The sequence below is a fragment of the Cinclus cinclus genome, chromosome 18 (genome assembly GCF_963662255.1).
Source record: "Cinclus cinclus chromosome 18, bCinCin1.1, whole genome shotgun sequence".
In the NCBI taxonomy this organism is placed as follows: domain Eukaryota; kingdom Metazoa; phylum Chordata; class Aves; order Passeriformes; family Cinclidae; genus Cinclus; species Cinclus cinclus.
In genome coordinates, this window is record NC_085063.1 from 1,008,194 (window position 1) to 1,078,906 (window position 70,713).

At 51.7% G+C, this 70,713-nt stretch overlaps 1 protein-coding gene and 1 pseudogene across 1 annotated transcript; both read right to left on the minus strand.

Moving 5' to 3' along the window:
• Positions 1-17,963: 17,963 nt before the first annotated feature.
• LOC134051526 (sacsin-like) lies at positions 17,964-25,208 on the minus strand (annotated as a pseudogene).
• Positions 25,209-42,579: 17,371 nt separating this feature from the next.
• On the minus strand, positions 42,580-59,179 carry L3MBTL1 (L3MBTL histone methyl-lysine binding protein 1). Its single transcript, XM_062504897.1, has 22 exons — positions 59,044-59,179; positions 56,732-56,955; positions 55,896-56,040; positions 55,619-55,757; positions 54,864-54,987; positions 54,150-54,251; position 54,110; positions 52,018-52,109; positions 51,333-51,437; positions 50,437-50,572; positions 49,844-49,944; positions 48,675-48,826; positions 48,513-48,589; positions 48,042-48,127; positions 47,375-47,485; positions 47,018-47,132; positions 46,665-46,764; positions 45,526-45,723; positions 45,191-45,237; positions 44,356-44,513; positions 43,666-43,728; positions 42,580-42,754 (listed from the first exon to the last, which is right to left on the minus strand). Exons 1-22 carry the CDS (start codon positions 59,177-59,179, stop codon positions 42,620-42,622), a joined length of 2,547 nt encoding a protein of 848 aa, XP_062360881.1. The 3' UTR covers positions 42,580-42,619.
• Positions 59,180-70,713: the final 11,534 nt, after the last annotated feature.

Sequence of the window (70,713 nt, forward strand, 5' to 3'; positions counted from 1 at the left end):
TTCCCCCAGGATATACATGCAAGGACATGTTCTCTGCCCATCTGAGGAGAATCGGGGGTCCCAGCTTCTTTGGCAGAGGTGTTGCCCTGATATTAGGGTCTTCCAACAAGATTTTGGGGTGTCCCCTGGTATTGGAGCTCCCTTAATTTTCAGGCCTCCCCTGAGTTTGGGGTCCAGTATGTGCTCTCCTCCCACCAGGAGGGGGTGGGCAGGTCTTGGGGATCTCTCCTCCCATCTAGGGAGGCCTGGGGGATCTGGGGGGTCCCATCTAATAATGTAGTTGTTCCCCCTAATTTTGTGCCCCTCCCCAGTTTTGGGGTCCCTGTCCCAGAATGCATATCCAAGGATGTTTTTGTAATAAAAACAACATAAGAATTGTTCATTAAAATAAAAGGACTACCAGGAGTTCAATAAAATAACAGAAAATAGAACCGGATTTGAGAAGGCACAAGTCGTGCACCCGTAGTCCACAAGAATGTCTTGATTAGTTTTAGCTGAGTTAATTAACCATACTTAAGTATCCATTGTTCAATGTGTAAAAAGGATCTACTGATAAGGCAGAGGTTCATAGGTCAAGATACGTCTGCCGGGAAGAGGAGTCTTCTTCATTCCAACGACCACCGGAGAGCAAAGTACGACCCCTATCAACAGGCAGTGCCAGCGCAGACACGATTGCAAAAGGGACACGTACATCAGAAACAAGGGGTATAAAGCCCAAAGGACTGAGAGAGGAAAGTGCGCGCCGTTGGTGGAGCGCTAACTCCCGGCCGCCCAGCGCTGCTTTTGCTTGTTACCGCTTGCTTAATAAATTCCACTGGTTGATGTACAATTGGCTCTGAGTCAGTGTGTGTGACAAACACTTATAACATTTTCTCCTCGGAGCTGCTCTGGTTCCCGCTGTGGGGGGGTGAGGGAGCAGTTGGGGGTTTAGGGGCAGGGGGATGCCCCCCACCCACCACCAGCTACTCCATGGTTTTCCACCCCCCTCCCATGCCCTTCTCTTCTATGGGAGGCACCAGCCTTCCACTGCCACATACAGGCATGTCCTTGGGGAGGGTACTGGGAATGCTGAGAGGGGATGTAGGGGGAGAGATGAGGGGAATATGGGAGGTACAGAGTCCTGAAGGTCTCTGGGTTAGTCCTCAACAGGGGCTCTGAAGTGAGTTATGGGGTCCTGCGAGAGTTGTTCTTGGGTTCTCTGGGGGCAGTTATTGGGCTGTGCCTCACCTGACCCACACCTTGCTCATTCCTGCCACACCCTTCCCCTCATCCTTTCCACCCTGTCTCACCCCTGCCTGGCCTCTGCTCTGCCCCTCACCTGCCACACCCCTGCCACACCCTCTCACCTTTGCAGGTCCTGTGTCCAGGTGAACTGCACCGACTTGTTCTACGTGGACTGGCACCACTGCGGGGACCAGGGTATGGGGTGGGGGGGGATGGTCTGGGAAACCCAAGAATGCGCCTTCCCCAAAGCCACCATCACTGGGGACTAGTGATGCCCAAAACTAGACAAGAAAATAAAACTCTGTAGTCAACTGGGCTACAGAACTTTTATCTGTTTATTGAGCACTGGGAGTGAGGGGAATCTCTCCACCAAAAACTCACCCAATTGTTTTTAGCCTTCAGTTACATTCTAAAAGTTCTTCCTTGCAACATCTGGTTTACACCATATTATTAGCATATTCATATTTGCATAAAGCTATGCCATGGTTTTATAGCAATTTGTTGCTTTCACGCATGTATCATTTCCCTCTGTGGTGGTCATCAGCCTTCTTGTGAGAAATAAGGCTCACTCTTTACAATTTTTAAAAATTTAATAAGGGATAAGAGGGACAGTAAACAGCGCAGGGTGTTTTAGCCTAAAACAATTTTCTTATGTACTTTTTCATTACATTGTTCAAATGCATATTCAAGACAATCATACATATTCAAACATTCCTTTGCTTGGTTCGACCCTTGATCTGTCTTCTTGAAGTATATGCCATACTGCAGATGAAATTTATATCTTCTATGTCCTCACAAGGCACTCTGTTCTGTGTTTTGAGTATTCTCGATAAGCAGACGGTCAGTGGTAAATATCTCTTTGCATTCTTCCTTTCTATGTTTGTTTTCCTGGTTCTTCTCAGTGTTATCTTACCATGCAGATAAGATACTCAACGAGTACATTAAATGAACATTATCTGATAAATTCTCATATTGTTGTTTAATTACAAAAATAAAGGCACAAATAAAAACAACAGTTAACAGCACTTAGTCTCTATTTTGATATTTCGTGAGAGCCTAAGCTAAAATATATTAATCACACTATATAGTCTACACAGGAGGAAAAGGCCTAACAAATTATACTATATCAAAAGCAGTTAAACAGTGATTACAAACTGTATTATATAAAAATAATTTGAAATAGCCAATATAATAGCAAAAGCAAATGCCAGCAGAGTTATTTATAATTCCCCCCCACTTTGTTTTTTTCTTGCTTTATTTAGCTTGAGCTACAATTTTAAGCCTCTGCATTTTTCACACACCGATACCTTTTATAGTTCATAAGTGCTTTTTTTAGGTTCTTATTATAATTTGTTTTCTTTAATATCATGATTTTCTGTGTTCCTCTTGTGGTTCCTGACTTGGCATTGGTGGGCATTGTTGTACCTGCATATTTTGAACCAGATAAGTAATTAAGCGGATAAGACATAAAATTAAACATAGAAGAAAAATTAAACTTGTTTTACCACACAGCATTAGAAATCCTATCTTCTTCCACTAAGATATTAAAAAAAAAAAAAATCCCACCATCCTTTATAAATTATAGACTCCCATTTTTGGGCTGGTACATGGGCTATTTTCTGGACGGTTTTCGCTATGTCCAAAACTGCATCTCCATTATCATCAGTTTGTAGACAACCTTCAAATGTGTTAAATTTTTCACAGATACCTCCTTCTTCTGCTAATAAGTAGTGTAGCGGCAACCCATCTTGATACACTGCAGCTCTGGTTTGCCTTTGTTGGCTAGTTATTAATTCCAAGGCTAGAGCTGTTTCATTAGTCATAATTTTTGCAAGTGCTTGGAGTTTTAGGATGAGTTAACATAAAATTGCGGTATGATATCCCAAATGTGCTGGTTTTACCCTGAAGGGAGGGCTCACTAGGAAGTTTTTCTCCATGACAACTTCCTTTGTGAATTGATGGGACCAATTGGAGGCTGGTTTAGTTGTTGACAGCCTGAGAAACCAATTGGAAAAGTCGATTCGCTCCGTTAATCACATTTGAAGCAAGAAAACCCCGGGAAAGCTCTCTTGTATTTCCAGTCTCTTTGGAAGGTGGCACTGGCCTGGCGGGGGTGGGCTCCGGAGGCTGCTGGTCTCCGTTTTAACCAGGGACCCCAGTGGCCAAGGGGAGGAGAGGCCCATTGCTGGGAGTCTCGCCTTTTCCCTGTGTGGCCTGGCTCGGCGGGGACCCTTGCCCTGCTGCTGGCTCAGAGCATCCCTGGGGTGGCCGAGCCTGCCCACCCACCCTCACGGCCTGGGGGGAGGCAGCTGGGCCCCGTTTGGGGAGCCCCCCACACCTTTGATTACTGGGCAAGGCAGAGGGCGAACCCCCAGCCTGCAGCTGAAGCTGGGTGCAGTCAGCACCAAAAGAAAGCTGTGGAGCCAAAGGCTCGTCACTGATTTCTCCTCTGACTGGACTTTGCAGTTCTCTCTGTCCCTCCTTCTCAGCATGGCCTGGGCGGCCTGAGATCCTGACACAGCTCCACCATGGCCTGGCCCAGCCCCTGCAACTTCTGTGTGAGATTTTAACTTTTTTTAATGCTCAGATAAGACTTACAGACTTTCCATCTTTCTTTGGATGAGAGGAACAAGAACAGAAAGGATACCCCAAAGTCAATGAAGCATAAGCTATGTTTCTACATGGAAGGAGAATGAGGAGATGCCATGAAGGTTGGCTGAAATATCTTTTTCTAACTTATAAGGGTGGACTGTAGACAAGAAAAAATTCCTTTAAACCATGGGAAAAAAGGACATTGGTGGGGGGTGAAGTGCAAATGTTTGGAAAATCCTTTGCCCCGGGGGAAAAAGGGCGATCTCTGCTCCTGGGAATAATGTATGAACAGAGAGAGAAGTGAGCTGCCTTTGAGCAGCTCATCCTTAAAAGTAATACCCCATGACTTTTTTAACATTGTCCACAGCTCAGTTCTGGGAAGACTGTGAAGTGGGAGGAAATTCATGATAGCAGATCCTGGGCGGCTGTTAATCATGAAGAATTGGAGTCAGGAGAGAACTGGTTATTTCCTCTCTTAGTAAAAGATCCTTATAGCTAAACAAGAAGAAACTCCTCTCCCTAAAGTGAGCTGAAAAAGATTATTTAAGTAAGGAATTGACTGAAGTGTGCCTGTATGTTGTTAAGCTGTAACAAATGGGGAAAGAAGGACTGGTGTGAAAATCTGTTCTGAATTTATTATTATTCTTGGCGCTGTTAATAAAGTTTTTCTTTATTCCCGTATAAGTTTTAGGCCTGCTTTACTTTTACTCCTAATTCTATTTCACAACAAAAGGTAAATATATTACAATTGGCAAACCCAAACTATTATACCCAACTCCCATCCTGTGCCCATCTGGCTGGACCATGTGTTTGTATTATTCATTCAGAAGGTCACTCCTCATTACCCCACTTTTGATATCCCCAGTCTTTCTGATTAACTCTCTTTTGCTCCTTTTTAAGGCATCATAGACAGGTATTCCTAAATTATCTCCATCTTGGTTTGGTAACAGAAAAAATCCTGCTTGTATAATTCCTAGCTGTCCTAATTTGAAACATGGGTATTTGCTAAGAAAGGCAGAAGCCTCCTTTTGAACTGAAAAATGTGATCCTTCCTCCCTACAAATTATTATAATTTTGGAATTAAGGGAGCTCTCAGGCAAAGATATGGGCAGAGGAATAACAGTTCTTTACTAATATATCTAACAAGACAAACAAAAGCAACAACAGCTATGAAATTAACCACAAACAGAACAGTAACTCAGTCCCAGTCCTTTCTGGCTTCAGGCACCTTTTCCCTGAGCTGCAGTTCCCGGTGCTGGGGGCGGGCGGGTCCCGCAGAGCCGCAGGAGGGCTGGGGGTGATGGCAGCGCTGTCCCAGGGGGAGAGAGAGATAGAGAGATAGAGAGAACCCTCCATTCACGGTAGTGGTCCCAGTGCTCAGCAGAGTGCTGGATGGTGGCAGGTTAAAGCGAGAAGGCAGCAGGGCAGGGTCTGACAGCAGTGAGGATGGCTCCCAACGCTAGGATGGCAGTGATGGCAGGGATGGGGCAGTGATCGTCCTCATCCGAACTCTGCGGGGGAAATGGGCCGAGGCCCAGCCTTCCGTTTCCTCTTCTGGCTGTTTGAATCTCGAGGGGTTTCCCTCTTCTCTCCCCTCCCCCCCTCCCCCTTGTCACCAGGACCCAGTCAACAGGTATCTTAGCATGACAATGGGGAAAATTCCACAGAGGGAAAAGGTAAAGAACAAACCCCCAACACTAGGGTCCAAGTTCCTTTCCACTGGGGAGGGAGTTCTGGATAAGCTCTTTTCTCCCCTATCCAGAACAAGCCATCTAGTGCTTTCCAATACTCATTTCTTCTGTTATTCATATTTTCCCAAAATTTAGATATTTTGGGGATCAGAATAGTGGTTTTTCTCAGTGTCATTACACAAGAAAAGTTTAATTTCTTTCTCATATTTACAATTCCTTTTTCTTTCTTGCATCCAATACTGTGATAATTGATAAAAGATTCGTGTTAACCATAAAAGCATTGGGGTTTGTATAAACCAGAATACTTAAGTCTGAAATGAAGCATGAACATTAGATAGAGAAAAATAGATATGATTAAATCATTCTGTTTAAAGCCCCTGTTATGAATATTGTTTTTTTAGTAAATTGTATTTGATACCAGTTTGTAAAATGGGGGTTTCCCACGGCCTGAAAGATATTGCAATATCATATTTCCTGCCTCGGTGTAATCAATCACAATCTATCTGTTAAGACCAGACTCCCCATGTCTACTGTTCCTTATCTACCAAGACCACATGGCTGCTTGACAAACTGTCCGGAGACTACAAGGAATACCATACTATAAAAAGGAGCTGCAAACCAAGGTTCAACGGAGCGTGGAGTGGGCAGTGACCCCTCACGTTCCCCAGTGCTGCTTGCTCCATCTACATCAAATAAAGCAATCTAAATTTTGGTAAATATTGAGACTTTGTTTCTCATTTATAACAAATACTGTGTTGTTTTTTCAGGGATCCACAAAATCGAAGTTCTGTTAAAGGCTTTATACTTTCACATGGGTGTTGTCCTACTTTATTTAACAATTTTCTTCCCATACACCAGAGGGGAATAATTCCTCTCCTAATATTTCTGAATTTAATATCCACCCTTCTCCAGGCCAGTTTTCTCTTTTTAGGTTGGTTCTGTCCTATGTGAGAAGTTCAATCAGGTCTAGGCTACTGCCTTTCCATGGCCACTCTTCAGTCATTAAAGCTCCCCCACATACCGAGCATTTGGTAACATTTAGTTCTTTACTGATTCCTTCTAACAAATCCACAAACAAGTTTTCTCCTAACCTTGGGATTTCTATTACATTTTCTATTTGTTGTTTGAGTTTTTTATATTGTCCTAGTTTGAAAGACAGGTGTTTGTTAAGAAAAGCAGAAGCCTCCCTTTGAACTGAAAAATGTGATCCTTCCTCCCTACAAATTATTTTAATTTTGGAATTAAGGGAGCTCTCAGGCAAAGATATGGGGGTAGGAATAACAGTTCTTTACTAATATATCTAACAAGACAAACAAGAACAACAACAGCTATGAAATTACCCACAAACAGAACAGTAACTCAGTCCCAGTCCTTTCTGGCTTCAGGCACCTTTTCCCTGAGCTGCAGTTCCCGGTGCTGGGGGCGGGCAGGTCCCGCAGAGCTGCAGGAGGGCTGGGGGTGATGGCAGCTCTGTCCCGTGGGGAGGAGAGAGAGATAGAGAGACCCCTCCACTCACAGTGTTGGTCCCAGTGCACAGCAGAGTGATGATGGCAGGATAAAGTGAGGAGGCAGCAGGGCAGGGTCTGACAGCAGTGAGGATGGCTCCCGGCACTGGGATGGCAAAGATGGGACAGAGGCAGTGGCGGCGGCAGCGGCGATCGTCCTTCTCATCTGAACTCCGCAGGGGAAATGGGCCGAGCCAGAGACTTCCGTTTCCTCTTCTGGCTGTTTGAATATCAAGGGGTTTCCCTCTTCTCTCCCCTCCTCCCTTCCCCCTTGCCACCAGGGCCTAGCCAACAGGTATCTTAGCATGACAATGGGGAAAATTCCACAGAGGGAAAGAACCAACCCCCAACACATATAAATCTCCACGTGGAGTTGGCTTTGGGTTGTATTGCTGTATCTAGGTTTTTTGATTGTTTATTATTCATTCCTGTATTAAATCTAGTTCTCTTGGGTCTGACATGGAAAAACAAACCCATTTTTCTCCTTGTGGGCATCCATGGTTTGATCCTAGAATTTCTGTAACCCAGAACCTCTGCCCATTCTGTAGGCAGGTGTCTAATTTCAATGAATTAAAACATAGTGTTAGCTGAGGAAGGTACGAGTGTAAAAATAAGAACCTTGAATTTTTCCGTGGGTCAGTGTTCTGTAGCACTTGTGACATATACCCTCCAGATTCCCAAGAGGGAAAAGACTAACAAGGAGTGATAGAAGTCCAGGATGACGTGTACCCCCAACTCCCATGCCTTATGGGATTGCAGCCCACAGCATGTATGTATGATCATCTTGGTGGTATGTGGGTTAATCTGGTCTTGCCTCCTCTCAACATACCATGACATTTTCTATGTGACCTGCTTTTCTTATATTGTTGTTCTTTACAGTTCCTTGGTCAATCAGCTATTAATTAAGCCTCCCACTCAGCTTCTAATAGCTTGTGAGTATTGGGGAACATCCATTCAACTGCAGAACACAGCATTAAATTGGTACTCGCCATTAATTTGGGTTTGAATTTTTTTCTTTCTCTTGACAAATTTTGCAACATGCTTGCTGTTTGGGGGAGCTACACTGCCAAAGCTGGCCACAGTTTTCACATTCACATTGGAGCCAACTTGAATGGCTTGCATTAGGGTGCTTTAAGCAGGGTATGTGACCAGGAATAAATTCAGGAGATGTCTCAGCAGGGAGAGCTGGTGGTTTTTCTTTTGTAGGTGACAAAAGCAAAAACTCTAGGATCACCTATGAGCCCAGTGTCTTTGCATTTATATAACCCTAATCCATTCAACTGGGGAGGAAGTGAAATAAATCCCCCCCCCCCCCAAAGGTTGTGTTAGAGTTTGGAGAGCCTCTGTCCTTTGGGAATAAAAAAGAAGTAATAAAGGCCACAGTGCACCTTGAGGGGGTCCCCAAAGAGGGTTTGCCCAGGATTTGATGGGTTACCTGGGGTGAGAGCTGGGGGAATTTACAGGGGCTCAGTGCACCCTGGGGAGATTTAAGGGTGGGCTTGGAGGAGCCTTGAAGGCGTTGGGGAACTCTAAGACAAGGGGTGGGGGCATGCCAGTGGGGCATGTGGGAAGGAGAGGGTTAAGGGGGTTTGGTGGGTCCTGCAAGGCAGGTTAAGGTGGTTCCTAGTACATTTAGAAAAATCCTGGGGGGAGCTGGTATAGGGATTTGTTCCTTGGGGGCAAGGGCGTGGGGTGTGGTGCCTGGGGAGTTGGGACTGGAGCTTAGAGTGTTTGGGGAGGGTTTTTCCAGGGCCCTTTGGGGGATTTAGAGGATCCCAGGGGGCCCAAATCATCTGCAATTCCTGACCCTTCCACAGCAGGTCTTGTACATCCTGAGGGGCTGTACCATTTCCAGCACTTCCTAAAGGAGACAGACTTGAGAGATCCCCAAAGACGCCCAAAACACTGCAAAAAATACCCTCAAAGCACCCTGCAGCAGGACGCAAAAGCCCCCCTTGGAAACTCCACAGACATTACTGACTGTACAAAGAATGCAAGCAACAAGACCAAGGTTAGGGGGGCTCCTCCAGTGATGAAGTCCTGCCAGTCTTCAGTGCCACAGGATTCTTCTTCCAAGATGAAGATAAAGGTGGGCAGGGCACTCTTGCTTGCCTGGAGGTATCTGCATCTTCCATCAGGTTGTCCTCCAAGCCTCTGTAGGCACTTCTGCCTTTGGCCTCTGTCCAGCTGAAAGTAGGATGGGTGCTGGTAAATCTTGGGGAACTTCGTAAAGATCCCCTGGCTGTAGGGTGCTGCTCCTCATACCTGGACATAGAAGATGGGGGAAGGAAATGTCTCTTCCATGTTGACCAAACCTCCCCCTCTTGGAGCCTGGGTAGTCAGAAGAAAATTCTTCCCCTCCCCTAATGTCTTCATTGCAAGTCTTTGTTAGGTTTGTATTCACATTCCCATCTGAATAAGAAGGCAGGACATGTAGGCAGGAGCTTCCCTGTTCTTTCAGGAACAAAAGCAGAGTGGGCACATGCTGGGCTGTGACTGAAGGGGGAACAAACAGCCAAGTTGTTTAGACAAAGCTCATCAGAAGAGCAGTTTTTCCCCGAGGTGGTGCAAGTCTTAAGAGTTTATAAATTGGGATACCATGTAGTAATGAGTTGCATGCTTCCCTTCTAGGCTGATTCTGTCTCTGGAGACAGTGCCTCAGAACACTGGAAGAACCTGGCACTGAACAATCAAGTGTCTCAGTTTGTCCCAGTTTACAATACAAGATATATATTCTATTACCATCTGAGAAGAGTAATCATCCTTATCTCTGTGGGAAATGTCTTCTGTTGATGGGCCATCACTGAGAAAGGTGATCATCCTTATTTCTGTGGGAAATGTCTTCTGTTGATGGGCCATTAAGTCCTACTGTATAACTGAGAAGGGTGATCATCCTTATCTCTGTAGAAAATATCTTGTGTTAATGAGCCATTAAGTCCTACTGAATAACTAATAAGATTACATCATCCTATTGGAAAATTCTCCAGCCAGGAGGACAAGCCAAGCCTTTCCTACCTAGATAAAAACTGAGGTTTAGAACGTCAAAAGCAGCCTTTTCCCACTGGATGCCAGAGAAAGAACCAGGCTTTTTCCACATCATCACTGGACCCTTTGAAAAAAACCTGCACCTTCTACAATACCACTGCTTCAACTGAACCACATCTGTAATCCAAAAGGACTGTAGCCACCATTTAATCGAACTACACCAACACCCTGACTGACAGGGTATCTGGTTGTATTCTGATTCTGTCAGTAGTTTTATTTTTTATTATTACATGTATTTTAATTTTCCTTTTTCTCTTCCCTATTAAAAATTGTATTGCTGATTTGAAATCTCACTTATTTTACTTTTCAAACCAGTACACAGTTTCATTCTGCTCTTCAGCAGGCTGAGCATAGAAGAGAATTGCAGGAGCTCCACACCCAGGTAAGCTGTGCACTGGCATCCTCTTCTCCATGGACACACAGCACCATCTTTCCCTTGGAGATTCCAACCTCTTTCCCCTCCCGGTCACATCCACTGCTGCTGTGTTCTGCCCACAGTTGCTGCTGCACCCTGAGGCCAAGGCTGGATCTGTTGTGTGCTGCCAATGTTTCCCCCCATTCCCTTATTGGTCCCAGCAGGAAATCTGGGAGGAGAAGCAGCAGCAGACTCCTCTGGAGCTTCTCTGTCCCTGTGTTAGCAGTGTTGTCCCAGATGGAGTTGGTGCCTGTGCTGGGCACTGAGCAATGTGGGGACACAGACGTGGCCATGGCACGTTGGGCAGGGCACTTCCACTGCAGCCAGTTCAGGCAGTGTTCAGAGCTGCAGCCTCAAGGGTGTCCATTGCCTCCCTTTCCCTGTTTTCTTCACATTTTTCTCTATTGGAATCCTTGGTTCTGCGCCTTTGGTTTCCTACGTGTTTTTTGCCTGAAGTACTTTCTCCTTGGTTGCTCTCCCTCCTGCCCCCTCTGCTGCCTCAGGAGCAGCCCTGTTCCTGAGGCTCTGTGCATCCATCTTTGCAGACCTGGGCCCTGATGGAGGCAGTGATGGAGAAGGCAACTCTCCAGGAGACTCAAGAGATGCAGCTTGAAACTAAGGTGTCTGAGCTGCGTGTGAGGCTCCAGAGCTCAGAGGAAAGAGCAGAGGCCATGGCCACACAGTGCAAGGCTGTGGAGCTGGAGCTGAGGAAGACAGAGGCTCACAGAGACCAACTAAATGCCCACAGTCAGGAGCTACAGAAACTGTTGGAACAAAGTGAGCAAGGTACAGCTTCTCTCGCCTCCATTCACTGCCCCATCCTGTCTCACCAGTGGGGATTTCTGATCTCATGCACAGCCAAAGAATAGTGCCCAGACCAGGCAGATGGGGAAAAAACTTCCATCAGGAGATTTATCCATTTTAGTGCCAGTGAAAGCTTTTTCTCAAGAAAGATGCCATGGCTGGCAGTGCCATCTGGCTGTGCTATGGCTGATCCCATGCACAGCTGGTGCCTTTCAGGTGCCATGTCTGTGCTAAGGAGCTGTTGCTGCATGCCTCAGCTCGATTCCTTCAAACTCCAGGTCCTTCCAGAGCCTCTAGGCTATTGATCCCTCTGGAGCAGGGCTGCACAGGTATCCCTGCTCCTTTGTCTCTGTTGGATTGCTCGTCCTGCACAAGCCCAAGAGCAAACACAGTTTCCTATTCCTCTGAACCTTGCCCCTTTTAATTCTTGCTTTTCACTCTGCTGGGAAGTTTCCTTCATTTCTGTAGCTTTTGAGGCCCTTGTGGGCGTAGGGCCTGGCCAACACAGGCAGGCAGAGAAGACAGTGCTGTTGTCTCCGCAGGATGCACATCAATCTGTTTTTGCTTTGCTTTTCCCCTTCTCTGCTGCAGCGATGTGGAGGGCAGAACAGCAGAAAACCTCTCTAGAAATTTCCCTGATGGAAGATGCCATTGCCCTGAAGGAAGAGGTTGAGACTCTTCATCAGGAGGTGGCATCTCTGCAGAGGAAATTGGAGAACCTGGAGAAGGAAAGGAAGGATGTGCTGGTGAGACTGGCAGATGCCACAAAGGGCCATTTCCTAGCTCTGGTTGGACCTGGTGTTAATAGTTCTATGGAGCACCTTTTTCCAGTTTGACTTTTCTAATTCCAATCTTCTGAATAAGGAGGAAAAGATGTTGTAGTCATGTCAAAGCCATGTAGTGCTGAGGCTGCTGATTTTCCTCCATGCCGGAGTTCTGTGCCCTAAAAGCTTTAGTTCTCAATGTCCACACTGTCTCTACTGACATGGCATGGTTTGGGCAATTCCTTGTGTGCTAAGCCATGTTCAGATTTCTAAATACCTGGACCTGGACGGTTGGGTGAGAAGACCAAGTTTGCTGTTACTAGAAAGGCGTTTGACCTTGGCCATGTGAGAGGAGCCAGTGGGGAGAGAAGAGAGGAAAGCCAAGTGCTGATGCAGAGAAGGACGTGTGCCTGCAAGGGGAGAATTTGTCCTGAGTGGCAGCAGAGAATAACAGCCTGATCTGGCCATTGCTGCTCCAGGAGAGGCCAGTGGGGCTCTCAGGATAGTGCCAGGGAAATCTACACAGGAGAGGTGGAAAAGCACTGCTGTTGCCCCAACCCCAGGGAATGAAATGCTGGAGGTGTTTGCTCTTCCCTTCCTCCCTGGTGGAGAGCACATCCTCGTGGCACTGCCTAAATCCTGCTTAGCGTGGACTTGAAATCCTGGACAGAGTTCTGGCAGCTCCTCCCCAAAGGAACAGTGGAGTGGAGGTGCAAGAGGTAGCGCAAGGGCAGGAAGGAAGCTGGGAAGGGCTGGGTGAGCTGGGAAAGGTGCAGTGTCAAGGGGTGCCCAGGAAGGTCTGCAGCATCCTGAGAGGCAGAGAGAGAGGAGCAGCCTGTGCCTGCTCCTGTGGCAGAAGTCCAGATCTGGTGTGAGAAGCAAACTGAGAGAAAGGAATGAGTGACCCTTTTTCTCCCTGTTTTACAGCATGAACGGGAATTATACGAGCAGAGGGTGAGAGATCTGGAAAAGAATTGTTAAAAATGAGGAAGAATAAGTTTCGATATTTAGCTAAATTTGAATTGCTTTCTTTGATATAGACAGAGCAATTAGTGCTGGGGAACGTGAGGAGTCACCACCCACTCCATGCTCCGTTGAACCTTGGTTTGCAGGCTCTTCTTATGTATTTTATAGTATGGTCGCTCATTCTAATTTTTAACTTTGCCAGTTAAGCAGTGGTGGTTGAAGAAACATCCATAAGGTCTTTGGGCAATAGTCAGACTCATAGATAACCATCTGGTATTAGTAGATAAAAACCAGCAAAAATTGGGAAATCTGGTCTTTGTAGATAGGGAGCATTGATCAAACGAAGGCAGGAAATCTGATTTTGCAAAATCTGTTGGACTATCAGAAAGTCTGATTTTGCAAACTGGTAGTAGATACAACTTATTTAGAAAACATAATATTCATAACAGAGACATTTAAAACAGAATTATTTAATCATATATTTTCCTCTATCTAATGTCCATGCTTCACTTCAGACCTTAGTATTCTGCTTTATACAAATCCCAATACTTTAATGATTAACACAAATCTTTTATTAATTATCACAGAAGAATGAAATGCATGTAGCTGACATGCAAATTTGGAATAAAATAACCCAGCAATTGAAAGTGGAGAGGGAAGACATGCAGGAAGATTTGGAGCATGGGGTTGCTGCCGCCTTGAATCAGAGAGGAAGAGGAGATCTTGAAGGGAGAGAGAATGCTCCAGTGCTGAGTGCTGCTCTAAGCAAGAGTGAAAAGGCCAAAGGGACTTCAAAGAAAGATTTAGCAGTCCTACAAAGAAGGGCTCCTGACACTGGCATGGGCCAGTGTCATCTCCAGGTAGGCATTGGCATTGTCCTTCAGTGAACTGCAACATTCCTGAATTATTCCAATGATGTTTCCCATAAAGAATTGGGCCTCTACATCCCTGTCAGTCCAGGCCTGCTTGGCAAAGCAGTCCGGGCTTCAGCAGGCAGCCTTGTCTGTGTGCCTGGCTCCAGACAGAGAGCATTGACTGCCCCATTGTTTCCTGGCATGCCCAGAATGACTGATACAGCTCTGGAGTTTGCTGTTCAAATCAGCTCCAGGCCAAAAGCTGGGCATGGGGAGCTGCTTCTCCCATGCCCACACAAGGGGAGGCAACACATGGGGATTTGTATTTGGTGTGGGAAGGAATGGAGCAGGTGAGCAGAGTGATGGACTAAACCCCTCAGAGTTTTGGACCAATGCCCGAACAGCAGCCGCACTGCTGGTGCTTGGAGTAAATGGTATAGGCAGTTTTGGAAGATGCAGTATTTTTGGGTGACAACATGGAGTTTGGAGTAGGGATGTTTGTTGGGAAGGTGCTGTCTGGTCCCAGGCAAGCCAGCAGGGTGTGACAAAGCACTTGCAAGGTCACAGTGGCAGAGGCTCTTGGAGCCCAGGCTGTCAGAGCTGCATAGGGCAGATGCTGTGAAACGTTGAGCCCAGAGCACAGGTGCTCCTTGTCCCCTGGCTGCCTGTGAGGTGGCACTGGCTGGCTCTGCACAGTGCTCCCGAGGAAGGGCTCAAGCTGTACCTTGTCCTGCTTCCAGGTTTCCCGGGAGCAAGAGTCGTTGAGCAGGGCTCTGGAGCAGCTGCGCCGGGAGTCCTCTGGCCAAGGGCACGCACTGACCCAGGTGTGCAGAGAGAAGGAGCTGCTGGGCCAGGAGAAGGCTGCCCTGGAGGGCCGACTGGCAGCCATGGAGCAGCGGCAACATGACCTTTCCAAGCAGCTGGCAGAGACCAGGTAAAGGCAGGGAGCAGACCCTTTCAGATGTTTTTACATTCCATGGACAGAAAGCCTGTAAGAGTCTCAAGAAAATAAAAGTGTCACAATGTCAAGGTTATTTTTCTGACACCTAAAGCCAGCAAAGCTTTCATGCCACAAAACCCACCTAGGTTCCTTCTTATCTGTTTATCCACTGCTTCCAGCTCTGATTAGCATCCTGTGTGTCTACTTTGACATTCTTTTATCTAGTTTGCTCTTTAGTCTTTAAGTTCTATTTTGCTACTGAAAATTTCTATTTCCCATGTTGTCTGTCACAGTGAGTGGCAGCAATGCATCTTCCTGGCTGGAGCCACCCCCATTTCCATGCAGTCCTGGCCCAATGAGATGCCCCAGTCTCCTCAGGAGCTGCCCTTTGACCTCCTCAGGGACCACCCAATGGACATGATGCCACAGCAGCTTGGCAACCCCTGCATTCCTCATCCCTACGGTTATGTTTCACCTCAGCATAGGATTCCAGACTGCTTTGGGCTGGAGGGACCCCAAAGCTCATCCTATTCCACCCCCTGCCACCAGAGCAGGTTGCTCCAAGCCCCCTCCACCCTGGCCTTGGACACTTCCAGGGATCCAGGGGCAGCCACAGCTGCTCTGGGCAATCTCTGTCAGGACCTCACCATCCCCACAGGGAAGAATTTCTTCTAAACCTGTCCTCTGTCAGTGGAAAGCCATTGCCCTTGTCGTGACATTCCAGGCCCTTGTCCAAGGTCCCCCCTCATCTCTCTTGGAAGCCCCTTTAGGCACTGGAAATGGCTCTGAGCTCTCCCTGGAGCCTTCTCTTCTCCAGGCTGAACAGCCCCAGCTCTCCCAGCCTGGCTCAGAGCAGAGGGGGTCCAGCCCTTGGAGCATCTCTTTGGCCTCTCTTGACTCACTCCAGCAGCTCCACACCCTTCTGATGTTGGACCTGAGGGCTGGAGGCAGCTCTGCAGGCGAGATCTCACCTGAGTGGGGCAGAGGGGCAGAATCCACCCTGTCCCCTGCTGCCCAATCTGTGGGACCAGCTGAGGACATGGAGGTTTCTGGGTGACAGTGCAAGGGCTGGGGTGTCACTGTGACCTTGTGCTAGAGAGACAACACACACAGTTTTCATGGAGCGAAGAAAAGATCCCGGTTTAATCACACATCTCTCTATATAGAGTTTAAAGAACACATTGTGTCTATCCCTGGTTGGTCAGTAACAAGCTGTTACCCTGTAACAACCGGTCAGTTCACCAGAGGTGTCTACATGCAGGCAAACATCTGTTTTTAGGTAGTGTTTGCATTTTATCTCTTTGACAATTGAGAATAGTTTATACCAGTGCAAGAAACCAAGTCCAAATTTTAGAATCCTTTCTCAGGGAAACGAGCTGTTTTTCACCGTTACAGGATTCTGTTCTTAGGAAAGGCTGGTAGCTTTGTCACAGCTGTGTCTGAGTGAGTCAAAGTCCAGTCTGTGCAGCTTTCCAGGCCTGCTGTTCAGCCCCCACCCTGGGGCACGGTGAGCTTGTTGTCCACCAACACGCCCAAGTCCTTCTCCTCAGGGCTGCTCTTGATCCACTCTCTGCCCAGCCTGAGCCTGTCCTTGGGAATGCCTGAGCCAGGGGCAGGCCGTGCACTTAGCTTCATACCAGCAGAGCCACACTGGGACTTTGGTGATGGTCTCTGGGCCTATGGCAATGACTCCAGCTCTTGGAATCTTTGAGCTCCTCTTGCTGCTTCCCCTACCTCATGCTTTTCTTGCGACCCCCCTGCTCCCCTTGGTACCACCTCATCATCCTTGTGGCAGGTTTGCATGGCCAGGTCTGGGTAGCAGGGGCCTGCAGGGGGACCCTCTAGGAGGAGACACCAGGAGCTGTCCCCATGTTGGGCAGAGCTGGCTCCAGAGGGCTCCAGGACTGACCCACCACTGGCTAAGGCTGAGCCAACCAGAGATGTGGGGAGGGCCTCCGTGGTCAGGTATTAAAAACGGGGTCAACGCTGCTGTGCAACAGCAGCTGGGAGGGAGGAGGGAGAAGATGTGGGAGCAGCAGCCCTGCAGGCACCAAGGCCAGGGAAGGAGGAGGTGCTGGAGCAGATTCCCCTGCAGCCTGTGGTGCAGCCCATAGGGAGGAGGATTTTGACCCATAGCCCGTGGTGAGTAGAGGAGCAGATCCCCACTGCGTCCCATGTAAGGACCAAGGAGCAGAGCAGGTGGGGATGCCCTGAAGGGAGCTGCAGCCTGGGAGGAGCCCACGCTCGAGTGGGTTCCTGGCTGGGGCTGTGCTGTGTGGAGAGGAGTCCATGCAGGAGCTGGCAGGATCCTGGAGCAGTCTGTTCCTGAAGGACTGTACCCTGTGGAAAGGGACCTTGTGAAGCAGTTCTCAGAGAACTGCGGCCTGTGGGAAGGACCCACGTTGGAAAAGTTGGTGCAGGACTGTCTCCCGTGGAGAAGGGAAACTGTCAGGAGAAAGGAGCAGCAGAGACAAGTGTTATGAGCTGGCAGCAATCCACATTCCCCATGTCACACACTTCTCAAGGTGAGGAGGTAAAAGAGTTGTGAGTGAAGCTGAGCCTGGGAAGAAGGGAGGGTAGGGGAAGGTGCTGTCACATTTGTTCTTATTTCTCATTTTCCTACTCTGTTTCGTTGGTTATCAAATAAATTAATTTCCCCAAGGTGAGTCTGTTTTCACTGTGACTGCAATTGGTGAGTGACCTCCCTGACCCATGGGATTTTTATCCCATTTTCTCCCCCTTTTGGGTCAAAGAGGGGAAAGTGATGGAGTGGCTCAGTGGGCACTGGCTAGCCAAAATTGACCCACCACAGTTCTCCAAACTCCTTCATTGCCACCTCCACCTTCCTCACCCATTGCCCATGACTTGTCCATGTCCCTGACTCCACTGTCAGTGAATAGTCTACAGGAACTGCAGCAATTATTTTGCACTTTATTTACTGCTCATTCAAGACATGCCAATGGCACAGGCTACCCTGTGATGTGCAGTGGTCTGGGCCCTCATCTGCCACCAAAACTCCCCTGCCAGGCCTTGACAGTCTGGAATTGCCTGTGGCAGGTCTATGGCAAGTCCATGCTGAGTCCACACCAGGGCCATGGTGGGTCACTGGTGGGCGCCTGGTGGTCCCTTGGCCCAGGTGCCATGCCCCTGGGTAGGGACTTCCTCACTTTGTGCCCACATGGTCCTTCCATGTCACCAGCACTTTTTGTGCCTGCTTCAGGACCTCCTCTGCATCCACGTTGGGGAAGGCCTCTCTGGGGTTCATGGGGAAAGGATGGTAGCTTGGCTACTGTGTGGCCTTGCCATCCATGCCACAGTCACACAACCACTGCACATCCAGGACAAGGCCCCTCAGCTCCGGCTCCTCCACCTCCAGCCTTTGGGCCATACCCATCAGCCCCCTGTGGCCGGCAAAGGCTTGGCCAGGGCAAAGTACAGCCACCATCAGTGCCTTCTCCAGGGCCTGGTGCACTTTGAAGAGCACCCAGCTGGGGCAGCAGTGCCAGATGTCCTTGTGGGCTGCCTGCAGGTCACTCGTGGCCTGATGCAGACAACGCAGGGCCTTGGGGACAGACGGAGTCCAGGCCATGAGCTCCTCACTGCTCAGCCAGGAGCCGTGACATCCCTGTCCATGGTGCCAGGTGGTGCTCTCAGGTTTGTATTGGACCCAGAGCTGTGGCCACACCTTTGGCCGCCTGACACCATGCAGAAGCCTCAAGGTTGTCAGGCTGGTATCCTTCCAAGTCCTCTCTTCTGCCACAGCCTCCTCCTGTAGCCTTTTCTCTGGCTCTAGTGCAGCACCTACCCGTGCCAACGTTGTTCTCCTCCAGAACCAAGGCCATGTCCTGTGGCTCCTGGCAGACCAGCATTTCACGCAGCACGGACAAAGCGGGTGCCACCAGCTGCCCACCCAGGATGTTATTGATCTCCTGTGCCAGCATCTCCATGAACCTCAGCTGGTGGAGCTTCAGCACCATCTCTGCATGCTGGATGTAGAGGAGCCACTGGGCAGCACCAGACAGGCACACGTGGATAACCTGTGACTGGGTTCTGCCCTCCAGCTCTGCCCAGCACGGTGTGGATGTCCTTGCAGCCCTGCACTTTCAGCAGCTCCACTGCAAAGCCACCAACCCCCTCCATTGCCATCATAGCCTTGTGGCTCTACCACTGCTGCAGGAGGGACTCCAGTCCCAGCCTAAAACCACGGGGATACCCACAGGGTCAGCAGATGCCCCTGCACAGTGCACTGAGAGCTGTAGTGACATGGCTGTGGACCACCCTCCTCCAGCTGCTTCTCTGTCACCTCTGAGAGCACCCATGGCCACAGGTGTGGTGGCAGGTTTTACAGCACAGTCTGTGGGACAGCTCCAGGCAGCCAGCAGCGCTCAGCAGGTACAGCTCAGCTACAGCGCAGCAGTCGGGGGGCTCCAGTTCCTCCTGCAGCTGCTGGAAGAAATGCCGTGTGGCCAGCAGGGACGTCTTCTTCTGGCTACTGCTAAGGGTCCCACTGCCATGGCTCTCCTGGTAGATTTGGGCCATGACATGACTGTAGTGGGTCAGTGTGGGAACCACGAGGACACCAAGGTGTTGCAGGAGATCTCCAAAGGCAGCCACATGTTGGTGAGGCATGAGGAGGTTGGGGTAAAAGTCAGCCTCGTCCAGGAGTGATGCCATCACCTGGCATGGCCTGGCCATGTCCCATGACTTGGCCAGCACCACGGGCAGCTCAGCAAGGTGTTCTGTGTCCACCTTCTTCAGATGGGTCTGCAGGAAGCTGTACATGCTATGCAGCACCCTGGCACATGTGCTTACCTGCAGTTGTGTCAAGCAGGCTGTCCTGCACACATGATCCAGCTTGGCCTCCATCAGGGCAGTGGGTATCTCTACAAGGACTCCCATGGCCTTCAGGGACCCCTTCTCAAGTTTAAGGGATTTTGTCATGATGGTGGCTGATGTCCACACAAGGTCAGCCACATTTTTGCTGAAATGTTTCGTAGGAAATGTTGCCTTTCAGAGCCATGGCCTTAGTGCAGTCTGCAAAAGGAAAGTGCAGGTTCATCAAGTTTGTGGGAATATCCAGTGGAGGCAGGAATTGGATTGAGGCAGTTTTCCTCAGGAAATCCTCTGGTTTAGGATTTCCCAACAAGATTGTAAGTTACTTGAGCATCTCCTGCTCTCGGTCTAGCAGATCTACAGCATGGCAGGTAGCCCAAGTGTCTTCATGCTCTATCTCCTCAGCCAGTGCCACAAAATACTCTACAGAAAGGCTGTTGCAGACACCTGTCTCAAGGAAGAAATCCACTGCTTCCCAATTAGGACATAGCTCCTTAGAGACAGATTTAGGCACAAAGCAGTTTTGAAGCCACAGGGTGCAGAAGGAGGGCATGTCATGGTAGAGGGAGGTGGCCAGGTGCAGTGTTCTGTGGGCATCTGGTATAAAGACCACCTCCGAAAAGCTGCCACAATGGCCTCCACATTCCGAGTGCCACAGATGGGTTGCGGCACAAAGAACAAGAATACAGCTTCCATGAAGTTTTGCCATGTGAGCTGGCACAGCCAGGGGAGCACCACAGTCATGAAGAGCTCTTGGTCACCTGTGAACTTCCACTTCATACCCTCAGCCAGCCATTCATGGATCGGGCTTGGTGTGAGAAGCAGCATACCTTTGTCCAGGTCATACAGCACTTGGGTACACAAGGGCACCCCCAGGAACTCTGTGGAGCAACAGCACCTTGCAGTAGGGAGCCACATCTACATAGCCCCCCCAAACTTCCAGAAGAGACACAGGGGCCAGAGCTGCTACATGTGAATCTGGCTTTCCCTTCAGGACAAAGTTCAGCAGAGCTGTCTTGTCCTGATGCCCTAAATCCCCCCAGCAGAGATCAGCTCTTGTGTCTGCCAGATGGGCCACTACAGCCCTGGGATGTGCGAGTGCAGTGCCCTTGGCTTCAGGAAACATCAGGCAAAACCACAGGGCAGCAGGGACTGCTGGAGCACAGGGATGCCTGGTTTGTGCAGAACCTTTTCCACTTTGGAGTGACACTTGAAAAAAACCCTGGAGAGGGAGGATAGTCACAGTAGGTGCTTGAAGTCTGTCTTATTCCCCTGAATAGACAGCACTGCCATATCCTGGAGATGATCCATAAATGACTCCATGTTCACATCTGAGGTCCTGGTGGGGACCACACTGACAAAGAAGATTCACAGCCCCTTGAGCCACATTTCTTCCTCTGTGGTCCACTCCAACTGACCCAATGCTTTCTGGATGAATGGTGTGGCCTCTGGGAGGCCAAGTTCCTTCACAAAGCAAGGTGGGATCCATGCAGGAATACACTTTTGGGCAAAATGGTGGCTGTGCTTGGGGAAGATGTGGCCAAAGGAGTTCTCAAAGATGGTGTGGTGGACGCTGAAAGCATTTGAAAAACTATCTTCTGTGGCCAGCAAGAGCAGGCCTTCCAGTTCTGCCTTGGCCCCAGATCCTTGGGAATACCTTAAGAGTGCCTGCTCCATCCTGCTAAGTATTGCAGCAAGTAGAAGCAGCTCTCTGGGGTCCTCAGAGGAGTCTTAGATAGCTTGCAGGGCACAGGTAGAGCCAGGGCCTGGAGGAAGCATGGGAGAGAGGCTGGCCCTAAGACAACAGCATTCACCTGGGCTTCAATGAACTCCTCATGGATCTGCTGCAAGTGGGTGAATGCTGGAATCAGTTTCATGTTCAGTTGCTGTAGCACTTTCTGGACTTCTGGGTCAGGCATCATCCCGAGGAAGTATGGCTCTGTTAGCATGTCCCCTCCACTTGGAGATGCCCAGGTTAATGTCACCATGCTGCCAGGTGACTTCTCGTGGTCACACAGGCACCAGGGGCAGGCATGCATGACTGAGACGGTTGTAGACCTCTCTCACCATGTCCTGAAAGACAGGTAGCACTCTTTTCATAACAGGGAATAACTGGAGGAAATGGGAGACCAGATGCTGCTGGTAGAGTTTCAGGGGCCTGTAATGAAGCTTTTCTGGCCCTGGGGCTTTTCTCTGCCTGGTAAGAAAGTAACAGTATAGTGGAACCACCAAGCACCAGAGCAAGAAGTATTTCCAGGTTGCCTCTGTGCAGCCTTTGTTCCATCTGACACTGCATCTGGCCACATCCACAGAGCAGTTGGCATTGATGTGCACAGGCAGCTCAGTGATCAAGGGCAGTGGGAGGGTGCAGAAGGCTCTGCCAGTGACTCAGTTCAGAGGCTCCAGGCAGGCAGCCACAGCCCCATAGGGCACCCATTTGAACACCAGAGACTCCTCAGCCCTCTCCTGCACCCCAGTATGGGAGATCACCCTCCACACACCTGTGGTCTTGGCCCTGCTATTTTTGACTTTCATGATGTAGGAGAGAGGGGTGGGGCTGTTCCCATCCATGGCTTGGCTTAATCTTGCTTGAAAATCCTGCTTTGCATCACCACCTGTGAGCTCTGTGGTCACTCGCAGCTTCTCCACCAACTCTTTCCCACCTGGGTGGATCTCAGAGAAGACCACAGTGTGGACATGCCAGAGGAAGAGCACCAAGTCCTCACCTTCCTTAGCCAGTGCTTCTTCCATGCTCTTGAGGTCTTGGTCTCTCATGACCATGTCAGAGCCTCAGTTGCAGTGTGGAGCGGCAGCCAGGAAAGGACACCCTGTTTCAGGGTGAAGAAGGATGGTAAGAAGGTGTCATAAATGTCTAGAAAATTCTTTGTGATTTCAGTGTCAACAGCAAATGTGCTACCAGGCTTCTCAGTTGTGACTGTGGGCATGAAATAGAGAATCAAAGACACACACGGAACTGTCTTTGGTCAGAAAGGCTGGGCAGAGGGTAAAGTGGTAAATTGTTGAAGCCAAGCCTATATTTGTGACATCTTGCCAGTCTTGCTTGCCACCTACCCCCAGACTCTGAATGCTTTCAATATCCTGCTGCTGGAAGGGACAGTCACTGTAGATGCAGATGGCAGGGTGCTAAAAGATGTTCCATTTCTCACTAGAAGTGGCCTTTGCTGGGTGCTGCAGGTGGTCCCACACGAAGTGCATGAGGCCCACACCAGCATCGTCCACATTCTGGGGCACCTCCTTTACCATATCAAGGATGGGCACTGAATACTCCTTCAAGATGTTTTTCAGCTGTGTTGGCAAATCTTCATGGGCACCAAATGGCTGCACCCAGAGGCTCAGGTGATCAGTGATGAGTTCATTCTTTCCAGTACTCAGTGGTGTGTGGTGGCCATCCCACAGAGCAGGGCTGCATCTTGGGACAGCTGTTTATGGCATGGCAGGACATCTCTGTCCAACAATATGCATGGCACATCATTGAAATGAAGCTTGTCCTGCGGGCACAAAATGCCCTCTTCATCAGGCAGAAAGAGTTGCTGTGTCTGGCAGGCTGGTTGCCATCTTCCATCAAGCCACAGGACACCAGCCTCAGGGCCAGATCCACCTCTGCGGCAGGCAGCAGCTGTCCAATATGTGTCTCTGCCAGGGTGCAGAGCACTCAGGCATAATCATCCCAGGCGAACATGTGGGGCAGCCCCACACACTCCCAGAGCTCTCTGTAGGGCTTTGTACTGCTCTTGGAGCTGATGAAGGTATGGGACAGCCTCAAATGACAGTGTCTTGGGCACAGCTGTGACTGGCACAAAACAGGAGCCCACCAAGGTGAAGGGCTTCCCTTGGGCCACTGCAGAAGCCACCTCATCCCAGCTGAAGTGATGTTCCCAGAGCAGCATGGTGAGGGGCTTGCAGTAACAGTTAGTGCTGTCCTGCAGGGTCTCGAAAGGGAGAGTGCTGGAGTTACAGCTGAGTACCTGCAGCTGCTTAAGGACTGGAGCTGATGGTATCTGCTGGTCCAGCCCCAAGAAGGATACTACCTCCTTGGAGAGGCTGAAGTTTTCCCCCAGCACTTAAGGAGCCAAGATAGGGTGGATGACCACTAGCAGGGCATGGAGGTGATGGTGGAGCTGGCAGCTGGCAGCAGCACATGGTCACCAGTGGGCAGTGCAGCAGGGAGGAAGGGCAAGGTCTGGAAAGTGGCCCACAGGGTGTTGTTTGCTATCTTTTCACTGCATCCTGAAGTAACTCAAGGATGCAGGCAGCCCTCTGGCAGCCCTGGGCATGATTCTTGGTCCAGACAAGCTGCAAGGTCTTTGCCCTCTCCAGCAGGTGTGGCAGAGCCATGGTGTTCTTCACCATGTCCAGACTCTCCAGCTGGCTTAGTCTCTCCATGGAAAGGAAGGCACTCCCAGTGGGGAAGCAGCCATCCTCAGGATCATATAAAGTGGCAGCACAGCCTCTGGGATGTACCAGGCAATTGATGAACTGCAGGTGGCCACAAGGGGTGACAGGGATGCAGGGCACTGTCTGCAGTACTTTGTCCACATCCTCATGAGATATCCAGTGCAGGGAAAAGCAGTGGGTTTCAGTCAACAGCGGGAGGTTTGTCAAGTTGGGAAGAAGCACAAACTCACAGAGAAAGTGGTTCCAGTCATAGGTTCCAGCATCCAGCACCTTCCCAAGGCCCTGCACCTTCCCAGGCAAGGCCACAGCCAACTGGGGATGGGGCACAGTGGTGGCAAAGACTCACTGTGTCTCAGTACCCAGCCTAGGGTTTCTCTCCACAACCTAGTGCAGGAAGCAGGTGTACTGCAGCAAGCACCAGGAGTGGCCAGCAGAAAAGAGCCTGGGGCCACTCCTGGCTGCCACTGCCTGGTAGAAATCAGTCATGGCCTCTGTAAAGGGGTAATGGGCAGTGCTAATATCTGACCAGAAGAGATTATATTCATAATTCTTCAACTTGACTGCCTTGTGCATGGCACAGAGATGGTCCAATGCCCGAAGCCAGGCCATCAGCAGGGCAATGTGGAGTAGCACCCGGTTCCATTGCTGCACTGGGTCCCACAACCCGTTGTGATTTGAGATGATGCTCTCAACATTTGGAATTTGAGAGATTTGAGAAGGTCCCATGCAGGTGGATTGGCAGCCCTGAGATGACCAGCATGGCAAAGTGGCAAGAAAGTCTGCCCCTTCTCAGCATCCAGACATGGCACCAACTTGCCATCTTTGGGAGGGGCAAGGGGAAGGGCCATGGGAGGTGGAGGATGGAGTCCTGCCTGTGTGTTCTGGTGAAACAATTCCAGCAACTCATCACCCTGACACACCAAAACCTGGTGGTGCCACATGGTCCTGGATTCCTCCTCACAGGCTGAGGGCTGTTTGATGGCTGCCCAATTTGAGGGATCCCCAGGGCCCCCAAGTCTCGGGTGTCCTTTTGCTGCAGTGTGGCCAGAGGTGTTGTATCCTCTGCAGAGGTGGCTGTGTCTGGCAGCATCTCCAGGGACAGCTCCCTGGATGGCACTGTGTCAGGGAAAGGCTGAGGGGATGCCACAAGTGTTCCCATGAGTATCTGGACCCCATCAGGGCCACACGGTGCAGGACCACACAGCAGACATGGTGGAGGTAGAGGAAGGTAAGAGGGACCTCTGTGAGGAAGGTCTGGATGAGGTTGCAGATGCGCTCAGGATCGGAGACCCCTGCAGCAATTTCTGAGGGTTGGGGCAGAGGGAGAAGCAGAACAGGGGGTCCTGGGCTGAGGCACAGTGTTGTCTTACAGCTTCCAGCCTGGCCCAGAAGGGCTTGAAAAGGCCAGGAAGGTCCTGGACCTCAGAGATGTCCCAGCACTTGCCAGCACCAGGCAGCACCTGGTATCTGGGGTCCAGCACCCCCATGTGTGGGGGGCTCAGCACACCTGGCCGGTCTGGAGACATGGGAACCATGGGGCCACAGAGATGACATGGACACCACTGTCTTCCCAGATCATCCCAACCTGTCAGTGCCCCAAATGCCCACCCAATGGCCTCAAGTTTATCCCCACAGTTCCTCCCATGATTCAAAGCTTAAACCTAATTCACCAGTCCTCCCTCAGTTTGTCCCTCTAGCCCTGCCCTCCATTGCCAGCCAGCCTCCCCCCAGCCTCCTGATGCTTCGGGTTTCCTCACTTCAGACATAGCCCTCCATTTTGTGGATCCCCAGTGCACCCCAGTTCTCCCCAGCACCTGTAGTTCAGTGCCTCCAGTAAAACCCACATCCTCAGTTCAGTCCCAGCTGAGGCTTCCAGTGCCACTCACAGGTGAGGTGGTAGACAGAAGTGAAGCCCAAGCCAAGCACCCCACAGTGTGGGGGTCCTCCTGCTTGTGTAACATTCCTGGGTGCTGAATCCCTGTCCAGTCCTGGGGCAACATCTTGGCGTCGTGGTAGGCCAGGAGAGCTGGGCCTGGCGGTGAGGGTTAGGAGGGAATTGGGACATGGAGGGGGAACTGTCATTCACAGTGTTCCCACAAACTCCAGTCCCACACAACCTCCCTCAGTACCCCTGAGTCCTCCCAGCACCTTCAGTGATCCCAGCACATCCCAGAACCCCTCACCAGTTCCAGTTCCCCCAGTATCTCCCAGCACCTGCCAGTGCCACTCCAGGCTCCATTCAGTTTCTTGCAGCGCCAGCAGTGCCTCTCACCCTGGGTGCCCTCCAGTCCCCCTCCAGTGATGTCAAACTCCCTCTTGTGAGACACAAACACTTTTTGTTAGCACTGGCACTCTGTGTTCTGCACCAGCTCCTGGAATTAAGGATCCATGCCTGGTCACCTGGGCCCCTCAAGCCCTGAGAAGACAATCAATCCTCTCTCCCAGCTGGGCACCAAGGTCCTGGGACTGGTGCCGGACAGGGATTAGTTCCACTGCCTGCGGTAAGTCTGCCCTGCTGGGCAGGAGATCCCAGATGGGTGGGTTCCCTGGGGGTCTGACCATGAGGACCTGCCCCAATCTGGGTACTTCTGCAGGATGCTGTCAAGGAAGTCATGGAAGATGGGTACCTGCTGGCAGAAGGTCTCCCTGTGAAGCAGAGAGAGGAAGAGAAGGTGTGGGGGAGGCTCTGTAACCAGGATCCCCATGTCTCCCTTCGATCCTACAGGATGTGCCTCTCCTTGGAAAGGGTGAAGGACCCTGTCCCCTTCCACGACCCACTGAAACAATCACCTCCAAGGACAACAACCATACTTCTCCAAACCCCCAGCTCTTCCTGGGATGCTCCAGTGCCCCAGTTTTGGCTGGGAGAGAGTTAATTTTTTTCCCAGAAGTGAGTCCAGGCCTGTGTTCAGGATTTAGAGTGAGAACAGTGTTGGTAACACACTGATGTTTGAGTTGGAGCCCAGTCAAGGACTTTTCAGTGTGCCATGCTCTGCCAGCAAGGGAGGAGCATGGCCAGGAGACCCGACCCCAACTAGCCAGAGGGATATTCTGGACCACAGAACCTCTTGTCCAGTACAGAAACTGGGAGACCTTGGCCAGGAGCCACCGATTGCTGCTGGGGGATGGGTGGAGTATTGGTCAGTGAGTGATGAGTGTGGCATTGCTGGTTTCTCTCACGTTTTCTTCCGTTCTCTCTCCTTCATTACTATTAGTAGCAGCAGGAATATCAATATATTTAGTTTTGTTTCAATTATTATACTGTTCTTGTGTCAGTTCAGAGGTTTTACCTTTTCTTTTCTATTCTTCCCCACTGGGAACAGCGAGTGGTTTTGTGGGATGAACTGCGGGCAGGGTTTAAACTGCCCTCAGAGTTTGGGTAACCACAGAATGTTGAGAAAAGGAAAGGCAAAAGGAAAGACGAAAGGCAAGACCACGCTGGAATGTTTGTCTCATGGCTTGGCTCTCGCAGGAGAAAAGCCTAAAGGTGTAATTATTGACAGCTCCCACTGGATGGCTCCCGAAGCCCAGCGGGGGCGCAATGCTGAGCACAGCCGGCAGCGTCGATCCAGCTCCAGCCGTTCTCTCGTACCACAGCCTGGTGTTACCAACCACAACAGAATGAGAACCTTAGTCCAGAGCCAGGGAGGATGAATATTCCCACGGACCACACACACCAGAAAGGGTTTTATAAATGTACTTGTGAGCGCACAGGCAGGAACTCTGAGAGCAAACTGTGACCCACAGCTATTAAATAAATACGAGAGATGCTTATAACTTTGTTTTAACACGCTCTGCTCAGATCTATTGCTGTCTCAACACCTTGTGCCCCAGTTGAGCACCAAAATTGACTGTCGTGGTTTAACCCCAGACAGGAGCTCAGTCCCACACAGTCTCTGGTAAAATCTCTGAGGGGAGATAAGAATAGTTAAATAACTGAAACAAGACTAAATATATTGACATTACTGCTGATACTACTACTAAGAACAGCAAAAGGAAGGAGAGAGAATGTAATAAAGCGCAGAGAAACCAGCAATGCCCAATAGTCTCATCATTCACTGACCAGTGCCCCACCCATCCCCCAGCAGGGATTGGTGGCTCCTGGCCAAGGTATCCCAGTTTCTGTACTGGGCAAGAGGTTCTGTGGTCCAGAATATCCCTCTGGCCAGTTGGGGTCGGGTCTCCTGGCCATGCTCCTCCCTTGCTGGCAGAGCGTGGCACACTGAAAAGTCTTTGACTTGGAGTGAACTTGACGGGGCTCCAACTCAGTGTGTTACGAACATTGTTCTCACTCTGAATCCCAAACAGAGCTGGAGCACCTTCTGGGGAGAAAATTCTCTCTCTCCCAGTCAAAACCAAGACATCCAGCAGCCCCGGAAAACCCCTCCCTGTGAGCCCTGACTGCTGCAGTCCCCACCTCCCTCAGTTACTCCAGTTCTCTCCACCACCCCTTGAGCCCTCTGCCCCACCAATAGCCCCCTGTGACCCCCAGAACGCAAAACCCTAAACCCAGAACCCACAGACCCCAGTGACACCCCCAGACCCGCTCACGCCTTTGGCTGCTTGAGGGCTGTGATGGGCACTGTGGGGAGCGCCCTGACTTCTGTCCCGAGCTCCTGCTGCTGTTGGCTCGGGGCCGCCGGTGCTCGGTGCCCCGGTTTGCCCTCATCCTGCCTCCTGGACCAAGAGTTTCAACTCCCCGTTGCGCACGCAAAGATCGGGAAATGTGCTTTTTAAAATATTTTTTTTCAAAAATAGAGGCAGGGAGGAGCAAGGAGACATGAAAGGTGGCAGGGGAAACCGGGTTGGGAGCTTGGCTAAGGGGCAGGGATATGGGAATGTGGATGTGTGGATGGGGTGTTGGAATACATGGGGATACACCTATATGGGTGGGGTATGGGAATACCTGGGGATATGGCTATAGGGATATAGTATGGAAATGTGTAGGGATACACCTACAGGGACATGGTATGGGAATAAATACATGGGGATGTGGCTACAGGGATGTGGTATGTGAATATGTGGGGATGCTGCTATGGGCCCAGGGCCATCAGGCCTGGTCTCCTGACTAAGACTGGCCTTCATAAACGCCTCAACTGTCCTGGGGTGGTAAATGGATCATGGGACAATATGGAGTTCACTGCATTGATCACATAAAACAAATTTCAGCCCCATGGATTGTTACAGACCATGTGGAGACCACACTACATCACAAGGGCACCACATTGAGGCTACTTGGACTGCAGACTGCAGGCAAAAAGACCACAAAGACATGAGACCACTTGGAATGTGTAAAGAAGGAACCTGTAGGACATGGTGACCTGGGGCAAACACAGGACATATGTCAGGGGATACAGTGGGACACCTCTGCAGGGAAGCCTACTCACCTCTTCCTTCTTTGCCCTTGTTCCTGAGTGCAAGGGCGTGCAGCTCAGTGCTCCATGGCTTTGACTCCTCTCCAGGCAGATTCACACTTCTCCAGGACCCTCATATTCCTGTGACCCTCAGAACTGTGGTAGGACTGCAGATAGCCATAGGCCTATGCTCCATGTTTCCCTCTGCAGGGATGGGGATGGGTCCTGCAGCAGCGCCAGGAGCTCTGGGGGACAGTGGGACACAGCTGCTGCTGTGCCAGAGGATGGCATTGTGCTCACAGGGAATGCTGGGGAAGAAAAGGGGGGTGTTTGGGTGATGGCATTGTCTTCTCAAGCCACTGTTACTGTGATGGAGTCAGATTGTCCTGGGGATGGCTGCACCTGCCAGTGGGAAGTGGGGAATGAATCCCTTGGTTTGCTTTGCTTGCATGCACAGCTTTTGTTTCCCTTATGAAACCACTTTATCTCAAACCACAAGGGGTTTTTCATCACTTTGACCATTTGATTCTCTCTGCCGTCCCACTGGGGATCGTGTGTGGGGCTCAGTTGTTGTCTGGGATTATGCCATAACAGAAGGTGCATAAAATGAGTCCTTCTCTTGATAGTTGAAATAAAACTGACCCTTCTCGTCCCTATTTTTTCTCATGTGCTCGGCTGAGGGGTGGACAGAGCAAGCTGAGGCACTTCCTGGGTTGTTTGGAATAGTTTTGCACGTCTGGAGCAAAGCCTTCCTTGGAGTTCTCTCTGGATGCAGCACAGCCAGGACAAACACTGGTGTTTGGAGATGAGGGACACGGAGGGAGGGATCTAATTAGACATTTATTCTCCAGCATCTTGGCTGTCAGAGTTAAGGAAAAATTTGAAAAATTGAAACTGAAAATTAAAGGTAAAAATGGGCAGATCAAAAGAAAAGGAAGGAGAACCGAAAACAAGTCTATACAAGACATTATAATTTTTACTATTTTTTTCTCTTTTGGAAAATACAGATTCACTGAAAAACCAATAATACCTGCTTGTAAGAAAGAATAAGTTCTTATTATTCTGAACTAATCTGAAACAACTCAGGTGGAAAAAATGTTTTCCTGTTGATATTTTCAAGAGGAATATTTTACTATTTTATAATTCAAGATGACGCTTTCATCACAGTATTTGAATTAATGCATAGTTTAAAGTGTGAAAAATTAACCAAAAAAGGAAGATAATATAATTTACATAAAATACTTTTAAAATTTAACCTTAGGAATTTCTTTGCATTTGTCTTCTTGAACAGCACTATTTTCCAAGTTTTTGGCTTTTTTAACCAAAATTCTAAAATTTGTGTGACAGGTACAAAACCATTTGTGGCTTAGCTTAATGGTTAAAATGTAAAAATGTCTGCAGCACAAATTATAGTCAACATTGCACTGTGTTGAATTTTGGGTGTACTTCAGTGAACTGTGGGTTGATGCTGCTTGTCTTGGGAGCCCGAGTTTGCTGCTTCTCTTCAGCAGAGGCAGGTCTAAGACAATGTGAAGCCTGCCCTGACATTTCTAAAGCCATCTTTCCTGGAAAGTCTGCTTCAGACTGGTTCTTGCTGCTCTCTGGAAGACAAGGCTGCACGCTCAGGGGGTGGTGTGTGAACAGGCAGGTAGGCAGGTACAGAGAGTTTGTTTCATGCTCAGCTTGTCTGAAGATGCTTCTGCATGTGTTTAGAGTTTGTGATTAATACCTCCATCTTCACCAGGGAGAATCCAAGTGACAGCCAAGGCCTGCAGGGCTATGGGGAGACATAGACTAGGGTGGGACCACCAACATGATGGTCCCACCAATGAAGAAGATCATTGCTGGAGTCTGCTTTGCTGACTGGCAGCACTGCAACAGCAGCTGGATTTCAGCAGCAGGGGTGGTTTCTTGTGATATTTGCATGGCTGGAAACAGCTTGTATTTTTTTATCCGTTCCTGTTTTTTTCTAGTATGGACATACTTCTGCTCTAGCCAGTGATCTGAGGCTGCAGAATTAAACTGGGGAAGGTAGATGACTGAAAGGGAAATATGTGAGAATGGTTTCGTTCAGGTCCAAAAAAAGAGAGAAGATCTTACTGTTGCACATATTTACACTGTAGCCAGGAGTTTGCCTGGATGATCCTGATGGGTCCCTTCCAAGTCAGCATATCCTGTGATTCCAAGGTGAGATCCTCCAGTGGTAGAAAGGGCTAAACCGGCTGTGTTATAAGTGTTTGTCACACACTGACTCAGAGCCAATTGTACATCAACAAGTGGAATTTATTAAGCAAGCGGTAACAAGCAAAAGCAGCGCTGGGCGGCCGGGAGTTAGCGCTCCACCAACGGCGCGCACTTTCCTCTCTCAGTCCTTTGGGTTTTATACCCCTTGTTTCTGCTGTACGTGTCCCTTTTGCAATCGTGTCTGCGCTGGCACTGCCTGTTGATAGGGGTCGTACTTTGCTCTCCGGTGGTCGTTGGAATGAAGAAGACTCCTCTTCCCGGCAGACGTATCTTGACCTATGAACCTCTGCCTTATCAGTAGATCCTTTTTACACATTGAACAATGGATACTTAAGTATGGTTAATTAACTCAGCTCAAACTAATCAAGACATTCTTGTGGACTACGGGTGCATGACTTGTGCCCTCTCAGATCCGGTTCTATTCTTTGCTATTTTATTGAACTCTTGGTAGTCCTTTTATTTTAATGATCAATTTTTATGTTGCTTTTATTACAGGCTGGGATCAGGAATGCTGGGGATATTGATTCCTTGCCTGGGGACATTTTGCTTGCTGATGAGCTAAGACTTGCAGCAGCCTTGTCTTGAAAGCAATGCAGCTGCTGAGGAGCTGCTTTTGGGAAGTAGAGGGAGGTGTAGCTGTAGCTGGGGGTGAAACCCGGCTCTTAACAGTGGAGATGGAGGGAGAAAGCTCTTCCCATGTGTGAAAAATCAAGTTCACAATTCAGAATTTTAGAAGTTTAACAAGGGATAAAACTAGGGACAAGCATATCCAATACTGGGGTGTTTTTGGCAACTAGCCAAAGAACACATCTTTAATGTAAAACATAATTCTCTATATACTGTCACATTGCTGGGGTACAAGCATATTCATGAGTTTATACAATTATTCAAATATTCTTTTAAGATTTTGATGTTCTAGTAACTCTCTTGTTTGGTTTTAACTTCTGACTTGTCTGCAGGACATGCTATAGGTTAGGTCAATATGTTTTATTTCTTCCTGTGTTCCTATCTTGTTGTTTCACTCTCCTTGATAGTGAGGAGTGGATAAATCCTTCCCAAATGCTTATGCTCTGGTTTCTGTCACTGTTTTGTTATCACTTGGAGAGGCCAGTCTGCTGATGTATTGTTGGGGGTTGGTTCTTTCCCTTTTCCCTCTGTGGAATTTTCCCCATTGTCATGCTAAGATACCTGTTGACTGGGTCCTGGTGACAAGGGGGAGGGGAGGGGAGGGAAGAGGGGAACCCCGCGAGATTCAAACAGCCAGAAGAGGAAGCGGAAGGCCGGGCCTCGGCCCATTTCCCCCGCGGAGTTCGGATGAGAAGGACGATCGCCGCCTCCTGCCTCTCTGTCCCATCCCAGCATCAGGAAACCACTATCGTACCCTGCCCGGCTGTCTTCTCGCCATGAACTACCACCATCCAGCACTCTGCTGAGCACCAGGACCGACACCATGAGCAGAGGGCTCTCTCTCCATCTCTCTCTCCCCCTGGGACAGCGCTGCCATCACCCCCAGCCCTCCTGCAGCTCTGCGGGACCTGCCCGCCCCCAGCACCGGGAACTGCAGCTCAGGGAAAAGGTGCCTGCAGCCAAAAAACACTGGGACTGAGTTACTGTTCTGTTTGTGGGTAATTTCATAGCTGTTGTTGTTCTTGTTTGTCTTGTTAGATATACTAGTAAAGAACTGTTATTCCTCTCCCCATATCTTTGCCTGAGAGCTCCCTTAATTCCAAAATTATAATAATCAGAAGAATCACATTTTTTTCAGTCCAAAGGGAAGCTCCTGCTTTCCTTAGCAAACACCTGTCTTTCAAACCAGGACATGCATGAAAAATAATTGCTTTACACCATTCTCTAAGTTAGTTACACAAAGATATTTTAGCCTCTATTTTAATATTTTGCTAAAGCCTACGATGTATTTATCACACTACTGTTCATATAAACTATACAGTGTATACATAAATTGACAGATTATACTATACAAAAGCAGTTAAAAGTAAGTATAAATTGTACCATATCAAAATACTTGTGATGCAAAAAGCTAATCCATGAATGCAAAAGCCAATATTATATTGTCATCTATAACACATGGTCCCATGCCCTGGATGTGCACCCAGGGGTTGGTCTCAGGCTGAGGGATGTGAGAGCGGAGCAAGGATTCTGCTGTGACCATGAATCGGCCCACAGTGATACCACGAACATCATCCTGGACAGTGTGAGCCAGGCCAGAGCCACAGAATGGCCAGGGTTTGTTCTCCACTGGGCACTGGTGAGCCCAGAGTAGTTTGGTGTGGCCAGTGGGGGCTGTGGAGACAAATGGGATTTAAAGGACATTCCCCAAGGAGAGGCTGATGCCTTTTTGGGACTACCTGAAAACAGAAACCAGACAAAACTAAGGGAATGATAAGCAATGATGTTTATTGAAGGGCATTTAGGTACATTTTGGGCAGACAAAATTTGGGACTACACCCAAAAATGGATGATGGGTCATGGGTTTTCACACTTTTATAACTTTTATAAGTTTGGTCTGCTTGCATATTGGGTGTTAATCTTCCAATTACAGGTTCAGGTAATGAAGTAATTTACCCCAAGTTTGCTCCCCCCCACCTCACTTTTGTTTCCATCTTTGGGGGCCTGAGGCAGTGAGGTGTCCTTGATTCTCAGGCCTGGAGGGGATTTGTTGTGTCTGACCAAAACGGGGAAGCAGTAAATAGCACTGTATATGGAGTTTAGAGTTATACATTAAATAATTGCAGGGTTACAAATATATGAAAAATATAAAAAGCTAAATTAGTAAGGCATCAGTGCCAAGAATCAGTTGAGGCTGGGGGAGGCAAAGCGTGGTTAGACAGGAGAGAGGTCCAGATGAGGTGCCCAGAACAGGAGAGGCCATAGGGCACTCCGCTGCCAAAACTTCTTGCCCATGGGATCTCCGAGGGAGACCAAAGAGGCTGAAGGGGGAAGAAAGAAAAGGGTAGAAAAGGGTCTGGAAGAAGTCCACCTTTGCCTTTTTCCCCTGGTTTACACCCATATAACTCCCACCTACCCAGGCCTGAGCCTTCCCTGTTTTTCCTGCAGGGCCCAGTTGTGGCAGGGGTTGCAGACAGAGGGGATAGGATGTGCTGGGAAGAAGGGAGCTACAGATGCTGCCACCTTCAGAGTAGGACCCTTGAACATGTCTCACACAACCCCAGTGCCAGAATCCATCCGTTCCCTTCTCCCACATCCATCGGTGCAAGCGACTTCCCCTGTTTCATTAACCCTTCGTTATTGCCGGAGGGAGCTCTGTGTACTTCACTGGCCAGCCCAGAGAAGGTGCAGCTGAGGTGCACCTGGCTCCAGGGGGGAGGTAGAAGAGAGCAGCTGTCTTGAGTAAGGACCATTGGCTGCTCCAGTGTGGGACTGGGGGAGGTCTGGATGGATGAGGATGGACCAACCCCATGGGATGCACCCAGACCTGTGGGCAGGAGGTGTTGCTGTCCCTCCTGCAATGACAGACACTGTAGGCCAGGAAGACACAGCTTCCCCTGAAAAGGCCAAAAAAGGAAGTCAAATTACTTCCCTCCTATTTCATTCTGTTGAGCCACCAAACTTGCAGGTTTGTGGTTGCAAAACAATCCCCTATTTCATAAGACAGAGAAGAAGCCATTTCCCCATCAAGTGACCGGATGTAAGAAAGAGAAACAAAAAGTCCTGATAGCCTTTCCCCCAAGGTCTGTTGGATCCTAAGTCATCACAGGGGCCCAGCCCTGGGCATATGACTGAGACATTGTTGTCTCAGTTCAATCATCCCAGCCCTGCAGTCGTGCTGGACAAACCCAAGCAGTTGGACAGAAGGTGTCTTGTGGCAACGAGGTCATATCAAGGAGTCACAAGAAGCCACACTGCTGCTCAGTGCCTGTGGCCAAAGCCTTCCTCTGAAGAAGCCCTGCTTGAGCAGAATACAGAGGGAGCCAAGAGGGACGTGATGCTGCCTGTGACCCATGTGCTGGCCTTCGGTGAGTGCCAGAGGCTGTGGGGATTCCCAAAGGGCAACAGGAGGTGTCCACACACCCCACAGAGATGTCACATCCCTGCTTCTCCTGCAGGTGCTTGGCTGGTGGCACAGAGCGAGGCTACACCAAGTGAGTATCTTGATGGAGGTAGATGGGGAGTTTGGACACATCTCTGGGCCCACCTATGTCCCAGGGCTCTTCCACAGCCCCCTGGAACAAAATTGACCCTTGTGTGGACACAGGGCCTGGGGGGAGCCCTGGGCTCCCAGAGCAGCTGTGAGGGCTCCCTGTCTGTCTGGCAGCAACTCTCTCCCTGTGCAGGTGCCCCCACAATCTCCATCTTCCTGAAGCCACCTGGGGTGATCCCACCAGGAGGTTCCACCACCATCTGCTGCATTTGCCAGCGCAGCTATGGGAGCTTCGTGCTGTACAAGGGCAGCCACCGGGTCCATGCCCTGGAGCAGAGTGGCAGCAGGGCTGAGTTCTCCATCTCTAATGCCACCTACAAGGACAGGGGTACCTACCACTGCCATTACCTGGAGGGAGGCACTGTGCTGGCTCGAAGTGATGAATTGGAAGTCTCTGTGGAAGGTGAGGAATGTGTTTTCCCCTCTTGTGGAGTAATGCCCCAGGGCACACAGTGATGCCCATGGCTATTTCCATGATGGGCAGAGATCTTCCTCCTCTTCCCTGGCTTGGAGAGGTGGGGACCACCTTCACCTCTGCTTGAGCCAGTTGGTGGCTTCAGAGGGATCCTGGTGCTCCTGGCACCATGCCAAAGCCCTCTGCACCTTCTCATTCCCTCTCCTGTCCCCACAGAGCTCCGTCTCCCCAGACCCGACCTCTCTGTCCTGCCTGGGCACAAGGTGACTGCAGGAGCTGATGTGATGTTCCACTGCACCACCACACAGCCCAGCACTGGCTGTTACCTGTACCTGGAGGGCCAAATCCGAGCCCAGCTCCTCTCAGGGGAACAAGGTGACTACAGCCTCTCCGGCGTGCAGAAAGGTGACAGTGGCTGCTACAGCTGCCAGTGTTACACCATGAATACTTCGAGAGAATGGTCTGCTGTCAGCAACACCCTGGACTTGGTGGTGAGAGGTGAGACCAGCCACATCCTACTCTACTCTCTGCCCTGCAATCTGTCACATCCTGGGGGAACTAGAAAAGATGATTTAGAGCAGGAAAGCAACTGCACGAGGGGTCTGAGCAGAGGGTTCCAGCTTCCTTCAGCTGTGTTTGAGCCTGGACAGTTCCTCAGAGACCCTAGAGATGACCTAGAGACCCTATAGATACAGGGTTGCTGGGCTGACAGGTGGGGATAAGAGTCAGAGAGCACCTCTCCCTGCACCTCCCAGCCCCAGGGATAGTCATATGTCTTGTCACAGCTCAGTGTCACCATCTCGCTGGCAGTGGCTTCTGAGGGCCAGCTCCATGTTTCTTCCCTCTTTCCCATCTTTGGTGTCACTGGGTGGGGTCACAGGTGAGAGGCTGTGAGTAGGGTGTGTCCCAAAGGACAGGGATGTGGGAGGTGCAGCTGGGGGCCCCCTCGGGCTCCCTTTGCTCCCTATGAACTTCCCCTTGTGCATCTTTTGCCCAGGAGCTCCCTGGGGTGTCTGCTTGCCCTGTGTGCCGCCCTGCTGCCCCCATGGGAGGACGGGGAACTCCCGGTGGGTTCCTCCCAGTGACGGTCCCTTCTGCCCCTGCAGATTACACGCTGTGCAACGCCGTGCGACTGGCGCTGGCGGCCGGGCTGCTGCTCCTGCTGGGGCTCATCACGGCGGAGGCTGCGCGGAGCCGGGTCTGGAGGAGCCGGGGCTGGAGGAGCCAGGCCCTCCCCGCAGGCAGCTCTGCTCCGCCGGGCAGATAAATAAACCGCACCTGTCACCATCCCTTTCCCGATTCCTGTCCCAGTCGTGGTTCCCGTCCCTGTCCCGGTCTCGGCCTCGGTCCCTGTCCCTGTCCCTGTCCCTGTCCCTGTCCCTGTCCCTGTCCTGGCTGCCTAAGGGGTCTCACGGGGCGGGCGGGTGGTGGAACTCCCAGGGACACACAGAAGGATGGGGTCACTGACCGCTGTACCGACCGCTGCAGTGACCGCTGTACTGACCCCTGCAGTAGTGACCACTGCACTGACCGCTGCAGTGACCGCTGTACTGACCCCTGCAGTAGTGACCGCTGCACTGACTGCTGCACTGACCACTGCACTGATCGCTGCAGTAGTGACCGCTGCACTGACTGCTGCAGTGACCGCTGTACTGACCCCTGCAGTAGTGACCACTGCACTGACCGCTGCAGTGACCGCTGTACTGACCCCTGCAGTAGTGACCGCTGCACTGACTGCTGCACTGACCACTGCACTGATCGCTGCAGTAGTGACCGCTGCACTGACCGCTGCACTGACCGCTGTACTGACCCCTGCAGTAGTGACCACTGCACTGACCGCTGCAGTGACCGCTGTACTGACCCCTGCAGTAGTGACCGCTGCACTGACCGCTTCAGTGACTGCTGCACTGACCCCTGCAGTAGTGACCGCTGCACTGACCGCTTCAGTGACTGCTGCACTGACCCCTGCAGTAGTGACCGCTGCACTGACTGCTGCACTGACCACTGCACTGATCGCTGCAGTGACCACGGCACTGACCCCTGCAGTGATCGCTGTACTGACTCCTGCAGTGCAGTGACTGGCCCCACAGCACAGTGACCACTCCTGCTTCACAGGCCTCTGTTGCTCACATTTGTTTATTATTTTAAAACACTGACAAAACACACCACACCATCATCTATATATATATAAATTTAGATTTGTACCACTATAAATTTATATATATAGAGGCTTTCAATCTCTTTACATTCAGGACACACAGTTCCGGAATAGCTGCACTGGCTACAACAGAAAGATTTTCATTATGAGAACACCGAGAGGAGGTGCTAATACCAAAAAACACAGAAAAAAAAAAGAAATTAAGTAAGAGTGCAAAATGAATGAAAGTGCAAAAAAGCTTTTGTTATCATAATCACACTCCCTCCACAGTATTGTTCCCATACCCCCCTTCAAGGACGAGTGAGCCAAAGGCCCCAGAGGGAAAGACTGGGCTGGAAGAAGGGAGCCAAGCTGCAGCCCTCCTGTTTTTCCCTCTCTGCATTGAGGAGATCTCCTGGAGGATGAGTGAGGAACCTCCTGAAGGATGAGGAGGTTCCCCTCCTCTCCTGGCTCCCTCCACCAATACCCTTATTGCACCCATGGGCACACCCTGTAGGCAGCAGCTGCCCTAAGCTCCCAGCCCTCCTAGACCATTTGTAGGGTGCTTTTCTCTTTTGAAAGTGCTTGTGATTGCCATGAAAAGCAGAGGAAGGCGAGGGCAGGCAGCTGTGCTCTGCTGGGGCAGGCACAGACACCCTCCCTGCTGAGCTCCAGGCTGGCTGCTGTCATGGCAATTGAGACCTTGCTTTGCACTGTCCCAGTACTGCCCATTTCCATGAGAAGGAGGAATCAGATTCCCAAGAGGCTCCAACTGTTCCCATGCACCCAGAGTCAGCCACAGACCAGCCCCCCCAGAAGACACCCCATAGCTGAGGCTGAAGCATGTAGTGGGACTTTTCCCATGGCTCCAGCTAAGCCCTCTCAACAGCAGATGCAGGGTCAGGAACAGCAGAAACAGACTTGGGGACCTCCACCCAGAAAAACATTTCACTTGAAGAATTCTTCACTGACTTAGAAATGCTGGCTGCAGTCACATCTCTCAGAAATGCTCCAGAAGGGAACCTGTGGGCCAGACCCAGCCCACTGTCCTCTGGCTTCTTAGTGACATGGCAGTGAACGTCCCTGTGAGGAATCTGGTCAGGCAACAGGGGAAGGACAGAAAACTGTGGTGCTTCTGCCTTGGTTACAGCTGTCCTTGATGGTCCTGGAGGGGGGACTCCCACTCAAAGCTCTGTGGGGATGGAGGACCTACCAAGGCCAGGGGTGCAGCAAACCTTCCTTCTCTTGGCTTCCCTGATGGCACTGGGGACAACTGCTCACAGAGGGCACATCACATGAGATCCTGGGATGGGTGTCTGCTGCCTCCACAGCCCAGAGAACCCCACCCTAAAACAGCAACACACCAACAGCAGAGGAATGGCGTCATGGTACTCCTACAATCACCCCTCCACATGTACACAATGCTTTGGGTTTGGTTTTAAAGAACACAGAAGGTTATAAGTTTTAACAGTAAATAGCCCTTGACCACCTACAAATCCTGTAATTCCCTCACCCAGACAAATCCAGCAGCTTTGTGCCCCAACAGGTACATCAGCCTGAGAGGCTGAGGAAGCGATGCTCAATCCAGCAGGTGTGTGGCACAGCCTTCCTGCCTCCCATCCCCCTGTCAGTGGGACTGGTGTTCCTGACAGCTGCTCCTGGCACAGAGCTCAGACCCAGTGGGAACCTGGGCTCCAGCTGTGCAGCCAGTCCCCCCAGATGAGGGGCAGCACCCTGGCAATTGGGTGCAGGTCATGTTTTGAAGAGGGAGGTGAGGAGAGCCCAGGACAGTGTGGGGATGCCCCTCTGCCTGTGTGGCTGCTGCCCAGGCAGTGCACAGCCTGGCTGCACCCCACAGCAGAGCAAGAGCTGGTGCTGCTGGCTGTACCCAGCCTTGGTGGGCAGCCAGGGCTTGACTCATGGCTTCTCTTCCCATTCAGCAGGATCTTCTGAGCTCCTCACCATCTCTGCTCTGCCAGGCAGCCCTGTGAGACACAAGGCTCTCCCTTGTTCACAGCAGTTTCAGATGTGATGCCTGGGTTGCAGCTCCTCTCCCAGCACCCTGGGACAATGCTCAGTCCCTTCCCCAGCAGGAGGAACAACTTTCACACGTGTCAACATAGCAGATGAGAATGCGTTCCGAAGTTGGGTCCTTGCAAGCTCAAGGGCTGTCTCCAGTGTGAGGGAGCCTTTTCATTCCTGGAAAAGTCTAAGCACTGTTCACAGCCTGGGCTCACAACCAGGGCTCCTCCTCTTCTCCCCCACTACACAGTAGCCCAGAGACTCTCCATCAGCTGCAGAGACCAACTTCCACACCACTTTCTGCAGAAGAAGGGTGGCTTGGGGAGTGACTCTGGGACCCAGAGACACAGCTGTTCCTTCCCAATCCCTCTCTCCACAGATGGCCATGCTGCAGTGCTTTAAGAGATGCAAGGACATAAAAAAGGAAAAGAGAGGGAAAGCTGCCTAAATCAAACCCAAGCAATGAAAAACAAAGACATGGACAAATTGCAAGTCCTGTGTGAAGAGCAAGCAGCAGACATTTCAAGAGAAGGTCAAACGTGACCCCAAATATTCAATAACAAAGTCAAAATGCTACATTTCCATGGGAAGCCTCAAACAGGTTGACCCAGGTGTGACAGCGGCTCCCAAGGCAGCGTTGCTCTAGGACGCGTTGCTGGTGTGCTTGCTCACATCTCTGCATCCCTGTCTTTGGGCACTGGGAAAGGGGAGAAATTGTTTTATTACTGGAATGTCATGGTTTGGAATGGGAAAGGAAGTGTACCTGGGACCTGCTGCAGTCTACAGCGAGCCTCAAGGCAGGTGGCCATCTGGGCAAGTGGCTGTCATCCAGCATTGCATGGCCACCTCCTGCTGCAACAGCTCCCACAGCAGGTGTGCCAGGGTGATGGACCACGGAGAGCAGTGTGAGATTTGCCAGGAGGCACAGGGGCCTATCAGAAGCTGCTGGGACTCTGCCAGGACCCCCAGGATTGTTGGCTTTTCTGGCTCTGCAGCCCTTTGGTCCCTCCTCCATTACAACAGGCAGTGTTACATGAACATTCCCAATCTGCCTGTGGCCCTGTCGGAAAGGTGCTGTGCTCTGAAAAGAACAGAAACAAACCAGCAAAATGCTGGATTTCTTTTAGCTCTGCAGGTAAGGGATCCAGGGACAGAAGATCCTGCTCTTCAGCCAGAAGAACTTGGGTGCCTTGTGAGGGCAAAGAGGGGGGAGAAGGCAGCTTGGCAGAATTGACTCAGCCAACTCAGGAATGCCTTCAGAAGCAACTGAGGATCTGCCTATTGGAGCAATGGATGCTTCTTGTCCTTGGAAGCTGTCTCCAGTCTGGAGAGGGCCTTGCTCCTAGTACAAGGACCAAAGAGGGCCTGACTTCCTTTGCAGAGGAGTCTTTAATAGGTGCAAGGGGAACAAGCTATCCAAGCATCCTTTCTTCCAGAGAAGTGCTGGACAAAACAGTCTGAAGCACAAGAAGAAATGGAGTCTTTTCTGCACCCAGCCAGCCCTGCCCCCACAGGGCCCTGGGGATGCTGCATTTTAGGAAAGAGGAATAAAGCACAGGCGCGGGTCATGGGCAGAGCAGCAGCCAGGACTCCCTGAAGGGGCAAGAAGTGACCACTGGTTTGCAGTGCAGTGCAGGGGCAAAGCACTCATCAACTGGCCTTAAAAAGGGAAAGTCAAAAGAATTCAGAGAAAAAGGCAAAATGAGCAGAAGCTCCTAAGAACATCCCTTGGAAATGGTGCAAGCACAGTTACCCCCAGAGGAACACACAGAAGGAAAAACCGTAAATCTCTCTCAGCTGCTGAGCAAAAGCAAGAGCAGCCTTGAAGCAGGTGTGAGCATGGATGCAGGCAGTGAGTCCCTTCCCCCCTGCCTGGGTGACTTGAGCAGGTGTCAGCCCCTCTACAGGGTTCCCCCAGCCCCCAGCACCCCTGACCAGGGGCAGGCACAGCAGGACATGGGGAAAGCTGTGGCACTAAGATGGGCCAGTGCTATCTCCACCCTCCTTCCCTGCAAACACCCCCGAGGCCTGGGGCCAGCCTGGGGCCAGCACTGCAGATGGGCAGCAGGGAAGGAAGAGGATGGGAGATGGACTGGTGGCAGAGTGGAGATGTGGCACCCAGGAGGACACGCGCAGGACAGCTGGGGGAATCCCTGTCCTGACCAGACAGTTTGGCAGCACCAGTGATGAGGGAGGGTCCCAGCTGGGCCAAGAGAAGTCACTTTAAGGTGTCATCAGCATTCTTGAACATGAGGATGGCATTGTAGATCTTGAGTGCTGGGCCCAGCTTGACACTCATAATCTTGACGATGTCAGCCTGCGTCAGCAAGAGGAACGCCTCGCCATCGATCATCTGGGGAGAAGAGCGGGGACAAAGGCACTCACTGCAAACCTGGGGACAGCCAGCACCAGCACAACCTGGGTAGAAGCCACAGGTGACCCCAGAGAGCAGGGCAGGGGCCACCCACAGCACTCCCACACTGCCCCAGGGGAACCCCAGCTGGCGGCTCATGCGCCTAAGAACAGGGCAGAGGGGGAGAAGCCCTTCCAGGGGCCGTCCCAGGAGCCCACACTGCAGCCAGATTTGGATTCTGTGCAGGAGCCCCATGGGCACTGCACAGAGCCACCACAACCTGCTCTGGGCAAGCAGTTATCCATTCCCTGCTCCAGGGACCAGAACCCATGGATGCTGCCCCAGTTCAGCTTTGCCAGATGAGCACACTTAAAGCACATGGGCCATTCCTGGACAGGGTGTGACAGTGGCTGTACCCGGAGTGCGCAGGATGAGCCCCAGGTGTCAGAGCCACCCCCACACGTCTGCCCACAGAGGGTCCAAAAATGCCAACCCTGACAGGCAGCAGTGCCACATGACTGCTGTGCTGGTGAGAGGGACAGAAGGGGAAGGATGAAAGGGTAAAGAGGAGCAGCTCCCCTCAGGTGGTGATGGTGCTCTTAAGGCTGCAGCACCATCTTCCTCCTGTCCCCCATCTGCATCCACTCAGAGGGGCCCTCCATCCCCCATGCTGGGAGAACAGGGCAGCACAGCTCCCTGGGGGTCAGCAGGTCCCCTCCTGCCCTGGATGGGCACAGCCAGACAGCTGCACACTCCCATGCAGTGGGGCTGCAGGGCACGATCCCTGCCAGGTACTGGATGTGCCCTCACTGCAGCAAGCCACTGCAGGAAGGCCACTAGCTAATTCCTCCCAGCCCTGGCGGCACAAAGCCGTCTTTGACCACCTGCTCTCATCTGCCAGCCCTTCTTACCTCATCCTTGAAGAGCTTGGCTTGGTCCTCACAACCTGTCAGAGTCTGCACAAAGCTAAAAACCTTGGAATAAATGAGAGAAATGTCAAGACGGAGCAATGTTTCTGGCTGGATACCTCTGCTGAGCCCACATCCTCCCATTTTGAGCCCTGCAAGGTGCCACGGGGCTCTTGGGACAGATGCTGCAGGTGCTTTCCCCTCCCATGCCAGAGCCCACCCCTAGCCTTAGGCACAGGCACTGGACTGAGAGGGCCACCAGGGGGGTAACGGAGACATCAGGGGATGGTTCAAGTTGTCTCTGAGATCATAGAGGCCAACCACTGAGCAGCACTGCCAAGGCCACCACTAAGCCAAGTTCCCAGGTGCCACATCCATACACCTATTGAACACTTCTTAGAGATGGTGACTCCACCACTGCCCTGGGCAGCCTGTGCCAGCGTCTGAGAGTTGGCGCTGCTGGGGCTGGTGCCAGAGCTCCACCACCTACTCAGGCCTTAACAGGTGTCACCACAGCTGCCCAAGAAAGTGAAAGAAGGTGACAACATGTCCAGTAGACCCCTCCTCGCTAGCCCAGGGACGTGGCCATTGAAGTGCCTGGTGCATGTGCCACGGTGCTGCACAGCCAGGCTGGGCACTCTCAGCCACACCAGCCCATCAGGGGCCAGCACAAAGCTGTCCAAAGCACCTCACCTCATCAATGGTCCACTTGGCCACCGTGGCTGCTGTGATGCCAGCCACCCCTGGCAGCAGCTTGCAGTGCTGCTCCCAGCACAGGGACAGGGAGCGATCAGGGTGGGCAGACAGGGCAGACATGAAGAGTGACTGGTGCATACTGTCTGAAGAAATAGCTGGGGATAAAGCACAACATGAGATACGAGGTAAAGGATGAGAACATTCCATGCAGGTAGCAAGAGCTAGTGGCTGTCCCTTGAGCCAACAGGGTGTAAGGGTATCCAAGTGTTTGCTTAGGTGGGATTAGGGATGCTGGGCAAAGAACCTGAGACAAGCTTGGCTTTGCCTTGTTCTCATGACCTCTAATAATTCATTTTCCACTCACGCCCAGCAGTGGGGCAGGTGGCAGGACAGCCCATGGTGAAAGGGATGCTGGATACACATCAGGCATCTGCTTCTGCCAGGCATCAGAACTAAATGCCAAGCCAACTGTCCAGCATCAGTTTCAGTGTGGCAGCAATAATTTGGCACTTCTCAACTACACTGAAATTTTGGGGCACAGCTCCCCACTATCCCTGTCAGAAGAGGACAAAGCACCACAGAAAATACACCGCCATAGAGAGGATCCTAATTCTGTGCCATAAAGCACTCAAAGATTCCGAGGGAGCTTTGTAAGCCCTGGCACAAGGCAGGGACGTCCCTTATCCAAGGTCCTCTCTGGCAGCTGACCACAAGCCCCCTCACTAGGGGTGGACCTGTGTGAGCCAAGGGAGACCTGGCCCCAGCACTCCCACCCACCCCAGCTCATCCATCTCTGCCCTGCAATGACACCATGGCAGAAGATGGCACTTACTCTGGAAGTCTTCCTGCTGCATCTTCCGGTACTTTGGAGGTCTCCCTCTAAAGAGACAGGAAGACTGATGTCCGGCTGGGCTGGGATTGGCCCAGGGCCCTCCTCCCCAGTGCCCAGAGCAACGCCTCAGTTGTGGGAGCAGGGACCCCTTGGACCCTGACCCGAAAGGTTGACAGCCAAAGCCAGAAACCGTGGGAAGAAAAAGCAAGAGAGGTGCCCGGCAGAGCTGGCAGGAACAAGGCCAAGGAGCCTCTGTGGCCTGGTGACCCCTGCCAAGGTGGGCAGTGGTGGCACAGGGGCCCTACTCACACGGGGCTTGCCGGCCGTGCCCCTACCTCCCGTGGTGCCGAGATTTCTTTCGCTGAGGGAAACCCATGGGGCTCCTCTTGCGAGTCGAGGCCTCGGTGTCAGACAAGTCAGCCTTCAGCCTGCCCTGGTTCTTCTCTGCCAGGGGGCACCCTGAGAGGCAGTAATGGGCTGTGAACCTCCCCGTCACATGGCCTGACCCATCGCAGCCTGGTGTGGGGCACTTCCTAGAGAACAGAGGGGACACAAGAGTTGGGTCCAGCTTGGAGCAGCACCAGGGGATGAGCCAGCAGGGCCACCCTTCTGCCCTTGAGCATGAGCATGGGCAGCCATACCTGGCCATGGAAGGCAGAGGAAAGATGTGCTGAGCAAATTCCCAAGACCAGGCTGCTGGGGCAGGGGCAGGGCACACTCAGTCCCTCCAGGTACAAACCTTGGCCCTCTGCCATCCTGCAATGCTGGACAAGGCACCAGTGTGCTGATGGAGCAGCTCATCAGGCTCCCAGAGTCTCAGTCTTCCCTTGCCCCCACAGGCATCCAGATCAGCCTCAGAGTGAGCAGTAAGTGTGTGACAGGAGCATGGCCAGCACAGAGAACCTCAGGAAGCCGATCCTCAATCCTCATGAGGATGGGACCTGCCCTCCACATCCCCATGGATACTCCACCATACTGGCTCCTCCTGACACCAGCCTAGAGCTGAGGTTGGCACTAGGCCCAGCCTGGCTTCCCCTGGAAAAGGTCCCTCAAGTGACTGCCTGAGCTGGAACCATGCACTGATCCTTCTTGGGACTTCAGCTCAAAGCCTGACAGGGAAAGGCATCCAAGAGGGGTGGGGGGAACAGCGTGGTCAGAGCTGGTGTCAGTGCACAGCATCTGCACTGTCCTCTCTATGCCCACAGCTGCCCATGGTAGGTGAACACACACAACACCTTTGGGGACTCTGGGGCTGCAGGACAGGCACAGGAGGGGCAAGCAGGGGCTCCTCTATCTGGGTTCTGGTGCTGTCCCGAGGCCTGGCCTGGGGGAGCAGGTGGCAGAGCAGGTGTGGTATGAGTGCAGGGAAGGGCTGGATGCTGGTGGGGATAGCAGGTGAGGAGGAGCAGAGGAAGAGCTGGTTCAGCCTGGCAGGGAAGAAGCTGTGCCCTCCAGGCCATGCCAGGGAGCTCACCTGTGGTGAAAGCTGTACTTGGAGCTCTTGGAGTGAGGGATGCTCTTGCAGCCCAGGCTTGGGCAGCCCCCATGGGCAGAGGAGGCTGGTTCCTTTGGCCCTGCAGCCAGAGGAGAGGAACAGGAGAAAGGCTGTCATGGCTGCAAGCCCAGGCAGAGCCAGGGCTCTGGGCTCCCTTGCACCAAACAAGGAGGGCTTTTCCAGCTGACAAATCCATGGAGTGGCCTCTCCTCCCTGCCCATTCTCAGCCAGAATCTGCCCTCCCATTTCTGTGCACGGGTAGGTGGCAGTGACAGTGGTGTCTGGTGTGCTCGTGCCCTGTGGGGAGGGATTGGCACAGGTGCAGCACTTACTGAGAGGAGGCTGCAATGGGTGTCCTGTTTTTGAGCACCAGCCCATGGGATGGATGTCTGGATGATCTGCATCAATCCAGAAATCATACATATGGCTCCAGCCGTCAAAATGGACCTGAGGAAGCAAGAGAGGGGTCACCCTTCAAATGCCAGCACACCTCTCTGAGGAGCCCTGGAGCCCTCTGAAGTTGAGAGCAAGCAGCAGGGTAGAGTTGAAGTGTAGCACAAGGCTCTCCACTCCTGGAGCCAGGCACTTGGACCTGCCCACATTTGCACACTGCCAGTGAGCTGGGAAGGGCAGGAGGAAGCCAGCACAGTGCCTGGACACAGGCTCAGCACTGAAGCTCCAGCACCCACCTTTATCCTGTGATCTTCCACATCCTCCACACTAGCCACTCGGATGAAGGAAGGAGTCCTTCTGTCCACCGCCTCCAGCTTCATGTTGACCAGGAAGCCATGGGGTGGGCGCTGGAAGAGCCCAGTCAGGGGGAGCAGGGCCCTGCTTAAGGCTCCCACCCCCTCAGCAGCTTTCCCAGCACCATGTCCTCATGGAGCCCAGCTCCCAGCCCTGCCTGGCCAGGGAAAAGCCATCCTAGCTCACGATGGCAACAGGAGAAAGCAGGAACAGGCTCCCTGCATTTGAGCTGTCTTTAACAAGATGTACCCCAGGGAAGAAGGTCTCTAATACACATATGTTGGGGATCTATACTGCAACCACGCTTGGCTGGACATGGCTTCTGGTGGTGCAGTTTGAGACAAAAATTAATCAAGCAAATCTAAATTATTTCCCGTCACTCAGCTCCTGTTTAGCTGAAGGCACAGTGATGCTCCTCATTTCTCCCAATTTTGAGCTATATGCCCAGGATAGCCCTGACATCTGAACTCTTGAGTGTAGATCCAAAGCCTAGGCCTGTGGCAGGAGAATACAGAACATCACCAGAGCTGTCTCAAAAGCAAAGACCTGACAATGAAGAAAACCCAAATTCCTGCCCAGGTGGGGTGGAGCAGATGGTGTGACACTCACCACTTTAAAGGCCCAAGCTGGGACAGCAGATGCTCCAGTTTCTTTCAGGTATTTTTCCCAGGTGAAGTTGTCAGGATCAGGATAATCTGGAAGGGGGAAGATGCAGAAGGCGAGACATGCTTGTAGGAAGTCAGAATGTACCCCTGAATGCCCCACTGCCTTTGAGGGCCAACCAAATCTGTTCCAGGCACACAGGAACCTGAGAGATACCGAGAAGTGTTGCTATTTTCTCATGGACCATGAAACCCACAGAAGAAGGAAGCAGAAACAGCTGGGTGTGCACAGACAGCTGGGGTCCTCCTCATATCTCTGAGTGGAGTCCTGGCCTAACACAAGCACCATGCTGCACCTGAACATGTGTACAGGAGCCTTGGCAGGAGGTATGCGTCCCCAGGACTCCCATGCCACCCTTGGAAGCCTGTTCCTAAGGGGATGCACTCCCAGGCTGCACCTGACTGATCACTGACTCACCTTGAGGAGGTGTGAGAGGTTTGCCGTGCTCATGACACCACCCAACTGGGTGGATATATGGACTGCTGGGATCACACCTAGAAAACATACCCAAGCTCTTACACAGGGCCCTCTGTGGGTGTCTCCCCACCACTGGCCCCCCAGGAGCCTCTGTGCACTTACCAGTAGTCATAAGTATCATCCCAGTTGTCAAAGTGCACCAGAAAGCGATTGTCCACCACGTCAGTCACTGTGGCAACACAGATCAGGGAAGGGTTCATGCGGTCCACAGCCTCAAGCTTCATGCCCACCTTGAAGCCTGGGGAAGCCTCGTGCTGGCAGGAGAGAGGGACAGGGCTTTTTCAGAGCTGCAGCCCCAGCTCCTTCCTCACCGTTTCCTATGCCTGCTGCAAGGAGACACCTGCCCAAACCCTCCCAAAACCAGACACTGTCTGGCCTCCAGACAGGCCTGGGAGTACTCAGGCTTCCACAGATGGGCAGCGTGCTGCTGTGCAAGGAGAAAGGAAGGGGGTAAGTAACTCAGCTGGGCCACACAAAGAAAGAGGAAAAGTGATCTTCAGACCCTCAGGATCTTCTATAAACAGTAAATTCCAAGAGGAAAAAAAACCTCCAACAGACACTGGTTCCGATTTGGTCCCAAAACACTAGTTTGTGGTCACAGTCAGCAGTGGCCAATGCCTCAGGCATGGCAGGAGGAGCTGGGATGGGGCCCCTCTCCCTTCCTTGCCTTTATTTCTTGGACCCAGAATCTCTGCAAAACATTGCATCACACACACTGGTGGGGTTGTTGCAGCATTGAACAGCAGGGTTTAGACACAATAAATAATTTCGAGAGGCTGATTTGACAGTATGGTGAGTTTCCTCTGCAGCTGACAAAGGAAAGATCAGCATTTTCATTCTCCTATATTCCCACTTTTCTTACCCAAGCTTCCATGAGACAAATATAGGCAGACACAGAAACAGCAAAGATACAAAATAGAGACAAAGGAATTATACTTAAGAAACATTAGGTGATGTATTTTTAGTCAAACAATTGTTGAGTAGTAGTTACTTCTCCTCATCAGTACTTGTGTAACAGATTTAATTGTCAGTGAGATTAACCTGGATGAAGTAGAATCAGACCAACACCAATTCTGGGCATATCAAATGAGTGTCTTAGCTACAGATACTGAGCAGCAAAATGTGCCACACACTCCTGGCTCTTGAGCACTCTGGGCTTGAGGGGTGTGGGATGGACAAAGCAAAACTCGGTGCTGATGGCAGCATTTTGCTCAGCTGGAGGGGAAGAGTCACACCTGAACGTGTAGGCAGAAGGAGATGCTACTACTCACAGTGTTTCGGACCATGAAGAGGTGCTTAGGAGCTGCCTGAGCCTTTGTTAACTTCAGGTAGTTTGTCCAGCTGAATTCTTCTTCCTTATAACCTACAACCCCTCAGGAAGAGAAACGAGAGCAGTAAGTTCACAGCCAGGAAGATGTGAGGGTGAGCCTGGCCATCCCTGACCCACTGTCACCCTGCCAGCATATCCTGCTGCAGGCAGACAGGATCTACAGTGTCCTCCCAAAGGGATCCATCCTTTTGGGATGCCCAAAGCCCGTGGCTGAGGGCTGATGTGTGGTTTTGAAGGGGTGTTAGGAAATATGAGCACTGGAGTGGAAATCCAGAGTACAGCTCCTCCTCTGGTCCTGCCTGCCCTGGGGCACAGCTGGTGGCACTGGGAGGTCCAGAGCAACAGAGCTTTGCCCCAGTATGTGAGCAAGCAGAGATGGAATGAAATGTTGTCCTGTGGAACTCCCCCAGTACACCAGCATCCCTCCCTGGCCCCATGGGGCCACCCTGTCCCCATCTCAAACTCTACATCTGGCCCACTCTTCATTGCCCTCCTTCAGCAGGAGCCACCACCTAAGACGAATTAACTCCTTACCTTTGGGGGGCTGGAGTTTGTGTCCTGTCTCCTCAAACCAGCCAGCAGGGTGGATGTCAGGGGAGTCAGCATTCAGCCAGAAGTCGTGGCACTCAGAGTAGCCATCAAAGTGGAGACGCATCCGGTAACCACACACCTGCCAGCAGGGAGGGAGGAGATGGAAAGGGCCATGGAGACCTGCTGCTCATCATCTTCATCACCTGGCTGAGCACCACAGCCCCTCCCCTGCCACACACCAGCTCAGCATGGGTCACTTGAGGAAGCCAAAAGTCAATCACAGGCAAGTGCCCAAACTGGGAGGCACAAACCAGTTCCAAAGCATGTCCAGCATGGAACAAGGTCAGTGTAAAGCCACCACAAGCCAGCCCAAAGAAGGGATGCTCAGGCTGGTGCATTAAATGCCATGGTGGAGCACCTTGCTGGTTCCAGCAAGTGTAAAGACTCCCTGTTCTGCAGCCCAAGGATCTGTTGGTGTAGGGATTTTGGCTAAATGCCACACTGGCTGCCTGGGTAGCTCTGTGAGGCAAGGCTGGTCTGGCTGCAACACAGCTGAGTGGAAAGTGGATCTGCATGGACACAAGGAAGAGCAGTGGCATGCCTCCACACCCTCCATCTCAAGGGCTCAGACCTGTCCTAGGGACATAAGCTGTTGCCATCAGCACAATCCCTCCCCCCATGCTGTGCCAGGGTGACGGAGAGACCAACCCAGCTGCACAGTGCTGTGTCCTGTCCCTCCAGGCTGGCAGAGAACTCCCTGCTTGTTTGGCTGAGGTGCTGCAGCAGCAGCTCATCACCTGCAGTGACAGGCCCTGTCTCCTGCAGGGGCCAGCTGGCAGCACCTCCCCTGCCCCAGAGCCAGGAGGAGCCAAGGAACATGGGCATTGGAGGCTCCTTACCTCAGCCACTGTCAGGATGAAGTACATGGATGGGTGCTGCGGGTCGATCCCCTCCAGCTTCATCCCCACTTTAAAACCATTCTTGTGCTGGGAAGCTACTTGGTACTGGAAATAAAAATTAAACTACAATGTAAAACCAACACAGGGAGTGGGATCTAGAGCCCACTGGAGAGCAGCCAGCAGGCAATGGGAGCTGCTGGGACCAAGAGACTGTGGGCCACAGGTTATGTTGTCATCCAAATTTTAAGTTTTTCCCATAGAAAAAAACCCAGTGTTTCACCTCCTTACGGATTTACATCTCTTGCTATTGTCAGGGCAAGGTGTCCCTGGGGTAAAAGCTGCAGCCTGGGGAGCAGGGCACAGGCCTGACTTGTCTGTAGCACAGCCTCAGTAGAGCCTGTGTGGCTTCCAGGAAGGGGTGGAAAGGCTCCACTGCCAAAGTCACAGCAGTGTCCTAGGCAAAGGTGGGGTGTTTGGGATGGGGGCCAGCACCCTGCTGGGGAGCAGGACTCTGGGCATCAAAACTGGAGGCTGCCCAGTCACTTCCAGCTGCCAATGGGAGTTTGATTACTGCTCAGAGTCCCACAAAACAGGGAAGCAAGGAAGAGAGGAGGAGGGGCGGGGGAAAAAAGGGAAAGAAAAGAGAAGATGAAAGAGGGAAAAAGACAGCAAAATCCCAACTCACATCCTGGAAGAGATCTAAAGGGGCAGCGACAGCTTTCTGCTCCTCCAAGTAGGATGCCCAAGACCAGCCTTCTTTCTTCTCCTCACTGGCACCTGAGCGCAGCACAAACGCACACAAACGCTGCTGAGGGGCCTCTCCAGTCCTGCCCCACTGCCTCGGGGCTGTCCTGCTTTCACACAGGGTCCTGCATCCCTGCAAAGCTCTGCACCATCCTACCAGAGCCCCGTCTCCAGCAAACCTGGCCAGTTGCACGAGGGGCAGAGCCAAGAGCCCCCATGACCCAAATGTCCTGAACCATGTCCTAGTAAGGCACCTGGGATAGTGGAGCGTGTCCCTGCCCATGACAGGGGATGGAACCAGATGGGCTTTAAGGTCCTTTCCAACCAGTCTGGGACTCCAGGGAGTGTGAAGGAGGAGCCATCAGGCTCCCTGTGCAACCAGACCCTCTTCCAGCCTGAACATCTGCTATGTCCACACAGGATGGATTTGGGGCATCCAGCAGGATCCACGCAGAGGTCTGGGAATCATTCCCAGCTGCAAGGGGCTCCTAGACAGTCAAAGCAGCAGCAGGTTCACATCCTAGCTCTGCCATCCTCTGCTCTGAGACAGCTGTCAGAGCCCCCGTGGCACAGCATGGTCACCCTGATGCCCTGGAGATGTATTTGTCTACATGACAAAGAAGACAGTATTGTCTCTTCATAGGCAGGAAGGTGACCCATGCCTCTGAGAAGGACATAAAGGCCTTGCCCAAGACCTATGAGAAACAACCCAAGTCTTTTGCTCTCCAGCTTCTTCGTCTCCCTAATTTGCAGCAGCTGAAGGGACTCCAAAGGTGCTGTGCCTATTCCAGTGCTGAGGAATTCCCAACTACAGGTCAGCCATGGCAGACAGCCTCAGGTAGGACAGGCCATAAATTCAGAGGGAAAAAAGACCAACTCCTTCCTCCTCTGGACTTAGGAGATGGAAAAAACTAGAAACTTGGGGAAGAAATTAAAGCTGAACTTCAGTGGGCAAGGTGACTAACCCTGCTTTGCTGACACTTCAGTGTGAAAAACACTTCTATTCTTCATTAGTAGTTCATAGAAAAAGTGCCAGGCATGACTGGGGAATCCATGTGTACAAGCTCTGCACTTCTGGGGAATGACAAATACACCAAGAGTCAGAGCATACATTGACTGCTGCATTGAGGCATCCAGGTGTGTATTTTGTTTGCTGAAGTACTTCTATAAGAGAAAATAAAATGCTGAAGTAACAAAGCTCATCACTGCTTACTTCTATGCAGCAGGGAAGGCTACATGCTCAGAGCTCAGTGAGAATCACGTATGAGATCTGTGATTCCTTTTTAACAGTAGTTAATTCAGTGTAACATCAGAGGTTAATGACACCTGGCCCCTGCCACTGTCCCTGAACTTGGCTCTGGAGAGGAGTATGCAGTTGGTACAGTTTAATTTTAAAATCATTTTGAGTATGACCTTCAGTACTCAAAGACAACAGGTTTCCCATACATGTTTATTTTCAGCATTTCCCAAAGTTTTCCTTGACACTGCAGAGGAAAAAAATCAACCAACCAAACACTGCATCCCTCAGCTTGTGTCCTCTCTGTCCTTTCCCTCCATGTCGACAGCTCTGCTTTTGAGATCTCTGATACAGTCCCAGAACAGGTCCCCATGGGATGAGACAACTCCAAATGGCTTCAATGGTACTGCACCTACATGAGCAGCTCCCAAACTTGTGAGCTCCTGATGCCATGAGGGAAATTCCCCATGAGCCCATCCCAAGGGAGGGCAAAGCCGTATGTGGTGCAGTCCTGTTCTTGCTCAGGACAGTGTCCCTGGGAGCAAACACAGTGTCCAGGAGCCAGTAACAAACTGAGCTCCCAAGGGGAGGGACAGGAAGCTCTGTTCAGCACATCCCAGTGCTGTGTCTATAGGGATGCCCCCTTCCCATGGAGAGAAAGAGAGGAAAGCAGAGAAACGGAAAGAGACAGAGAGAGGAGGATCAAGCAAGCAGAGGTGCTCACAAGCCTTCAGGACCACGTGTCAGCACACTGCAGTGCATGTTTGACCCTGCAGGAGCACCAAAAGGGCCCAACCCTGCAGTGTGACACCCCAGCCCCAGCAAGAAGTGCTCACCCCGCCCTCCGTACCATGCTGGCTCCCGTTCCATGCCTCAGCCTCCAGATTGCTCATGGCAGAATCTTCCACAGAGCTTTTCCTCTCTTCCTGCTTTTCCTCCTAGACATGAGAGCAGACAAAATAGAACCCAGGTGCACACAGAGATGTTTGGCTGTGTGTTGTACCCTCACACTGGTGCCCAAGGGGCATAGTGCACCTCCACGAGGTCCATGGTTTGATCAATGCCTGGCCCAGAAATGGGCTGCCAGAGAATCTGATGATGGGAGCTTGCAGGGACTTTGGTGCTGACTGGTAGCAATCGCACATGGACTACTAGCCCTGCTACAGTCAGGGCTAGCAAGCAGACCTTCCTTGCCTCATCAAAGTCTCTCCCCACCCCAGGACATTCAGCACACAGACACTCCCCTACTTCAGCCCTCTCTTTGGTGGTCCAGACTCAAGAAAGCAGCTGAGAGTGCTCAGTAACTACAGCCCAGCCTGGACAGCCTGGCACCGTCCAGGCCTCAGTGCTCCACATGCCAACCAACCAGCCCAGTGCTAGGAGCCCTGATCTCCACACAGTCAAGTCTTTTTGGCATCTTGGCCAGCGTGTTTCCCTTTTGACCTGCAGCTGACAGAGCCCTGAGCAGCATGACAAGATCTGTGCACACAGGGCTGGCCCACAGCCCCTGGAACATTGGCTGCACACACTCCCTCCCTGCTTTGTCCTACCATTTGCTCGGATTCATATTCTTCCTCCGAGGGGCTCTGATAGTCCTTCCTCTTTCGTTTCTTCACAGGCTTGAGGATTTCAGTGGCATTGGTGGTGCTGGCAGAGTTTTCCACGATGACAGACCTGCACAGAGGGAGGGCCATGCACTCCCTGGAGTGTCAGCAAGGGAGGGGCTGCTGAACAATCGCTGTCCCCCCATTTCTTACTCATACATGCCCCCACCCCTCCTGATGGAGTACACACACAGGTTACCAAGAGTTAGAGCCAGGGACAAGCCAGAGTCACCCTTGCACACTTGGGTGTCAGAAACCTGAACCCAGGGATGGATCAAAAGGGATCTAGTTTAGTAGCAGGGCTCTATGCTGCACCAGAGATGCTGGAAAACAAGTCCTGAGTGTCAGACACTGGTCAGGAGTAGGGCTGGAAATGCCTCTGTCACTTGTGGCTTTCCACTGCTGCTCAGTCTAGCAGGCCCCACTGCAGAAACCTCCTGCTCCAGCAGATACGTGTTTACAGATCATATCTAGGCCACAAATTGGGCAGGAGAAAATATGGCTCTCATGCTTCCTGCTGCTCCCTGGGGAAGTTTTCGTTCTCCCAGCCTGCCTCCAGGAATGAGCAGAACACAAGGGGACCCCCAGCACCTGCCAGAGGCAATGCGTTCACATCCCTGACTGAAGCACATGGAGCAGGGCAGGGAGGAAGGGCAGAGGGATGGATCCGGCTCTGCAGGGCACAGAGCCCCTTTCTTTACCTCTCTTTGAACTGCTGGTGGCAGTGCTCGCTGCAGAAGCCCCTGCCTTCCCGGGCCCCATCCCACACGTGTCTGCGGCCACAGGTGTCACAGTGGCACAGCCCTTCTGCTGCCGGCAGCGTGGGCTGCTCCACCACGTCTGCGACACAGAGAAGCATCAGTGAGGGACAAGGAAGGACAGCACACGCAGCAGACATTTGCCTTACCCACAGAGACACCAGACAGCATCTGCTGGATGGTGGTACCCACTCCACAAGTGCCACCATGGTGCCCTTACCCTGAGCCACAGTAGGATTGTCTCTGCTGGGGGGTGCCACCTCAGAGTCTCCATCTTTCTCCATGTGACCCTCCTTTACAGCTTCCACAGTAGGCATCTTATCAGCACTCACCACCTTCAGTGTCCCGTACTCATTAATCCGGAACTGTGTTATTGAACAAATAGCAACGAAAAAGAGTTAAGGAACACAGACGTGTAATTGGGTGGTTGATCTGAAAATGAGGGACATGGTTTGCTCATCAGTGTGTCTGAGGACAACTCTTCTGAGGACAGAGGTGAGCACAGCACTGCAAGCCATGTGAAGGTGTCCTGCCTGCAGCCTGTGCTGGGCACTCAGGTGATGCCAGCACCAGCTGGAGCTGGCAGGTGGGTGGCTGGAGGACAAGGTGTCCCGAGGCTGAGCAGAAGCTGAGAAATGGGTGCATTTTCTGCAAGCTGTCGTGCACTGATGGCAGCCTTGAGGCAGCGCTGCCAGATGAGCACAAGGCTGCTGTTCCCAGGGGCAGGGCAGCAGCTTGGGCAGAGCCAAGTTCTCAGCAGTTTGGAAGGGACGATGTCCTGCACAGCATGTAGCACCCCTGTGCCTCCTTGTGCAGGACAAAGCTGTTGCAGCCCCCAGGCACCTCTGTGAGCTCTGTGCTAAACTCTCAGGATGGCAGGGCCATAGGGATGGGGCAGGAAGAGAGCTTGAGCAGCTGAGGTATCTTCCATCTGGTGTAGGCAGGCCAGGCACATCCTGGTGCTCCCTGCCTGGCACAGGCTGGGGGATTTACAAGCACAAACAGCTGTAGGAAGAGGCAGAGGGGTCAAACCCAGTGGCCCAGGGCAACGCTTACCCGCAGGTTACTCCCAGGCAAAGTTGCCACCCCATCTTTCCACTCCAGCACACGGACTGTGCTGCAGGTCTGCACCCCACTGATCTGCGGAATGACAGCAGCTGTGACGGGCTCATTCCCTGTTCCCCTCTCTGGCTTCTCAGCCCCTGTGCTTCTCTGGGACTCCCGGGGGAATCGCTGGATTTCTAAGGTGCTCGTGGGAAGGTTGATGGCAGTGGTGCTTGCTTGAGAAGAGAAGAAAGGAGACAAACAACCAGAGGCATACACAGAACACTTCACTGATGCAAACAAGGCTCAAAGGCAGCCCAGGACCCCAGAGGACATGGTCTCCCAGGTGAGGGCTCTGCTGTGGGCCAAAGCACAAAGCAAGGAGAGTGATGCAAAAAAATCTGCAGCCAGTAATGACTCATGCTGGGGGGTGGCACCAACACTATCCACATTCAAGGGTTTCTACTTCAGACTGATCTCAGACAGTTTCTGTGCCCAGGGTGCCCCAATGTGACAGGAGTTTGCTCCAGGACAGCAACTTCAAGTTTAGTTATGTTTCAAAGGAACACACTGTGCAACCTAGGGCCTCCCTGCAGTGAGAACTGAGGCACCAGGAAAAACTGGGAAATCTGCTTCTAGAGAACATCCCTGACCTCACCTAACACACAGCCATGCTTTGCTCAAACACCTCCTGAAAGACACCAGTCAGCTGCACCCAAAATGGTTCCCAATTTTCAAGAAGGGTAAGAAGGATGACCCTGATAATTACAGGCCTGTCAGTCTCACTACAATGCTTGTTAAAATGATGGAGAAGGTTATTCTAGGAGTTACTGAAAAACACTGGAAAGACAATGCAGGCCTTGGCCACAGCCAACACAGATTCACTGGGGGAAGACCTGGTTAACCAGCTGAATTTCCCTTTATGGAAAGGTCACCCCACTAAGCTGACCAAGCATAGCCAATAGATGTGGGTTTTTAGGATTTTAGCAAATCTTGATACTGCCTCTCACAGTATCCTTCTGGATAAAGTGTCCAGTGCAGAGTTCATCCAGTCCATTGTCCATCAGGTGAACAACTGGATGATGGGTTTCCTGTTCAAAGCCTACAGGAACTGGGGGCACATCACCAGTGGGGTTCCCAGGGTTTAGGGCCAGTGCTCCTAAACGTTTTATAAATGATCTGGATGCAGGAATTTAATGTCCGTTAAGGAAGTTTATCAATGACATTTCATTAGGAGGAGCTGTGGACAACCTTGAGGGTAGAGAGGCCTTACACAGAGATCTAGATAGACCAGACAGCTGAGCAATCCAATCACCATATGCATGAAACAAGAGTAAGACCTGGATTCTGCACCTGGGATGGGATAATCCTGAAAAATATATTTGACTTGGGGAACAAGATTGGAGAGTTATCCTGGAGAAGGGGCTCAGGGGCTTTGGGCTGAGGGGAAGTAGAACAGGAGCCAGCAGTGCCCTGGCAGCCCCATGGGCCAGCCCTGCCCCATGGGACATTGGGGGGAGGGGGGGGGAGGGGGGGCAGTGACTGTCCTGCTCTGCACTGTGGCAGCCTCACCTCCTCTTAGGGACAGCTTGGGCCCCTCAGCACACAAAGGACATCTGAGGGCTGGAGCTGTGTCCAGAGCAGGGAACCAGGATGGTGAAAGGTCCCAAGGACAGGACTTGGGAGGAGCAGCTGAGGCCACTCAGCCCATTCAGCTGGGAGGAAAAGGTTGAGGGGTGACCCCATTGCCTCTGCACCTTCCTCTGGGGGAGCAGGTGCTGATCTCCCCCTTCTGGGACCAGTGACGGGACCCGAGGAGACGGAACAAAGCTGCCTCAGGGGAAGTGCAGGTGGGACATCAGGAAAAGTTTCCTCACCCAGAGGCTGCTCAGTGCCTGGAACAGGCTCCCCAGGGAAGCAGTCACAGCACCAAGTTCAGGGAGTGTCTGGACAACACTCAGTCCCTACGGTTTAATTTTACATGGTCCTGCCAAGAGCAGGATTTTGGACTCGGTGATCCTCACGGAGCCCCCCCAGTTTGAGCTGTTGTGGGACTCCATGCTAATGCAGCAGCCCGGGAGCTGCAGCCCTGCAGAGCAGGCATGCAGCACACTGCACTTCCCTGGCTCATGGCCCCTCACATCAGGGCTTCCATTTAAAGCTCAGGAGGAGTCAATTGACCACCAACAGTCCAAGTGATGTGGGACAGCCACAGAGAACCTCCAAGATGGCAACAGCAGCTTGGTTTTGCCTCACAAGGTTTGGGAGGAGTGTGAGCTATCAGGGCTGGGGAGGCAGCAGCTGGAGGGGACTGCTCCACATACCTGGGATGATGAAGGCAGTGGTGGGCAGGTGGGTGCTTTGCACAGTGCTCTCGGTGCTGACCACGTGGACACTGACCTCCCCAGTAGCACTGCCCTTGGTGCTCCTCACCACCTCCATCTCCCCCCTGCTGTCCATCACCTTGCCTGGGCACACAGCGAGGCCCTGTAGGGCAGCAGGCAAGAAATCAAGTTGGCTACCAGTACAAACACAACAAAGGAGTGAGAAAGTGACTGCACAGGATGGTCTCTCCCAGCAGAAACCCCTGCAAGATGTATTAAAGGTCCACTGAACCCACATGAAGCTCACAGCTGGCATCAGCATGACCCATGAAAGGCCCTGTTGTGAGGTCCCAGCTCAGAGCCTGCAAATGCTGAGGGGTTTTTCTCACCTGGCACCACCATAAGATGGTACGAACTCAATAGGTCCACCACAAGCTGCTCCTGGCTCCCACGGGGACCTACAATGCTCTGAGAGACTGTGACTGAGGGCTGTCAAATCCCACCCTGAAGCAGGAAGAGCTCCTTGCAGGTCCCCTTCCAGTTCTCCTGTTGGAGTGTTGCCCTTGATCTTCTAACTGGCTGCAAGAGAGAATTTTACAAGTGACAGGAGTTATTGGGGGTGTGAGTGGGGGGAACCTGATGTCCCCTGTACCCCACCTGAGTTTCTCATGGGACTGGTGATGCTTAACCTGTCTAGTCTTGAATCCCAAGAAGAAAGCAAAGTGTCAGGGCCTTGAGGGCACAATTGCCCCTCCCTGGCTATGACCAGCCCCCTGCCCATGGGCCCAGGGGCTCCACATTGCAGCAGCACCCTCTCCAAAGCACCTACTGCCCGAATGAAGACAGGGCTACAAAGAGGATCAGGCTCATGTCTTGGCCCCTTCTGATGCAATTTGAATTTGAAAGGGAAGACATCCACGTGGAAAACAGGATACTAATTTCAGTGAAGCAGGTCTAGCTAAGAATTGGGCTACAAAGGACAAAATCTGGAATTTTAAAACCTGAGACATTCAAATAAAGGTGTTACAATCAGAGGGCACAGAGTGGGATGGTGTGATCACATTGAGGAGAAGATCTACTTCTCCCAATTCTGTCAGGTTTATGACCAGAAACACCTGATGCTCAACTGGCAAACAGCACAGACCTTCCAGGCTCTCCAGGTGCAGAAAACCAGTGTTAACTGTCAGGACAACTGAAGGAACTGAGAAACTAATCTGGACACAAGACTCCAAGTGAAAGCCAAGATGAATTTAACAGCCAACCTGTTTCAGTGCTTCCTAATACCCAGTAGGAATCTATATGCTTTTTTTGGCACTTAAACCCAGTCAATCCTTGATTCATCATTGGGTCAAATATTTCAAGGATAACTCCTCATTTTGTGGGAACTTTTGCCTTTTTTTAAAATTCAAACAGAACTTGGGACTGGAAATGCCTAGGAGGGAAGACAAATAACTGGTTTCTCACAGTCTCTGATGTGAACACAAAAGCAAATATTTGCACAGGACATGCCAAGTCAACATTATGGTTTAATTTTGGGTGCCAGGAGCAAGGAGTTGCACTTGATGGTCCTTATGCGTCCCTTCCAGCTTGAGATACTCTGTGATTGTGGTTCATTCTCCACATCCCTGTGGGACTACGCTGAGGCTGTGGACACTGGCTCTCCTGTGAGTTCAGGGTGAACAGAATCAATCTGGATTACAGAGTGTGGTACTGGTCCTTAAACTGGAAAAGCTAAACAGCTGAGATTTAGGCCTTAACCTCCAGATAACCCCTCCTCCAGCAGCCTCCTAGGAAAGGCCTTGCTGCAACCAAGGGCATGTCCCAGCACTGGGGCAGCCCAGCTCAGAGGGGTGGGAGCCCCTCAAGAGGCAGAGGAGCCCATCCAGCCCATGGCCTGGCCCTACTGTTGGACTCAGTGATCTTACAGGTCCTCTACAACCCTAATAGTGCCACCATTCTACCACAAACTGTGCCTCCTGTTCCCCTCATCTGTCCCTCAGCGGCAGTATGAGTGCTTTCCCCAGCACCTCTGGCTGGAACAACTTCTGTCTTGCTGGAACAACTCCTGTCTTGCTGGTGGAAACCTTCCCCTAACTCCTTGTCCCGGATCCTGCCCTCTGAGCACACAAAGAGCACAAATTCTATTCCGAGCCCAAAACCATTCCAAGGCCACACATGAGCAGCAAGACCACTGTTGGTGTGAACTTGTAAGCACACTCTTGCCACAGCTGAAACTCTGGCTCCCAGGGCTCTCCTACCTCTTGTCAGGAGCTTCTGCAGTGTCAGACAACCATTTACCACCAATACTGCTCACATCAATCATAGCACACCCTGGATTCCTGGAATAACCCCCACAGGTGTAGGCATGACACAATACCTGGGCTGCAGAGCTCCATCTCCACCTGGAGGATGGAGAATCAGGATTGGAGATGTTTGCAGCTCACAGTTTTTAAAATCCCAGTGTAAAACCCCCTGGAAGCCCAAGCTGCTGTGAAGTCAGGAGTCTCAGGTCAGGAGTGCGACACGAGGAAAACAGGCTCAGGCACAGCTACGACGTGCCCTAGCACCATATCACAGCAGAAGAAAGGCACTTAGGATAACCCTGCTCCTTGGGAGCAGAAAAGATGTCATGGAGGGCATGCCCACAGCTCAGACAACTGGTAGCCTCAGCCCCTGGAGCCAGAGCCCAGGAAGGTACCACTGCCCTAGAGATCCCTTCAGGGGGTCTCCTACAAGCCCTGGAGCAACCCACATTATCACAGGATCATTCAGGAACCTTGGGAGCTCTCTAATTCAACCTTCTGCTCCCAGCAGGTTGAGATCACAGCAGGCTGCTCTGGGTTTTACCCAGCCTGGTCTTTACCTAGCCTACCAGGATGCAAAACTGCAAATTAGCACAAAACAACAATTAGCAAACCAAACACACTTTTCCTTGGATGTTAGGAAAAGGTTTTAATCTCAGAGCATGGTAAGGAATTGAACAGGCTCCCCAGGACTGCAAGAGCTCCGGGAGCATTTGGACAATGCTCTCAGGCATGGGGTGGGATTGCTGGGGTGTGTGTGCAGGGCCAGGAGCTGGACCAAGATCCTTGTGCTCAGGATATTCTATGATTTGTTCTGCTGATTGCCCTAGATATTGAGCAAAAGTTTTTGGGTTTTTTGTGGTTTTTTTTTTGTTTGGTTGTTTTTTTTTGTTTTGTTTTGTTTTGTTTTCTTGTTGTTTTTTGGGGTTTTTTAACTGTTGTCTTAAAAAGCTTTTGGCCTGCACATGTCCCAGTGACATCTGATAAAGCTCCGCCCACCCAGACAAACCATAATCAGGCTGCTCAGCAGCCTTCACCCACCCCCCCCACCCCCCCCCGCCAGCCAGCTTTTAAAAGAGCAACAATGGAGCTGCAGTTGTTTTGGCCTTCTCAATTTTTCTTGGTATTGGGTGTAACTCCACATCTTACAGAAGGTGCAGGTGAGCCCCACTCCTCAGCCAACTGCCCATCCATTCCACAAGGACTCCTCATCCATTCTTCACTCCTGCCTTCTGCTGAGGGACAGCCAAGGACTCCTGGCTGGAAAAGCCAGGAAGGAGGAAAGCTACCCCAAGAAACCCTGGCCACACACACACGTGGTCTCTCCAGAGAAAACCACAATGTGCAGGCTGGAAGGTGGAATTTTTCAAGACAATTCTCATCTGAGAGCGCTCTGCTCCCTCCTGCTTTGCCCCTGGAATGCTGTGCTCTGTGGAAGGATAGGGCTGTGCACATGGAGTCTATCTGCAGCCAGACCCCACCAGCCTATCCCAGCCAGTTCTGACAGCAGGATCAGTGTCTCTGAACAACAGTGCTGTCAGAGACAAACCTTCCAGCTCAAGAAACAAAGCACCACCACAGAGAAGGGGGCACAGAGCACAGCCTGACCACTCCGAGCACCTGAGAGAACTGAGGACAGCAGCCTGTGTGCACAGTCACACAGGCCAGGGACACTGGCCACAAAACACACACTCTAAGGCAATCAGGATACTGGCTCTGCTGCTCGCAGAAGTTTAGCTCATCCAACAGGGATCACTGGGTGTTGGCACAGCCACATTCCAGACCAGTGACCCTGGGGCTTGCAGAGCATCTCTAGGGCTGCTGGACACTCAAACCTCCAGCTCTGCCACAGCCTCACACACACCCTCACATTCACCCTCTCACCAAACCATGGCAGAGCCAGGGAATGATCTGTTCCTTGGGAAGAGGAGGGACGTGCTGCATGTCACAGGCCACACAGGAGCATGGAAAGAAGCAGCTCCCAGCATGGAGCCATGCACAGCCCCAACAGCACTTTATAATGCAGTATCTGCTCAGAAGAGGTGCTTCTGTTCACCAAAATATTGGCTGAAAGTAGTCTAATTCAAACAATATTAACGGGTATTCACTTTGTGACCACTCAGAATTTTAAATATTCCTAAAACCTGCACTGGTACATGCTGGGGGCTGCCCAGATGGGAGGAAAGGTCTTGCTGGACACCACGATGCCCATGGGCCAGCAGTGTGCTCCTGCAGCAATGCAGAACAGCATCCTGGGCTGCACTGGGAGCGGTGTCACAGCTGGTGGAGGGAGAGGATCCTTCCCCTCTGCCCCACACCAGTGAGGCCAGCCCTGGAGTGCCGGGCCCAGAGCTGGGCTGCCCAGTACAGGAGACAGGGACAGACTGGACAGAGTCCAGCACAGGGTCAGGTATGTGATGGAGGGACTGGAGCATCTCAGCTGTGAGGAGAGGCTGAGAGAGCTGGGGCTGCCCAGCCTGGAGCACAGCAGGCTCAGGGAATCTCATCCCTGGGGATAAATCTCTGGGGGAAGCTGCAGAGGGGATGGGGCCAGGGACAGCCCCAGGGGCCATGGGCACAATGTGACACACAGGAAGGACCCTCTGAGCTCAGGAGACACTTCTGCACTGGCAGGGTGACTGAGCACCGGGGCAGGTGCCCAGGGAGGTGATGGAGTCTCCATGGCTAGAGAGACTCAAAAGCCACATGGACACACCCTGGGCAACTGGCTCTGGGTGGACCTGGTGGAGCAGGGGCTGGGCAAGGTGACCTCCAGAGGTGCCTCCAGCCTCACCCAGCCTGAGTTTGTGTAAATTATTTTTTTCAGGAATTTCCTTGGCCATAACAGAAAACTTACCCATCCTTGCCATCAGCTGAGATATGGATTTTTAATTACCTCCAGTGGCAAAATTGAGCCTTTAAGAAAGACCACCAGCTGGGATGATGCTAAAACTGCAAGTGACAGAGACCTGTGGGGCTGACAGTTGCTCCCTTGGATCATCCCTTGTCTTCTGGCATTGCCCAGGGTAGGTGTTTAGGAGATTAATGGTACTGCAGAAAATACTTGCTTTGTATACACATAAGAGCACTCAAGAACACCCTTGGCACAGGCAGATGGCCCAGTGGGGAAAGACAATCACACACTTCCCTTCCAAATCTAACTGCTGCTCCAAAGCCAGGAGCAAATGCCTCCTCTGGAACAAAGAAGGGGCCACAAAGTTGTGCTCTGGGTTCTCGTGCAGCATGGTGAGGTTTGGAGTGGACCACTGTATTTATCAACATCTCAAAACCAGATGTAATGTCCTTCTGTGCAGTAAGGGGCTGTTCATGTCACACATTTCAAAAGAGCAAAGAGATTCTGCGAAAATGGAGATCAGAGGGAGAAGGGCAATAAAGCACCAAGCAGCAAGACTTAGGTTCAGACACAGATGAAAAAGCAGAGACACTCAGGCTGGGTGTTCCCTGCTGTCCCCAGGAGTTTCATTGTCACCAGTGCTTAGGCCTGTGGATCTGTTCAGACCCACAGGTGAGGAGGATGAGCAGTTGTCAGCGATCCCATGTGCCACTCCAAAGGGGTCAAGGTGACACCATCCAAGATGAAGGCCAAGGGAAACAGGCAGCCTGAACCCCACTTCTGAGGGGCACAACAGGGACAGCCACACCCTCCTACCACTGCTTCCCTCCCCCCCCCCCCCCCCCCCGGAAGAACCAGCCCTGAACAGTTTGGATATTTTTCCACACTTACAAGCAGATGGAAACATCTAAACAGGATGGATACCTGACCTCAAAACATTTCTAACTGTACAGTGTTTTATTTTATTTTATAACTAGTAGAGAAATAAATCCAGGACCTGTCCTGGACCACGTGGAGCACCTCAGCTGTTTGTGCACTGCAAGGCTGTACCAAAGCCCTGCTGCAGGGTGCTGTGTAGGGCATGCTCTGGGACAGCATCCGCTGACCCCATGTTTGAAAAACACCGCAAGAAACACAGCCAAGGGTCCCCCGTGCAAGGTGCTCCCAACTCTGGTGTGTCTCAAGAGCCTCCCTGGGGACAGCCAGGGGCGGGCTGGGCAGGGCTAGGCGGGACACGAACACGGCCCGGGCCATCATCGGGCCGCTGTTCGGGGCCGGCCCGGGCGAAGGCAGAGCCGCTCCCGGTGTCCCGGCCCGACCTCCCCAGGGCAGCCCCGGCCCCTCCCCGCGGCTCCAGCGCGGCTGCGGCCCCGCCCGGGCCCGGGGCATGTCGACGTTCCCCCCCCACCCCCCTCCCCCCCGGCGCCGAGAGCGGCGCCGCTCGCTCGGCCGGGGCCTCGCCCAGCGGGCACGGGGCTGCGGCGATGCCGGCGGGGACGCGGCGAGCCCGGCTCGGCGCTGCCTGGCCGCGCTCCTTACCTGCAGCCCGGCGGCGCTGGCCGGCCCGGCCCGGCCCGGCCCGGGGTGCGGGAGGGGCGCGGGGCCGGTCCGAGTGTGCGCGGGGAGGGGGCGGCTCAGCCGCGCCGTCGCCGTGGAAACGCGCGGGGCCGCATCCGCAGGGCCGCGCTCAGCCCCGCCGCAGCTTTTCGGGGGGATGCGGGGAAAGGGGGGAGTCGTCATGGCAACGCCGGGAGACCCCCGGACCGGCCGGGCGGCCCCGGGCCGCGGGGACAGGTTCAGATGGGACGGGGCAGTGCAGAACCACGGGTGCTGCTTCGCTAAGGCACAGGAGGCTGTGTATGGGCTGGAGCCTCTCCACTCTGGACCCAGGCTGGGAGAGCTGGGGGTGCTCACCTGGAGAAGAGAATACTCCAGGAAGAGCTCAGAGTCCCTTCCAGGGCCTAAAGGGGCTCCAGGAGAGCTGGAGAGGGACTGGGGACAAGGCATGGAGAGACAGGACACAGGGAATGGCGTCCACTGCCAGAGGGCAGGGCTGGATGGGATAGTGGGAGGGAATTGTTCCTGGGAGCGTGGGGAGGCCCTGGCACAGGGTGCCCAGAGCAGCTGTGGCTGCCCCTGGATCCAGGTTGGCTGGGGCATGGAGCAACCTGGGATAGTGGAAGGTGTCCCTGCCCATGGCAAGGGGTGGAATGAGATGAGCCTTTAAGGTCCCTGTCAATCCAAACCATTCTAAGATTGCATGATTAACCAAACTCCCCTCTGAGAGGAGCCAGACAACACCAATGGAGACATGCCCTCCACAGCAGCCAAGGGGCCTTGGAGACCATATCAGCGGCCCAGGCTTTGTCTGGCTTTGGTACCAGGGCAGAATCACCTCCCTGGCACTACAGGCTCAAAGAGGCACCAGAGGATGTTAATGTGACATCCCCAAGATCCCTGGGCAGTGAAAGGATCACTCTGACTGGTCCTGGACTAGAAATGCAGGATGGACACACTGCAGTAGCAGGCTCTGGTCAAACCCAGGGCTGCTCACCTGCCCACCCTTCAGTATTCTGTGGCCACACAAGAAGTGTCTTCAGACACTTACACAAGCTCTGTCCCACTTACCTGCAGAAAGTGGGATTGGAAGTAACCAAGGCCGGAAGCACAAGGGTCAAATGTACAAAAAGCTGCTGAGAACAGCCCTCGATGGTTTGGATGGGCTGGAGGGAGATGACTACCTGCTGACCCTGACTGCCAGCTCTGGCCACTCAGAACCTAGGGGACAGGGTGTTCCTGCTCAGTCTGGAGACTGTAGGAACAACCTCACAGTTTTAATATCTGCAAGTTCCTTGCCGCCTTGAGTTTTGCTCGCCAAAATTTTTACTACTTTAAAAATATTAAGTCAGACTCTCATGAAGCAACAAATCCTGCAAATCAGGAGGGAAGTAACAATGTATTTCCTTTACTACTACTGCTTTCTTCCCCATTTTCAAATAAAACTCCAATGGCACACTGTAGAAAAAGATTTTCCCATATCAATCATTTTGTGCTGCAGAAGGAAGGTCAAGCAGATTTGAATCAGGAGCAGAGTGAAACTCAGTCACTTGAAAAGCAACTCATCAATTCCCTGTTCCTGGCTGAGCTTGCTGTAAAACAACAATCAGGAATCCAGAACGATGCATATAGGGAACATCTACATTAGGTAAAAAGAGGAAACACCCCTGGCTTCCCAGTGATCCTTTTGGCTGATGTAACATCAAACCATTTCCCTATTACTCAACTTCCATTTCTGTGACCTCTGTTGGAAAGGATCTGAACTTACACCTCGAGGGTTGGGCAGCTATCCTGGGGAAGGGGCTCAGGGGCTTTGGGCTGAGGGGAAGTGGAACAGGAGCCAGCAGTGCCCTGGCAGCCCCATGGGCCAGCCCTGCCCCATGGGACATTGGGGGGAGGGGGGGGAGGGGGGGCAGTGACTGTCCTGCTCTGCACTGTGGCAGCCTCACCTCCTCTTAGGGACAGCTTGGGCCCCTCAGCACACAAAGGACATCTGAGGGCTGGAGCTGTGTCCAGAGCAGGGAACCAGGATGGTGAAAGGTCCCAAGGACAGGACTTGGGAGGAGCAGCTGAGGCCACTCAGCCCATTCAGCTGGGAGGAAAAGGTTGAGGGGTGACCCCATTGCCTCTGCACCTTCCTCTGGGGGAACAGGTGCTGATCTCCCCTTTCTGGGACCAGTGACGGGACCCGAGGAGACGGAACAAAGCTGCCTCAGGGGAAGTACAGGTGGGACATCAGGAAAAGTTTCCTCACCCAGAGGCTGCTCAGTGCCTGGAACAGGCTCCCCAGGGAAGTAGTCACAGCACCAAGTCTAGGGAGTGTCTGGACAACACTCAGTCCCTACGGTTTAATTTTACATGGTCCTGCCAAGAGCAAGGTTTGGACTCAGTGATCCTTATGGATCCCCTCCAGCTTGAGCTGTTCTAGGATTTTATGAACTTTTGTTTACTTATAGCTCTTTGTAATGCTTTTATGAATTAATTTATTCTGACATGGGTTTTTCAACTCTACTGTGCCATTAGTCCCCTGAGCCACAATGTGTGCAGGGCTGTGCTGGTCTGGGACTTGTTTGGCTGGGATTTGTCCCCACAGCATCCTGCTATTGACAGGATGGCAGCATGCAGTCAGGGTAGTGCTTGTCACTCCTGTCCTCACCCACAGTCATGTCCCAAAAGCCTGACAGAGACATCATAAAACATGAAGCAAAGGAAGCTTCAGCCATACACAGCTTTTATTCCTACTGGGAAGGTCGCTGTGTATCAGTTTCATGCTTTCTAGGAGGATGTTGTGTGTGGAGAACTACAGAGCAATTCTGGTCTGGGCTGCCACACATACACAGCTGACACCTGAATGATGGAAAGTGGTGCATTACACTTCCAGTGTCAGATAGCAACTGGTTTTAATTGTCAGCAAAGAGACCCAGAGGGTAATTGGAGAGGCTCTTTCAGAAATACTTTTCTCATGTCTCCCATTACTATCAATACTTACTCGATGCTTGAAGCAGAGCTGAGCAGAACAGGAACTGCTGTGGCACCCCCCCAGTGACCTGTACAGCATCCCTGTCACTACTGTGATCACAAGATATTGTACTGTGTTATTTTCCTCTCGTGCTGATGCTGAACAGAACAAGAAGCACACGAGGTGTTCAGGGGAAAGCATTTTGCACTTGACCCCATTCTACTCCCAGCAGCTCACGCGAGTGCAATTGTGCACTGTGGTCACACCAGGCCCATGAGCTGTGATCCACTGAACACCTGCTGGCTTAACAGCACTAACTTATTGTTCCCATTTATAGGAACTGCACATGCCTGTAATAAACCTACAGCCCCCCCCATGCCATTCACATGCCAGCACAGGCTGTCACTTCCAACCCTGGTGTCACATCCTGTTTACCTCCATTTTTGGTATTTTGGACCAAAATCACTGCACTCAGTTCTTACCTAATGGAAAAACACCAGATCAAGACTTAAGTGTCTGCTTCTAAAATGAATGACAAGAGTATTTAAGATATTCTAAATTTGACAACCCTCCAAAAGCCACTTACTGTGAACTAGAGGATGTTGTCCTTGAGTCAGAGAATGACCCAGAATCATGCCCAAAATTTGAGTGCTAGTACAAGCTGGTGTGATCTACACCCTGAGCCATGCATTAGCTGCAAACATCATCCTGTGGTCAGTGCTTTTTCTGTGGTGTGGATCATATTAACTGCTCTGCCTTTCCTTCTCCCACAGGAACACACCTATATGCTTCCAACCCAGTCTGGTAAAGACCGATGTTGCTAAAAGGGTGGAAGTTTCTATGCCACTTTAGAGCAGTTTGTTTATTGCAAATTTTTACTGGATTATGAAACAGCTGAAGCTTCCCCTCTCAGCCCTACAAACACATTTAGCAAACTAATAACGTGTGAGGGAGCTGTGGGAGTTGAGCGCATATTCTGCTATTTTATCCTTCTCACCTAACTGCACCAAAAAAAAGGGGGGGGGAGGAGGAGGAAGGGCTGATCACAGTGTAAAAGCGACCATTATTATGAACCTAAGGATACAAAGATAAAATTCCTGAACTGCTGCCACTACACTGAGCAATACTTGTGTTAGTTGTGCTTCTCACCTTTTAAAGTAACATGTTCCTGTTTGCTTCAAAACAGCCCTGACAAAGGTAAGACACAGCAAAGAGTTGCTGAGGGTGTTGCAGGAACTTTATTACCAACCACATCCAAAGGATGCATCTTTCAAGTGATCCCAGGGCTTGCATCACCTCTCTAAGACATTCCGGCACCTCAGCTATTTGTTGGGATTTCCAGGCTCCTCAGCCAAGTTCCTGCTTTCACAGCTTTTGCTCTTTGATGTATCAAATTGCTCTGTGGATGTTATAGCGCCAACCTAAACTAGACTTCAGTAGGAATTGCAAATAGTTTGAGTTATTCAATGTGTGAAAAAGAAATCCAATAATTGCTTTAAATGCCCCTCCCCATCGCTCATCTAAAGGTGGTTACAATCAGGATTGGGACACTCACCTCCCAGTTGTAAAGAGAGTGTAAAACCACAGAATTTAGAGGTAGAAATGTTATAGTAAGAAAAAGGAGGGTCACTTACTTGGGCCCCTCAGCTCTGCTCCAAGCAGTGATATTGCAAGATGAGAGACTTAATTTGGTGTACATCAGACACAGAGTTGTGCCCTTACTTACAGCAACACTGCTCTTCCTGACATAGAAGCAAATAAAAAGTGAATCAAATAGAGGTTGTGGCTGCTCCATCCCTGGAAGTTTCCAACGCGAGGCTGAAGGAGGCTTGGAGCAACCTGGTCTGGTGGCAAGGGGTGGGACTGGATGAGATTTAAGGTCCCTCCAGCCCATACCAGTCTAGGATTCTGAGATTAAAGGACAAAACTTGGATCTATGTCAAAACCCAAAACACATGGAGATACGTTTTTTCAAACACAGGAAAAGGTGAGAACCT

Excerpts from the sequence above, each read along its gene's own strand:
- L3MBTL1 (XM_062504897.1), bottom strand. The coding sequence starts at position 59,179 with ATGGACAGCAGGGGGGAGATGGAGGTGGTGAGGAGCACCAAGGGCAGT. Across the intron at positions 56,041-56,731 it reads TGCCTGGGAGTAACCTGCGG|TTCCGGATTAATGAGTACGG; the intron begins GTAAGCGTTGCC and ends TCAATAACACAG. Across the intron at positions 48,590-48,674 it reads GATGATACTTATGACTACTG|GTGTGATCCCAGCAGTCCAT; the intron begins GTAAGTGCACAG and ends TATGTTTTCTAG.